Raw genomic sequence first — 72,089 nt, forward strand, 5'->3', positions numbered from 1 at the left:
CTTGAACAACAAGCAGAAAAAAACATTTACCATTTCTCAGGGCACACATTGTTCCCCAGTTAAAAGGATCAGTGTATTGAATCAGGATGTTTTCGCTGAAGTGAACAAAGTAAGTTTCCTCAAGACCTCTATTAGAGTTCGACTTTAATTACTTTATGATGACTGTATCTGTGTGGTCTCTTTAGCATATGTTGGTGCCACCATTAACATGGGGAGACTCATCATGTGACCTGGCCTGTATGGACATTACAAATGGCATTAGAATAACATGGATTTAAATGTTAACAGACACAGAATATTCCCTGTTCTATTTTTATTCTACTGTAGGTTGATTTTTCAGTACTCTGTGGGACTTCCTCCTGTGTAGGTACATGTGCATTACATTTTTGCTGTGCTAATGAATAGATATCTTGCATCTTCCTATTTATCTGCCTATGAACATCCCAAAGCTCAGAGCATGAATTTAAAGTGTAGAATACAAATGTATCAACACTGGAATCATTCAGGAGAAATTTCTCTTAGTTACGCTTTTAGCGGTGTTAACCCTTACATTTCAAACAGGTAACGTTACTGCTGAAGGAGTGGGGGGATGAATTTCAGAGGAATGTGCTAAACAGTCCCTCCGAGCCTGCTCCATTATTCAGTCACATCATGGCTGATCTCTTCTTGGTCTCAAATCCACCTCCCCAGCTGTTCCCCATATCCTTTTAACCCATTTTTAAAATCAGAAATATATCTATCCTCCTTGTGAAACTATTTAGCGACTCCGATTCCACCTCACTATGGGGCAGCGAGTTCGTCAAATTCGCCACCCTCTGTGAGAAGTAGTTCCTCCTCATCTCAGTTCTAAATCTACCGCCTCTTAACCTAAAGCTGTGACCTCTCATTCCAGATTGCCCACAAGGGGTATATTTGGTCTAGGTTTACTTCATATTTACACCATAGAATCCCATCCAAACATTTTGTGACTATAATCGAACAAATATCCATCACTTTTATGAGCAGAAGATACGATTTGGTTATAAGAATGCAGGAAGTTATAATAATAATAATCTTTATTAATGTCACAAGTAGGCTTACATTAATACTGCAATGAAGTTACTGTGAAAATCCCCCGGGTGCCTGTTTGGGTACACAGAGGGAGAATTCAGAATGTCCCATTCACCTAACAAGCACGTGTTTTGGGACTTATGGGAGGAAACCGGATCACCCGGAGGAAACCCACGCAGACACAGAGAGAACATGCAAGTTGGACCAGACAATTCTATCTCTTGAGGAAATGGGTGATCTGACCATAACCTGTATCATTACACTTAAATCACGATTATTCCAAACATCAATCCCACCTAAAAACATCGGTGAAGGATCCTGCTGTATGCCAAGGACAATACACCCTCATCGAGGGTTAGAATATCACAGCATAGATGGGGATAGTTTGGCCCATTCTGTCTCTGTCAAGTCTTTGTTGGAGCAGCCAAAGCCTGATCCAGCTCCCCTGTACTTTCCTCTGGTTCAAGTATATGCCCAATTTTATTTCAGAGATAAAATGATCTCTGCCTCACTCTTTTGAGCGTTGATTTTAAATCGGTCATACCTTCTTACTGACTTGCCAATCAGTGAAAATAGCCTGTCCCTATTTATTCCATCAATACCTGTTCTAACCCCCATGAGACTCAAGGAGATGACCCGACTCATCTCCCCATGAGCCTCGTTGAGTATGAGCTCCCCTACTGAGGGGTGGAGGCCCAGCAGTGGGGTCGTTAATTAATAGCCATAAAAGCCGGCCCAGGCAGGAGAGGAGCTGCAGAGTAGTCCCGGCTGGGAGTTAGACTGTCGCATGTAAATACTTCCCTTTTGGAAATAATCCATTTTTGACTCTCCTTTCCAGACTTCTTCTTGACTACTAAATTGGTGATGAGTATAAAATGGACTACAGTCAGTGCTGCTAGCCATTTTGAGCATCTCCACCTCCCTTCACGAAGAAATAAGGTTTGCATCGTTTTTGAAGGGCCGCTCTTTGGCAGACTTGATGCATTCGATGAGGGTGTGGAGGACTGGACTTTTTTTTTAAGGTGAACGCTATTGTTGGGGATGATCGCCAGATGGTAATTCTTCTGACCGCCTGTGGGGCGCCTACTTTTAGCATCATAAGGAGCCTAACATATCCTGCGACCCCAGACTCCAAAACATTTGAAGAACTAGTTGCGCTCGTGACAAACTACTACGACCTCAAGCCGCCGGTTATCAGACAGAGATACCAATTTAATATGGGCCAGAGATCCCCAGGGGAGTCCATTAGCAAAATTTTGGAGCGATTGCGCAAACTGGCAGAGTTTTGTGACCATGGGCCATCCCCATCCAAGGTGCTATGGGACCGCCTTGTACGTGGAGTAAATAAAATTACGACTCAGTGGAAATTGCTGACCGAGCCAATGCTGGACCTAAAAAAGGCCATTGAGATCTTCATCTCATGGGAAAATGCAGAGAAGGGACTCCAGGAACTCCAGAGGATGGAGGTAAACAGTGTAGTACGCCCCCCTCCATTCTGAGAAACAGTGCCCCCTATGTCTGGGATCCCTGGAATCCCACCCTGGCCTGAACACTGTCGGGATCAGTCCGTTGGCAAAGAGCCGCTGCAACCAACTGGGCCACCTCCCCGGAATCGATGGAGGAGACCAGGTGGTGCAGCACTTTGGCTGGCAAAACCACAGAGATAGGAACCCGCAGGTTACCAGCAAACACGCTGCCCTACCTGAAGGAGATGCCAACCCAGAGTCAGGACCCTTCACTTAGAACAGCCTGATGATGATGAGTTATAGACTCATAGAATCATCCAGCACAGAAAAGGGTCTTTGGCCCATCGAGTCTGCGCCATTCAAAAGCAACGTGTTCTAATCCCATTTCCCAGCACTTAGTCCATAGCCTTGTATGCCTTGGGATCGCAAGTGTACATCTAAATACTTCTTAAATATAGTGTGTGCAATTGCATTGCCATGCCACCAGGTGCCCCCATCAGGATGACTGTCCAGGTGAACGACCACCCGTTAGACATGGAGTTGGACACGGGGGCCACAGTTTCAGTAATTGGGAGGCAGACCTTCGAGAAAATCAGGACTGGATCAACAACTGGATTTGCCGGACACAGAGGCGTGGCTAGCAACCTACACGGGAGAATCCTTAGCCATAGCAGGCACGACAGTGACCCCAGTTACTCATGGGGAGCAGTCCATCAAGCTGCCATTGATAATAGTGTGGGATCCCGGACCGATTCTTCTGGGCTGTGATTGGCTACAATGCCTCCATCTGGACTGGCAACAGATGTTTTGGATGGATACTGAAAGACTTTATGAAGTCTTGGTCAAGCATCCAGAAGTCTTCCAGGAGGATCTAGGCAAAAAAGTAAGGAGGCCGTGGCCAAGATATATGTGGATCATGAGGCACAGTCAAAATACCTCTGGGCCTGCCCCGTCCCCTATACCTTGCACAGCCGATTGGAAGACCTCAGTATCATCCAGCTGGTACGATTTGCTGATTGAGCAACGTCGGTAGTCCTGGTACAAAAACCTGGCAAATGCATATGCCTGTGCGGTGATTATACGTTGACTGCAAACAAGGTCTCCCCTTTGGACAGGTGCCCAATGCCACGGAAAGAAGACCTATACAAGAAGTTGCTGGGGAGTCATTCCTTTTCTGAGCTCGATAAGAGTAACGCCCATCTCCAGCTGGAGATGGACGCTGATTCAAAATGTTACAGAACCATTAATACCCACAGGGGCCTCTATAAGTACACAAAGTTGTTATCCAGCATGTTCTGAAGAACATCCTGAGATGGCTACCACATGCGGTGGTCTCTGTGGACGACGTTCTAGTCACCGGAACCATGCAAAGGGACAACCTAAGCAACCTACAGGAAGTACTCTGCCTATTTTCCAAGATGGGCATTTGCCTCAAGAGGGGAAAGTGTGTTTTCTATGCCAAGGAAGTCACCTACCTTGGGCATTGAGTGAATCAGATCGGCCTGCACCCAGGTGAGGAGGAGGTACAGGCAATAAAGCAAGACACTACATAGAAAATGCAACAGAGTTGTGGTTGTTCTTGGGTCTCGTGAATTCCTACGGTAAATTTATTCCTGGCCGAGCAACCATCCCCACCCTACTACACACATTGCTGAAGAAGCCCCAAGAGTGGGCATGGAAAGTGCCTCAGGAGGAGGCCTTCACCAGGGTAAAACTGCAGCTAATGTTGTTGGGTTTGTTGACCCATTATGACCCCTCTGATCCCTTTTGTAATGTGTGACACCTTGCCTTATGGCATTGAGGAAGTGTTATTCCACCACATGGCTGATGGACGGAGAGGTCGACAGCATATGCATCACGAACTTCAGCCACTGGCGAACGCGGTTACACCCAAATTGAAAAAGAGGAGCTGGCCGTCGGATTCGGGATTCGGGGTGAAAGAATTTCATCAATACATGTATGGGCATCGATTCACCATTGTGTTGGACTACAAGCCATTCCTAGGGCTTTTAAAAGAGGACAAGCCGATCTTGCCAATAGCTTCCGCCCGGATATAGCGATGGGCCTTATTGCTAGCAGCGTACGAGTGCATCTTCGGGCATCGCCCAAGCACAAGAATCGCAAATGCGGACGCACTGAGCCGGCTCTTGCTGCTGATACCCTCTCCCCATCCCCACCACGGGCTGACAAAGTCATTTTGACACTTAACTTCAGGGACACCTTGCTGATCACTGCCACCCAGATACGCGACTGGACGTAAAAAGACTCTGTATTGGCAAAAGTCTGCCACATCGGAGTACACCACAGCAAGAGAAGCTGCCTGAAGAACTGCAGACCTTTGACTCCAAGATACAGGAGCTCAGTGTGGAGCCCTGTGTTGGGCTCGTATTGTGTTCCTATACCAGGGCAGACAGGCCATTCTCCAGCATCTGCACAACGGACATCCAGGGTATCAAAATTGAAGATGCTGACCATAGGTTATGTGTGGTAGCTAGGCCTGAATGGCACGATTGAACAACTGGCTGAACAATGTACCACATGCCAGCTGCAGCAGAAGCTCCCCTCAACATCCATGAGAATGGCCAGGCCCGCCTTGGATGCGCCTGCACTCCAGTTTTGTCAGCCCTTTCCAAGGGTCAATGTTTCTACTCATGGTAGACACCTTTCCCAAATGGCTGGAAGTCCATCGGATGTCTTTCACTACATTGAAGGCTACTGTTGAAAATTTTCTCCATCAGCACCCATGGCACCCTGGAAGTGCTAATTACAGAAAACAGTACCCTGTTCACCACAGGCGAGTCCGAACACTTGGTCAAAGCAAACAGGGTGAGTGCAGCACTTAAGCTACCACCAATACGTGTGCCAATGAAAAATTTGGACATATAGCACTCCATTCCATTATCTAAGTCATTAATAAATAAAGGGTGCGATTTAACAGGGAGAAAACAGCTACCCGTTTTGGGTGCAAATAGTGGGGTGTTTTGATGCCTGCAGTGCCAAGAACGACCCCGCTATCAAACGCAACTCTGTTGTTTTGGCATCGGCAAAGAAAGCCCCGCCAAGGGGCTTAATCTCTGTAATCTCCTTAACTGAGTTCAGCTCGAAACAAATTACATTTCTGTTTAAAGGCATGCCATGTAATCTGAGACTCACTGGTGGCTTCAACTACTCCATGTTGTTAATTCTTGCAGTCTGCAAAATCTTCAAATCTCTGTGGACCTCATGGCAGGCTGATAGTTTTTTCTCAATGTTTAATACCATCCAATCCTGGTACCATGCAATGTTCTTGTCGGATGGACTGATTTATATTACAAGAGCACTTGTAGCTAAAGCTATAAATTACTTATCAACATTAACTGTGGGTCAACTATTTACAAACAATAGATGAATAACAGGATGCTCATGCGCAATTCCTATTCAAATAAGACTTGCCTAATTTCCGCTCTGTTGTTGGTGTCAATATGAACCACAATAATATGATCCTCCCCCTCCAATATCCATTCAAGCCAGTTCAAGAAGTCTCCCATCATGGCACAAGGCTGGCAACAAACAACGTGGGACTCCTAATCATCTTACAAATGAAACACTCCGGTGTTTATGCCGGCGTCAACACTTAGCAGCGTTTTTGGAGAATCCAGGCCAGGACCTCAAGGGTTATAATCTTTGAATTATTACCCAGGCCATATGCAATGTGGCATGTGGATAAGCAGATCAAGGAGGTGAAGACTGAGGTGTGGTTTGGGAAAGAAGGACTTTTCATGGGACTTTCACCAACATTGAGGAAGGAAGGAACAGTAGCATTTAGGATGAGCTCCACCAAAACCAAGCTGGGACTGGGGTACAAGGAGATAAATAGAGGACTGTAAGCTAGTAAATGGGGAGGAGAGTTCAGGTGGAGACGTTAGTGTTAATATTGTAGAGAGTAGAGTAACAGTCAGGAACCCTGGGCGGAATTCTCCAACCCCCCGGGGCTGGCGTCCATCCCGCCCCCACTGTGGCACAAATTCTTCGCCACCCGGGAATTGGCGGGGGCCGGTCGGCGAGCCCCCTGCGGCGATTCTCCGGCCCACGATGGGCCAAAGTCCTGCCGCTGACAACCGTTTCCCATGGGCGGAAATCAAAGCACGTCTGGTGCCGGCGGGATTGGCGGCGCGGGCGGGCGCCGGGGTCCTGGGGGGGCGCGGGACGATCTGGCCCTGGGGGGTGCCACCACAGTGGCCTGGCCCACGATAGGGGCCCACTGATCGGTGGGCGGGCCTTTGCCGTGGGGGCACTCTTTTTCTTCCACCTCCACCATGGTCTCCGCCATGGCGGAGGCGGAAGAGACCCCCTCCCCCGCACATGCGCCGGGATGACATCAGCAGCCGCTGACACTCCGGCGCATGCGAGGACTTCCGCCGGTAGGCGAAGGCCTTTCGGCCCCGGCAGTTCGCGCTGGCCGGCAGAGTGGAAACCACTCTGCCGCGGGCCTAGCCCCTAAAGGTGTGGAGAATTATTTTTCAAAAAATATACTTTATTCATAAAATCTCTAATAAACATTACAAAACATTTCAAAATGTCTTGACTGTACATTTCCATCAAAGTTACACATTCACTTATCTTTCTTCCATTCAATTGTGATGACATTACATATCCTTCTTTATGTTACAGTTCTTTCTTAAATATTTACATTGCTTTGTTTCTTTCATACATTGGAGTATTGAAGACCCGGACCGAGGGTTTTTACACTGTTACCCATCCCTCGGTGTACATTTGCTGGTGAGACCTTACACAGTGGTCTTTCCCCATTGCGCCTTGGCGGCAGCTGCCCCAAGCTTGAGTGCGTCCCTCAGCACGTTGTCCTGGACCTTGGAATGTGCCAGTCTGCAACACTCGGTCGAGGACAATTCTTTGCACTGGAAGATCAGCAAGTTTCGGGCAGACCAAAGAGCGTCTTTCACCGAGTTGATGACCTTCCAGCAGCAGTTGATGTTTGTCTCGGTGTGTGTCCCTGGGAACAGTCCGTGTAGCACAGAGTCCTGTGTCACAGAGCTGCTCGGGATGAACCTGGACAAATACCACCGCATCTCTCTCCAGACCTTCTTTGCAAAGGCACATTCCACAAGGAGGTGGGTGACCGTCTCATTTCCCCCACAGCCACTCCGAGGGCAGCGTGCAATGGTGCTGAGCCTTCGGGTGTACATGAAGAATCTGACAGGGAGGGCCCTTCTCACACCAGCCAAGCTAGGTCTTGGTGCTTGTTATCAAAGTTCTGGTGATGAGGCATTCTGCCAGATGGCTCTGACAGTCTGCTCAGGGAACCATCCAACGTCCTCCACAGTCTCCTTTTCCCTGAAGGCCTCGAGGACATTACGTACTGACCACTGCTTCATTGGTTTGTGGTCAAAGGTGTTTTCCTTCAAAACTTTTTCCACGAGGGACAGGTGGTACGGCACGGTCCAACTACTTGGAGCGTTCCGCGGCAATGCGACCAGGCCCATCCTTCGTAACACCGGGGACATGTAGAACCTCAGTATGTAGTGACACTTGGTGTTTGCATACCGGGGGTCCACGCATAGCTTGATGCAGCTGCACACAAAGGTCGCCATCAGAATGAGGGAGGCGTTGGGTACGTTCCTCCCTCCTTTATCCAGAGGTTTGTACATGGTGTCCCTGCAGACATGGTCCATCTTGGATCTCCAGATGAATTTGAAGATGGCCCGGGTGACTGCTGCGGCGCAGGTCCGAGTGATGGGCCAGACCTGCGCTACGTGCAGTAACACCGAGAGTACCTCACACCTGATGACTAGGGTTTTTCCCGCAATGGAGAGGGAGCGTTGCTCCCACCAGCCCAGTTTCTATTTTACTTTGGCAATGCACTCCTCCCAGTTTTTGGTGCACGCCCCAGCCGCTCTGATCCATATCCCGAGCACCTTCAGGTAATCTGACCTGACAGTGAAGGGGACAAAGGACCGGTTGGCCCAGTTCCCAAAGAACATGGCCTCGCTCTTGCCGTGGTTTACCTTGGCTCCTGAGGCCAGTTCAAACTGGTCGCAGGTGTCCGAGAGCCTGCGTACAGACCCGGGATCCGAGCAGAAGACAGCGACGTCGTCCATGTACAAGGAGGCCTTGACTTGCTGCCTGGAATAGTCACTCCTCTCATACCCGGATCCTCCCTGATGGACTCGGCAAAAGGTTCTATGCAGCACACAAACAGGGCCAAGGAGAGTGGGCAGCCCTGCCTGACTCCAAATTTGATCTGGAACTTTTCTGATTCCCACCCATTGGTTGAGACTGCACTGTAGATGTTTGTGTAGAGCAGTTTGGTCCAATTGCGAATTCCCTCCCCAAACCCCATTTTGGAGAGCACATCCATCATGTAGGTGTGCGATATTCTGTCAAAAGCCTTCTCCTGGTCAAGGCTGATGAGGCAGGTGTCCACTCTCCTGTCCTGCATGTAGGCGATCGTGTGCCTGAGTAGCGCAAAGCTATCAGAGATCTTCCTGTCGGGTACAGCACAGGTCTGGTCAGGGTGGATCACCGACTCCAGAGCAGACTTGACCCAATTGGCGATGACCTTGGCTAGAATTTAGTAATCCACATTCAACAGTGAAATGGGTCGCCAATTTCAAATTTCTTCCCTTTCCCCCTTCTGCTTGTAGAAAAGGGTGATGATGCCTTTCCTCATGGATTCTGACATGCTGCCGTCATGAAGCACACTCTCATACACTTCCAGCAGGTCTCGGCCCATCCAGTCCCACAGAGCCAAATACAACACAGCCGGTAAGCCGTCGCTTCCGGGAGTTTTACTCGTCTCAAACGACTTGACAGCCTTTGTCAGCTCGTCTAGAGTTACTGGCTTTTCCAGGTTTTCCCACTCACTGTCTTCCAAGACCTCCGTGATAGACGACAAGAAGGTCTGGGAAATAGTGCTGTCTGTTGGCTTCAGGTCATACAGTCCGGCATAAAAGGATTTACTGATCCTCAGGATGTCAGACTGCGATGACTTTACAGAGCCATCTTCTTCCTTCAGGCTGCTGATCACAGAGGTCTCTCTGTGTAAATTTTGGAAGAAGCGTGAGCACTTTTCATCCTGCTCCATGGAGCGGACTCTGGAACGGAAGATAACCTTGGAGGCCTCCGAGGTATGGAGCGAGGCTTGCTGGCCCTTCACCTCTTGGAGATCCTCCTTGACATCAACCCCCATTGACTGCAGTTGGAGCAAATTCTGCATACTTTCCTGGAGCCTCGACATGGCCCCTCGACTCTCTCTCACCTTTTGAACGCCTTTGAGGATGAAGAACCTTTTGATGTTCCCCTTGGCTGCTTCCCACCAGAGATGTGGAGACTCAAAGAGGGGTTTCACGGTTCTCCAACCTTTGTAATCCCTTTTGAGTTCCTCGAGGTTCTCTGGAGTCAACAGTTTTACATTCAGCTTCCATGTCCCCCTGCCCGCCCCCTGGTTTTCCTGCAGGTGGCAGTCAGCCAGTAGGAGGCAGTGGTCAGAGAAGAACACCGGCTTAACGTCGGTGGACCTGACCGTGAATGCACGGGACACAAAGAAGAAGTCTATCCTGGAGTGGATGGACCCGTCTGGCTGTGACCATGTGTATCTACACTGCGCTCCGTCTGCAGGGTTTGCAGGGTTGCTGAAGACGTCGAGCAGCTTGGCGTCTTTTACTGTTTCCATCAGGAGTCTGGACGTAGCGTCTAGTTTGCTGTCGGCTCTGCCGGATCGTCCAGCCGCATTGATGATGCAGTTGAAGTCACCGCCCAGAATGACCGGCTTGGAGGAGGCCAACAGCAGTGGGAGTTGCTGAAGGACTGCCAGCCGCTCACTCTTTATGGCCGGGGCATACACGTTAATAAGTCTGATAGGGGCGTTTTTGTATTTGACGTCTGCTACGAGGAGGCGTCCACCCACCACCTCCTTAACATCGGAGATGGTGAAATTGCCTCCCCGTAGCAGAATACCCAGGCCGGAGGAACGGCAGTCATTTCCTCCTGACCAGGTGGATGGCCCGTTGGACCACCAGCTCGACCAGCGCCTGTAGTTGCTGAGGTGCGGAATCCCACACTCCTGCAGGAACAGCAGGTCGGCTTTCACGTTTGCTAAGTAGCCGAGTGTGGCTACACACTGCAAAGTATCTTTAATGCTCCGCACATTAATAGATGCAATTTTAAACCCCATTTTAAAAAGGTAAATTTACCAGTCTCAAAGTCCAGAGTCTATACAGTTGGGTGTTCCAGCTGTTGAATGTTCCCCAGCATGCCGGTGGTGCTCGCAAACTGTTGCACAGTTGCAGGGCTGAGAAAGCTGTCCTGGTCCGCAGTGGGCCTGTGAACTTGATGGATGTGCATTGGGGGGGGTTGCGTAGCCCTGGTGTCCGTCGTGGCAGTCAGTGGGGTTGCAGGCCGGTTTTCGCTTGGGTTGCTGCTGCTTCTTAATTTCTGGAGCTGGTCTGTGACCTTGTTTTCAATATCCGGCGTTTGGTGGCCGTTGGTCACATTGCTGTTCCCATCGACCAGAGGTTGGTGCTCTCGGTGCGTTTTATTTTCTTTCCTGTCTGTGGTCTGCGGGGTCTGTGCATCCCGTTCCACATTGGTGCTTTGCTTCTTTAATTGAGGCTGATTCTTAGTTTTTTTTTCCTCATCGGAGGAGGTGTCGGCGCTAAGGCCACTAGCTGGAAGCTGCCGCTTTTTGCCATTTAACATCAGGGGTTTCTTTGGTTTATTTTTCTGTTTCCTCTATGGTTTGTCCCTGTTCACCGTTTCCCAGTGCCTTGCATTCTTCGTTCCATCCTTTTCCATCGAGTCTTCCTCGTCAGAGGAGGTTGGGGTTGAGTTGTCAGGGTGTGCTGGAGCCTCCACTTTTTGTTGAGAGCCCTTCTGTTGAATTTCAGCATTCTGTGCTGTAGTGTCTTTGTTGATGGAGGGTGCCTGAACTTCCTTTGTGGTTGCCTTTTTTATCCACCGCTGATGATTTGTGCATACGTTGCCCCACGTTTTGGGCAGGCCCTGTAAAGATGGCCGGCCTCCTCGCACAGGTTGCAGCACTTGTCTTCCTTGCAGTCCTTTGTCATGTGTCCCTCCTGCCTGCAGTTTTTGCAGAAGGTGACATTGCAGTTGGCGGCAAAATGCCCCGTTTTGCCACAGATGCAACATACTCGTGGCTGCCCCACGTAGTAGAGGTAGCCTTGATTTCCTCCAATGGCGAAACTGGAGGGGGGATGCAGGATGGTTCCGTCGCTGTCTGTTCTCAGGGTCACCTTGACATGGTGCTCACTTGTCCAGATGCCAAAGGTGTCCTTCAGTTGCACGCTGTCACTTTTCAGCTTGACGTACCTGCGAGGAACGTAAGCACATCAGACACGGGGACGCGGGTGTACTTGTGCAGTGTAACAACCCAGTTTTTCTGCGATGGCCGCGTGAACAGAGGCTCCGCAGTCAGGATAGACAGGGGGCTCTGGTTGCCTTTTTCTTTAAACACGTTCAAGAACTTGATGCAAGCTGCAACGCTCTTGAAGGTGATGTCAAAATATCCATTGTTGGGGAAGTCTTGCAAGCAGAAGATGTCTGTTGCTTGAAACCCACAGCACTCGAGAAGCACCTGTTCACGAAGAAATTGCGATCCACAGGCGACTCCCCTTCCGACTTCTTCACTGTAACTCAGACAGTGTTTCGCACTCCCCAGCCTGGTGGTTGGGGTGCAGCTGCAGCCATAGCTCAAAACACTGAGTCTTAACTGTACCGGCATTAGGCCTAAACCAGAGGCTTAGACCAGCATGAAGATCCACCAATAGCAGCAGAGCTCAAAACGTTTCTTCTTCAATGTCTCCAATCCCTCCGTGTTGTCCAATCCACGATCGACATCGAAACCCTCAGCTTCCCTCAATAAAGTGCACTACATTTGATCTTAGCCAAAAGGCTGAGAAGCGATCTCGAGAAGCGAAGAGAGTTCCGCACCTTTGGGAGGCCCGACGCCGGAGTGGTTCTAGCCACTCCACAACGCTGGGACCCTCCGCCCCGCCGGGTAGGGGAGAATCCCGGCCCCTGTTTCAGACAATATAGGTAAATGAAAACTGAAAAGATGTAAGGTAATTCAACCAGGAAACAGAAATGAGAAACATGTGAGTGTAACATTAAAGTTGAAGGGCAGGTTAGACATGTGGCCACTTAAGGGTTCTTTGTGCAAACACAGAGTGTCGAGGGCAAATTGAATGAATTGAAAATGCAAATTAAATTTGGAAACTATACATATTCATTGCCGATAGTGCAAAAAAAGTTCAGGCTCCAATCGGGGCAGAGAGTCAGATGGGCAAGAGATTTCACACTACAGAGGGCACCACAGTCTCTGGATTCCATCTTCCCACCCCGGTCCATTATCCCACAGTTGAATGGGATGAGTAGGGATGTGTGAGTGGGACGGCAAGTGGTGGGTAAAGAATTGACCCGATTAATGGCCTATTTCTCGTGACCAACTGCAATTTTTAGTTATTCTCCAGTTCCCTGGAAATATCGGGAATCAGGGTAGCTGCCTGGTGGTAGCTTTCTGGCGGCAGCTTAGTGAACAATTCTCTAGGCAGGCTTAGAGGCCCTCCCTGCCTGCCTGCAATCCCTTCCACAATGGTGGCCCTACTGTAGGGGGCTTTTGTATTAAAGTTCGAATCACAGTGCAGGAGGAGGCTATTCGGCCCATCAAGTCTGCACCAGCCCTTGGAAAGAGCACCCTACTTAAGCCCACACCGCCTACCTATCCCCATAACCCAGTAACGCCACCTAACATTTTTGGTCACTAAGGGCAATTTATCATGGCCAAACCACCTAACCTGCTGTTGGAGGAAACCAAAGCACCCGGAGGAAACCCACGCAGACACGGGGAGAGCGTGCAGACTCCGCACAGACAGTGACCTAGCGGGGAATCGCCTGGGACCCTGGTGCTGTGAAGCAGCAGTGCTAACCATGGTGCTACCGTGGGTGGCTACACCTTCATATCTGTCACATAGGTTGAAAGGCCAGCTTCTGCTTATTCAGTACTGCAGGGCAGTCCATTGGCCTTCCAGCTTCAAGAGCCTGCCTGCCATTTTTAACTGGATGGCAAGCCTAATCTCTGGGCACTTTCTAGCCATCTTCCACATCAGGAACTGCCATTTGATTGAGGCCCTGAGGCTCAGATGCAACTGGTGGGGGCATACCCTAGGAGGAGACAACATGAGAGGTGGGAAATAAGAGGGAGGGAATCAGAAAGGTTCAATATCTCAATTTATACATTCTAATCACAGACTGTTTAGCCCAAATGACAAGCCGCAGGTAGGAGGCACAATTCTAGCTCATCTTTTGTCGTGATTTGAAAGATATCCAGCGCCGTGACAATCAGAAAGCGTAATGTCAGCAGAGTTTACATGTCGTAGCATAATAAGATCTTAATAAATTTTCCCATGTTAGGTGAAAGGAGTCAAGATTAATCCGGTCGCTGATGGAGATTTATGCTGAACAATTCCGGTTAATAAAGAGGTTTTGAGTGACAGACTTCAGTATCATTGAATTTTAATTCACTGGTCTTGGATGTGGTGTCATTTTTCTTTCCCTAGGACAAGCTCTGCTTTCAGCTCACTTTCTCACTTATTTACTTTGGCATTAGCCTTCCTCTCAAGGTCATTTCATTTGCCCAGTTTCAAAGCCCTCAGAGTTCCACATGAGCCTTCTCCTGGTCACATAAATAACCTGCTTCTGATAATAAACGTGTAAAGGAAGACAATGGTATCAATAATTTAATTGAACTGGAAAAGAAAGACTATCGACCTGCACTTAAATATTGAGTACCCAAGGGCATCCTATGATAGATGTATGAGCTGTACAAGACATTTCTGGTTAAAACTACTGAAACATACCTGTTCAGAGTCGCATGTGTATTGTCTAGTACAAATATTGAATTACTTTGATCAAATAATGAATAGAAGCTAAACATCATTTCTCAGTATTTTTGTATATTATTAGAGTCCCTCATATCAAACATAGCTTTCTCCAAGGGGGGGGGGGGAAACAAATAACTGTCAATAGTTCAATATTTCTATTTTTATTTTATCTAATTAGGGGGTAATTTAGCGTGGCCAATCCACCTGCCCAGCACATCTTTTGGTTGTGGGGGTGAGACCCGCGCAGACATGGTGAGAATGTGCAAACTCCACATGGACAGTGACCCGGGGCCAGGATCGAATCAGAGTCCTCGGCGCCATGATGCAACAGGGCTAACCACTGCGCCACCGTGCCTCCCGCTATAATTTAATATTTCTGATGCAGCAATGTAAATCACAAATGCTGATGTCAGAAATTATATTCAGTGTTGGTTGTGGCATTGTTTCAGGTCTGGACTTTCATTTTAAGCAATTTATTTTTGAAAGAAAGATGAAATAAGACCAGCTGCAACAATAGCTGACAGAATAAAGCTGTGCTGCTCCAGGAATTCCTCAACAAGACTTTGAAGCCAAGGACAGTGAAGGAAAACTGGGAATTCCCACTCTCAGTACAAAGCTGGTTGAGTGACGATGTGAATTATTTTAACTAAATCCCTCTCTGAACTTCATGGAAATATAGTTCAAGTGGATTTGAAGAGCAGCCTAAAAGAGTAACTAAATTGTGGATTTGTTCCTTGATACATCGTCTACAAATAGAAGACACTTCCATTTGTAGACGATGTATGGTGGAATGAATCCATAATCCCAAATCTACTTTGCCTCCTATCTACTATGGCTTGTACAGAATCCTGGGTTTTGCTGTTCTGGCTTTCTGCTGTCTATTATTTGGGTCTGATCCTGGGTGGCAGACTATGGAGAGAATTTGGTGATTGTAGTTCTGGAGCTCTTGTGTATCTTCTGCAGCATAGTAATGTTTGATTGTGAACCACCTTGCTTATGTGCGTGTGGAGTGAAACCTGCTGAAACAAAACTAATCCTGTGTGTTGTCCAGATTGTTTCCAGCATGGTGTCCAACTGTATTGATTGATGACCTGCTTTCATGTGTTTCAGCTGCTTGTTATCCAGTTGTGTCCAGTGCATCATCCAAACTTAGTATCAATCAAGCCTGACCTGCACATAGCCAGGATCGAGGATTGACGAAGCCCCAATTAAGTATAATGCGATACAACATTTACGAGGGCCTTGACTTTCATGTAACTTGTTAGCCCGAATTCTTGTAAATGCATATATTACTTGGCAGGTGTGCGTGGATTCACAAATTGTTATTGATATTATATGTGAACTAGTAATCAGGGCTGACTGTTTCATTGTTGAAAGGATGTAAGGGAAGACCAATCTCAGTATTACATTTCACACAAGTAATGGATTTCCTGCTGTGAATTTACACATTAACAATTCTCTAAATCGCTGTATTTTAACTGCAAGCTCTTTAGGGTTTAATTCATTTTGCATCTCTCCTGGATCCATCACATCACTTTAGTATATGTGCAATTATCAGACCCATCTAAAGCCTATTTATACTGGTTCCTTCATTCATTTTAAACCATTTATTGATGGTCTGTTTCATTGGTGAAAGATTCTCCTCTTTCATTTGAGGGAGAATTCTAATTTAGAAACTGGAAATGCATGTACATATAAGCTGGAAAGTCTAAAACTTAAGTATTATTCCAAACTGTTATATCTGTTGATCCACAGTGTGTTTGATTCAAAGCTTTAGTTCATTTCTAACACATTGTAATTTGACTTAATAACTTCAATGATGTTTTTACATTTATGTTCATCCACATATTAATCCCAATTTAGCCAGTTTAGCTGAGTTGGCTAGATGGTTGTTTCGTAATGCAGAGCAAGGCCAACCGCAGGGGTTCAATCTCCATACCAGCTGATGTCATTCATGAAGGCCCCGCCTTCTCAACCTTGCCCCTTACCTGAGATGTGATGACCCTCAGGTTAAATCACCACCGTTCGCTCTCCCCTTCAAAGGGGAAAACAGCCAATGGCCTTCTGGGATAATGGCCACTTTAATCCCAATGTGAACTACGAATTGCCTCACGAAAGTAAATGCCATTTTTTTCCCCCCTTTCCCAAGTTTCTGTTCTTCATATTCAGTCCATGATCTTCCTCATTTGTTTTCACTTTGCTGAGTAATGGGAACTTCCAGGAAAATATATCTGCTTCATATTTCTCGATTATTCTAGGGGTAGTTTTAACCTTATACGCTTCTTGGAGACTGGATAGGTTGGCAGACAGAATTGCCAAGTGAAATCCTTGCTGCTGTCCCACCTAGACCCTGCTGTTTTCCATTGTAAACTACTCTTCTCAACAAGCTATGACAAAAACCATCCAAAACTGTTGAGGTCCTTTAAATATACAGATGAGCTAATTGGCCCAGAACTGCAATTTGAACTCTGGCCTGAGCAAAGAAACCATCATGGCTTTACATCAATTGAAGACAGCGGGAAGAGGATTCCGCACCAGGAGAGGCCATTTAAGGTGAGTTCATTTTTTTACTTTCCTCCTTGAAATCCCACAGTTTAAGACATAATTAAGCCTCCCCTGCCAGTGCTTCTGTGTAACAGTTCTTGCTGAGAGATTCAGCACAGGAATCAATGTAAAAGGCATAAATTTGCTGTACATGTCATTAGCTGCCTACTAGAGGTGCCAGAAAAGATTGGGGCTGAGGCATTCAGGAATAAATAATTGTTTGACAGTATTTGTGACATTTGCCGTCGAACACTCCTTTAGCCCTGAAAATTTTATTTGACAAGTATGAAGTCCCATTCCTTCAGAAGTTAATTTGTGTGGCAGATTGAAAAAACAAAATAACTTCTCTCTAACACTTATTTCTGTGTCTCTTTTATGGCAGGTTCATTCCATCTTATTTTCACCTTCTGTATAAAATTTTTAATTTATTTTTTATTTCCTAATTTTTGCTTCCTGGTTCAGTCTTGGTCAGGAAGGCCCTGCATCCTAACTTGCATAACATTCTCCTCCTGTGGAGCGTTCCTCAAAGTAACACACCTTTCAGCTCCAGCCATTCCTCTGTCAAGACATTGCACATCCCCATCTGGGCAGCCAACATCCACACTCACCCTCATCAATTGAGTTGGGAGTGGCCTACCAGTGACAATCACCTGGATAACGACTGGCATTGCATCACCACTTGGCCCACTAGGATGAAGATTGCTCCAGGAAGTTACAATGACCTGCTATGAAAGCCTGAGCCACTGGTGCTCAGAGTGTGGAAAGTCGATCCTCCACCTGTAGGCCCTGTGTGGTCGCACTCAGCTCCTTGGATCTGGATCTCTGTGTCTATCCCCTCTACTCTGTGGAGAAACATGTGACCATGGGGAAGGTCCTACTCCTCTCCACCGGCCTGTCGCCTGCTCAGCTACTAATAAACCGCACCCTCAGGACGACGGTGCCATCGATTCTTGCTCCCAACCTCGACTATGTCCCTGTGCTCCACCGCATGCACATGTCTCAACTGCAGCAGAAAACTTCCTACGACTCACGGGCTGCTGACCTTCCCAACATCCATCCACGCGACAAGGTTCGCATCCACCTCCCGGATGGTGGCTGGTCTGCGCCTGCTGTCGTTTTAAGGCAGGTGACCCCCTGCTCCTTCCTGGTCCGCTTACCGGATGGATCCATTCGGTGCCGCAACAGGTGTGCTCTTCGCCTGGTTCCAGGGTCGTCACGGGATCCTCCGACCAGCTCTGCTACTGATCCCGCCGTGGACTGTGTGGCGCTTCCGGTCACTCTGCCTGCCCCTGACGGTGCTGCAGACCTCCCGGCTCCTGATGCGCCAGCCATTGCCCCACCCTTGAGGCAGTCAACCAGAGTTCGTCGCCCATCTCAGAGACTGAACTTATGAACTCTGTACACATGTGGACTTCCTGGCATGTTTATTTTTTTCTATATCCTTCATTGTTGCATTCGTTCTCCAGTGATTTGTAAATAGATTCGTTGGTTGTTCCAGTTCATGGTAGTCATCTGCACCAGGCACCTTCCTCTGTAAATAGTCTTGTTCCCTGTATATAGCTTTGTAAATATGTCTTCGCACCTCACACGTAACTAGGTACATTCTCCACACACCCACACTATTTATTATCACATGTCTATATCACCATTTTTTATAAAAGGGGGATGTCATAATATACACCAATATATCATGGTGCAGACATACACTGATGGACACACACAGGGACCAATCAACATGTACAAACACCGCAGCCAATCACCAGTTAGAATACACACACACTATAAAGGCAGAGGGCACCACGGTTCCCGCTCATTCTGGGTGCTGCCTCTCAGTGTAACAAGAACTCATTCAGCCCAGCACAGACTCACACCACGTGCTGAGAGAATCAACTGGTTCGGACAAGGCTTAGGTCTCTAGTTTAAGTTAGAATCATTTAGACCCACAGTCATCGTGTGTTTGTTAGTTAGAAGTAGTTAATAAAATTGAGTTGAATCTTCATCAGTGTTGGAAGTGTCTGTTCATCCCTCAAGTCTACACTAGCCAACACTTCAAAGTGCAAGACCGACGAACTGACTTCCAAGAGTTCGGCAGTCACCTATCAAGAGGTGAATGCTCACCCTCAAAAGAACTGCTTTCAACTACAGTCCCTCACCTGGCCAAGGCTGGCACTCTTTGCGTTCACTGATGAATGTCTTCCCAGCCTGTCAGTTTCATTGAAGAAGAGCTCCCCATTGTCCAGTCGCTTCAGTGACCCTGCCACATTGCTGATAGCTTGGGAAAAAGTTGTTCTCGTTGTGAAAGCCAAAATGGTTGGAAGAATGTATCTGAATGACAGTTACTTACTCGACACCTCCACCAGGGCTCTCAACTTAATTGTAAACCCACCTGTGTGAAACTGGATGGATGATGTCAGCATACTGATTTAACATCATTATTTAATGACCCAAACCCACACACTATGCACCTCTCCCTGTGGATACGCAGTCTTCTGCAGTGTATGCTGTCCATCTGCTCATGGAAGGGCCAACGACTCCTTTACATCTTGGCACTGGCCTCCCCTTCTGGCTCCCTCCTCAGTCTGATGGGTGGCTGGGTCTTCAGGGTGTGAGGTGGTCCCCCGCACATGTGGTGCTGCCTGCAGCCTGTGAGGTCCTTGCTGCCAATTTCAGCATCTGCCCGAGTCGGCTGCAACAAGTACAGCGAGAGTAGGATCAGTGGGATCGACACCAACAAACAGCTTTGTTTCTGGAAGGAATTGGAGAAGAAGAGAGACTGACAATCAGTTAGGGCTTCCATCCCAGGACTCTCAAATCCCACATGCCTCGCCCACCCTTATCATGACTGTCCCGCCTTCTGTCAGTGAGCCACCCAGAGAGCCAGTTCTGCTGGCAAACATCACTCTGCACACTCACCCCTGGCCAGATCAGGAACCCCTTTGCCAGGAACGTTAGGTAGGCCATATTCCATTGCCCTCCGCTCACCAATAACCCTTTGGCTACGAGAAGATTCTCAGTTGTGAAGCCCTGCTCTTGTTTGTTGGCAGCTGCCTCGATCGTTCTGTTACTCCTAGAATATAGGTACACTGTTCAGGTGTTTCTCGTTGTGTTCTCTCTTCAATTGGCTCTGTTTATGGCGGTTAATATGGTCGCCTTCCTTAATTCTAATTATGTTTGCTCAAGAGTCGCCAGGTATCTTTCGATACCGCCACAAGGTTCAAAATGGAATACTGATACACCAGATAGTAAGTTCGAAATCAATGCTCATTTATTTACACACACAGTCAATTATACTCGTGCACAAACTCTACCAACTAAACTATCTCTACTACTAAAGCCTATACTTAGCTTTGGATGCCCACTCAGTCAGAGGAACAATGGCCGTTGTCCGGTTCTGAGGCTGCTGGGATTGAGTTGGTACGGAATAGTAGCTAGGAGCATCTACCTTGTAGCGTGCGTTGACTTTGGACTTACTTGTTCTGGTGCAGCTGCTAGGCAGGTCTCTCCTTGCTGAGAGCCAAGGCCAAGAGGAACGATTCTCTCTTGGAGGCTTCTTCTTATACCCTTCTTCAGCTGCTTCGCGTGCTTTTAGGTGGCTTGAACCTGGTCCCAATTAATTGGACCATATCCTGATCATCGGTATCAATTTCCTCCAATAAAGGGGTGGCTGCCCTGATTGCTGGGCGGGCCCTAGGTAGCCATTGGCCTGCTTTGTTCTAGTCTCCTCTGGCGCTGGGGTGTTTGTTTTAGTATTGTTTACCTAAATGTTTCCTTTTTGTCCCCGGAGATGGCTCATTAGTATGGTAATGGCTTTGCAGTATCGGTCTTGTCTGGGAGCTACAACTCCAAATCAACAGACAAACCTTGCACCTGCTTGCTTTCTCAGCATTGTCCATTTTTCCCTTCATTCTTTGCAACGTGTCCATTTTGTAATAGGGACATGGCCGCCCCAGGTGGCTACACAGGCATCATATGTTGCAGGACATCCAGTCCGCTAAGCATCTTCTGAGACACGGGCACCTGTTCCTTCGAGGAGGCACCTGAGAGTTCTGGACAACTAACAAGGTAAATTCCTCATTTGAAAGCCTTCAGCTGTGAAGCTAGAGGCTGCTCACAGTGAAAGGGAGGGAAATTGACTTTCAGGAGAGAAGCTACAGCAGGACTCTATCCTGGGATAGTTTGGTAGGACAGACAGGCTGAAGCTGTGGTTGCCCCAGTTATGGGTCTCCACAATATTTAAAGATGGTTTGAAAGTCTCACAGATGCAAAGTCCCTCACTCCCGTGGCTCAGGGGCTACCCTCTGACCTGGACCTGCCCAAACCACCCCATCCCTCCTTCTGCACACACCCAGCTGTCAGCATTGTTCCATTCATACCCCTTCATGTTTGAGTAACTTTGAAGTGGTCAGCTGTGAAACTAACAGCAATGCTTATAAATATCAAGCTTCGATTGACAGCTCCTGCACCACTTCAAACATTTGTTTTCAAATTATCTCCCTTTGAACTGGTCAGCCTTCAGATAGAGGATTGAGGCAGTTTGGAATGTTGGTGGAAAGGTGTTTACCAATAACTATATATATTATTGTGCCCTAATCCCGAACTCTAATTTATGTGCTGCACCTGCTGACAACGTAACTGGTGTTTAATTACCTTATTTTACATGGCCTACTGCTCCTTTTAGGTATGTCCCCAGAAAACACATCAGATGTGGAGGTGGCTTGCTGCGCACCTTGTCCTCTGACCTGAGATGCCTTTGGTGGTCGTCCATTGGAGGGCCTGGCCCTGGATGGGCCTGGCTGACTTTCAGGTGTCACAGGTGATGAGGTGCCATGCTGTTCTGCTCAATGCCCATCAGATATGCCAGTGTCAGGTGGGGCAGATTCAGAACCGCCTAGGTGCTTCCAGCACCTCCCCTGCAGGAGGCACCAGCAGAGGCCCCAACACTTCCTCCTCCCTCAGAGTGCTCGATGACCCCCAGACTACTCCTTGGGATGGCAGCTATAGAGATGCCTCAGCCAAGTCCCTCTGCGTCTCAGCCGTGTCCCTCTGTGACTGGTCCAGGTTAGCCAGCACCTGACCAATGCTCTCGATGCCCTCAGCCATGACTGTTTGTGACTGGGCTAAGCTCTGGAGCACCGCAGCAATATCCATGTGGGCCTGGTGTATGGCTGCCTGTGACTGGGCTCTCCTGACCTATGCTTCAGCCATCGACTGCACAGTGTGCCCCAAGGCTTGGACGTCTTAACTTATGGCTGTGAATTTATAACCCAAGGCATCCATGATGGACACCACCCATGTTGGCCTGCATTGTCGGCACCAGCTTGTGCACCTGCAGCCGCTGGAAAGTTGCTGGCACCCCCTCCAGTAGATCCTAGTTCTGCTTCTGCATCTCTACCAGTGACGAGGTCATACTTTCCTGAAGCGTGATGCTGTCTGGACTACAACTGGTTCCTGGGATCGGGTAGCCCCCCCCCCCCCCCCCCCCCCCGACCGCCTGCTTCCCTTGGGAGTCCCTACATCCACCTGATGTGCTGCAGCATGCATAACGTGCGGACTAGAAGGTGACCCAGGAAGCAAGAGCCTCTTCACTAAAATGCCACACCGAGGTGATAGTGTCTCTGTGATGGTGGAGGGTGCAGGTGAATGCAGTGCCAAGAAGTCAGTGTCGACCCGGACTCGTCCTCTGGGGTGTGCTGGGGTTGTGGGTTGGGATAAGGTACCTCTGACAGGCTGACATGGTCTGATGGTGGTCCTGCAAGACAAAAGACAAGACACACAGTGGGATCTTGGGAAGGAGTGGTCTGGCAGAGAGGCGTGACTCACTTGCTATAGGGACATCATTTTGCATTAGGGGCTCATTTGGTCACATGCTGACCTCCGCCTCAGAGATAGCCCTCTCTTGCACGTCCCCAAATAATGCCATCACCCTCTGCTTGGCCGGGGTTAGAGCTCAGAGGTCCAGGATGGCACCTCCATCTTTTCTTGCTCCCTTCTGTTATGGGTCGTCTTTTTCCTTTTTCTCGGGTCACAAAAGGACATGGTGAGATGCATGGAGCCCGGTTACACAGGTGGTGGGCGGAAGGAGGGGAAGGGGGTGGTGCGGGCGGGGGGGGGGGGGGGGGGGGGGGTCTGTAGCTGGTGAGATGTGTGTGCAAGGCACCTGACCAAAGAGGACAATACAGATGTTGAGGTTTGGTGCAAGGTGGGATGTGAGAGAGATTCAGGCAGTTACGTTTTTATTGTCGTCTATGGGAGTGGGGAGTGTGATGTGAGAAGCGACAGAGAGGAGTGATGCCAAGAGAACAGAGGTGGTGGCTCACTTAAGCTGCCCTAACAAAGTCATTCACCTTCTTGGGGCACCGCGTACCAGTCAACCTGGTGAGGCTTGCAGCACTCACCGCCTCCGCGGTTGACAACCGTAGGCAGTAGCTTCCTGCCCACTCTGGGGAAGAGGGTGGCTGGCATCTCCTCCAACGCATCCAGCAATCTCCCGAGCTTGCGTCCGTGGACCGTGGTGCTGTTCTTCGTGGAGACATTTTTCTGGCTGGAATGAGAGTGTATGGGGAGTGGAGTGTTTATAAGCAGCTCCTGCTTGTCAAGCTCTCCAGCTCCAATTCTGACCACAGTGAATCTGACGCTGGCAGGAATGAGAATTGTTCTAGATTCACATGGGCCGAGTGCTGGCCCATTAGTATGTCCGACATTGCTCTAGAAATAGCGCCCCCAACGGGAACGCGAACCGTTCAGTCCCGTTCAGGCATGCAATTCAGTCCCGACATCAACACTTTAGGTGCAATTGAATGGCTACACTGCGCCCAAAAAGCAGCGCGCCCTGGCACAGCGTGGCCGTTATAAGCCAGGAGACCCTGCTCGCAGCGCTCCGTGAGATCTAACGCGATCTCATTAGATGTTGTGATGTAAATCCTGCCCATTGTGGGACATTGGGATCTATTCCCTTCACTTTGGAGAGCTCGGATGAGTGCCATTCAGTACTGGTCTCGACAAATAGGGACCAGGCGGAACGGCACTCGTGGAGGTCTCCCAGGGATCGGAGGCCCCAAGGTGCATGTCTTTTGGAAGGGTGGCACCAATCTAACAACCAAAAGAGAGTGAGATGTCAATTGGTGGGATTGGTGGCACTGATGGTGTCATCTGGCCACTTTGGCAGTGCCAGGCTGGCACCCAGGTGGCACTGCCAGGGTGTTTGTGAAGGTGCGGGGACCTCCTCATAGTGAGTTGGGGGTTGGGGTTGTAATGATATGTATAATGCGAGTACAGTAAAGGGTTAATGTCTGAATCTATGTGTAAATCAAACACTAGAGGGCATCACTAATTCACTGTATATAAGATATCTCTCGGAATTCTGGAAGAAGCTGAAGAGAACATGGGGCGGGATTCTCCCCTACCTGGCGGGGCGGGGGGGGTCCCGGCGTTTTGGAGTGGCGTGAACCACTCCGGCGTCGGGCCGCCCCAAAGGTGCGGAAGTCTCCGCACCTTTAGGGGCCAAGCCCTAACATTGAGGGGCTAGGCCTGCGCCGGAGTGGTTGGCGCTACGCCGGCCGGCGGGAACGGCCTTTGGTGCCACGGCAGCCCGTGCATGCGTCGGAGGGTCAGTGACTGCTGACGTCATCCCCGCGCATGCGCAGGGGAGGGGGTCACTTCTGCTTCTGCCATGGTGAAGACTATGGCAAAGGCAGAAGGAAAAGAGTGCCCCCATGGCACAGGCCCGCCTGCCGATCGGTGGGCCCCGATCACGGGCCAGGCCACCGTGGTCCCACCAGTAAGGAGAGGCATAACAGCGGTGGGACTTCGGCCCATCGCGGGTCGGAGAATCGCCGGGGGGGGGGGGGCGGCGACCGGCGCGGCGCGATTCCCGCCCCCGCTGAATCTCTGGTGCCGGAGACTTTGGAACACGGCGGGGGCGGGATTGACGCCGGCCCCCGGCAATTCTCTGACCCGGCTAGGGGTCGGAGAATCCGGCCCATGAACAGAGCAGGGTGAAAGTTGAACATATAAATATAGCACGAGGTTAAGTCATAGTGTAGTTTAATAATTAGATAGAATATTGAATACTGTCGTACAGATTAGTTTATCTGTAACTCAGTAGAGTGCAAACTTCATTTTAGTTAGTAGTGCAAAATAAATTAGTTTTGATTCAATCTTCTTATTTGTATATGCTTTGTCAACACTATATATCTGGCTATCTTGGAGGAAAAGGCAAGGAATATAACATGCTACCAGTAGTGGTAATATAACAGGGGTTGCATCGGTGGCTCCAGAGATCAGGTGGCCATTTGAAAATGGCCTCAGCGGGGAATGGGCAGCTGAGGCCATTTTTTTTCATCTCCATATGGTTCCTGAGGTATGGATGCTGAGGTGAGTGATTATTGAATTGGCATGGGGAGTAGGAGGGGCCAAGTGAGTGGGTGTGGGGGCATGGGTTGGCATTGAGTTGGCATGGAGGGTATGAGGGCCTATGGGGGTGACTGAAGGTGATGGATAGAGGATCTAGAAGTTTCTGAAACAATGGGGATGATGTCCGCGAGAACCAGGGTGGGCCTTCTAACCATCCCTCATCGGCACTTACATTCTGCTTGCTGGGTGGATGGGCTTGACAGTCCACCGTAGCAAAACTTGTGCAATTTGAGGTACTTTTTACTGAAGCAGGTCTGTCGAGCTGGGAAATTTCCTGACTCAAGCGACTCACCTCAGTTGCCAAAATCCAACCTGTTTACTTTGTTTTTCTCTTTCCACAGGTGATTCGAAACCTACTGAGTTTTTCCAGAATGTTCTGTTTTTATTAAAGATTTCTAGCATATGCAGTTTTTTTTAAATGTCTAAAATATAGCCTTGAAGACAAGTTTTGTTTTATATATAAAACATAACCTTTAACGCAAAGTGCAATTATCGGCAGATTATATTTCCACATTATTCCTTGTCGCAAGGTATGCTGACCGCCTTGGGTTTCACTCCTGCCTCTTACTCAGGAGACTGCGGGTTCAAGACCCACTCCAGGGGCTTGAGTGCAAAATCTATGCTAGCATTTCAGTGTAGCACTGAGGGAATTCTGCACAGTTGAAAGTGTTAACTTTGAGCTGCGATGTTAAATTGAGGGCCCTGTTTTCCTCATGTTGAAAATCGGCATACTCGAGAAGTACATCGCGCCGAGTATCCACCGCCAGTGGCCATTGCCTGAGGCCCACTCTGCGATGCTCCGTTGCCGACCGGCTGAGTTCCCGACGGCGTGGCTCATGTGTACTCGCACCATCCGGGATCCTTGCATGGCGGCTGCGGACTCAGTCCTGGGCCGCCACAGTCGGGAGAGGGCCGATCGGCGGGCGGGGGGGGGGGGGCTTTATTCGCGGCTGGAGGCAATGTGGGTGGGCGGTCCTGGGCGCGCGATCGGCCGATGTGGGCACTACTTTGACAGTCCACGTCCGCAGGCTGAGTCCACCATGGAGCACAGTGCGGCCATTGCAGGCCGCCGTGGTATGTATGCGCGGCCTCTGACCCGGAAATGTGGGGTGCCGTATCGGCAGCTAGAGCTGCGAGCTCTAAGACTGCTCCCTGCTAGCCCCCAGCAAAATGGGGAATCTTTGGCCTTTTGACGCCTGGCGTAAAAGACCACAGTCTTCGCGTTGGCGTGGGGACTTAGTCTCTAAAATGGAGGATCAAGCCCATGGTTTCTAGGTGGGGACTTGCAGGAAGGGACCTCCCAGCAATTCTCCTGAAATTCGCCAAAGGTTTTACTATTTTGAGGTCTAGCTCCACTAAGGATTAGGAGTACTAGCAGTAAAAGAGGGTGTTTCACAAGATTGAGTACATTAATGGAAGTGATGGACAGTGAAGGCCTTGATTGCAAGTGTCTTTGACTCTGAAATGTGAACAAATAAACAAGAACACAAAGGCCTATTTGAATGCGAAAGAAAAGGAAAATACAGTCAGCATTTTTTATTGGTCCTGTGGTAAAGTTACGCCCAAAACCTGGCTTTTTTTGTAAAATCACACTTCTCAAGAAATAGATAAACATGCTCTGTATTTCCAGCTTTGATTTTTTTTCGAGGTTTGCAGTTCCAGGGTCAACACTGTGGGCAAGGTTCTCTGCGTGGGAAACTGGTCCTACCACCGGAAGAGAATTGCTGCCAATTTACATTCCCCTGGGAGCAGAAATCAGGAAGAAACTCAGTATTCAGGAGCAATTCTTGAGGGTATCCCCCCCCGCCCGGGGAGGAGAATCGGCCCCGGAAGTGGCCGTGAAGGCTGCCGTGGGTCACGGCCTGTCCCACGGCAGCCTTTACGATTCTCCGCATTTGCGGAGAATTGCGCCCAGTGCATAGTTGGAGGGGAGGGTAGCCTTTGGGTGGACTTTGAAGGCAACTGTCTTAAGGAGCTACCCCCTTGGCCCACCACGGGGAATACCACGTCATGTACATGTTTGGTGATGCTAGTAGTGTTCTGCGTCCACGTGATTCCCAGCCCAGAGGACCAGAGAATCGCAAGGGCCCAGACAATCTGTTTCTGGGCCCACTAAGTGGGTATAAATGCTTCATTAAGACCTATTTTCATCCGCTGGCGCACGGGCGTGAACCCTGACCCAACTGCGAGGGGCGGGGGGGGGGAGCTTAGCGGTCAGTTCGGCGCCAAACTCGCTTTTGGCCGGACGCCCAATTCTCCTCCTGATCACGATCTAGCTATCAGTCTCTCAAATGGAAAATTTTACTCTTTGTTGTTACTTCACCTTTATTGGGCCTCTTTACCTTACAACACTGTAAGAGTAGTTTCACAAAATAGATTTCAACAATGAGAGAAGGTAGCCCCACGCCGCTTTCTCAAGCACATTAAAGATTGAAAACAAATGCTTGCTTTGCCAGCAATCCCCATTTCCTGCGAATGAAGTGAAAGAAAACAAAAGTCAAAATGACTTATGTTAGTCTGTTAGCATAGTTATTCACTGACAAAACTAAATTGTTTGCAAGGGCTTACATTTTCGTCCTAACTCCGAACAGCTTTATATTTGTTCTCAGCGAACAATCCCAAATTGAGCAATCCCAATTTAAAGATTTATTTTTACCACGATGAATACTGAGATTTATGGAAATCAAAAGCATATTAAGCACCTTTATGCCTTTGATATTTCTCATATCCTTGATCTGAGCAGCTGTAGCTGTCCCAACTTGCTGCTCTTCTCGAATACTGAATGCATGCCTCCCGGTTAAATTCTAATTTACTTTCAACTTCAGCAGCTACTTAGGAACCATTACTCTATGGATATATTCAGTGTACACTTGTCTAATGCCCTCTCAGCTGATCTATATCTTCTTCTTTTGCTTCAAAAAAGAGAAAAATAAGATAATATGGTGCATAAAACAGACACATCAGGATTCGTTTTCAACTTGTGCTCCAGGCACAGAAACTGGCATTGCGGATATCTACCTGTTGGGGATGGTTTTATAACTGGCAGAAAGTTGGAACTCTACCGTACAGGTTGCTTTGCACTAAATTAAAATGACATCCACATGGGGTAACTTCTTCAACTGAGTAGTGCAGACTTTAAAAAGTAGTACTGCAATTCACCTTCCCAGCTGCAATCTGAAAATATCCAGTGCACGAGAGGTGTTTTTAATATGATGAGCCAGCCAGTCACAAATTGAACTGGTGTCACTGTTGTGCCGTATTTCAAAGGCTGTAAATACAAGAATCTGTGTGCACATCTTGAATTTTGTACCAAATCTGAAGCAAAACCAGAAAGTGTTGAAACTGCATAGCAGGTTAGTCAATGCCTGTAAAAAAAATAACAGGTTACTAATTCAGGCGTGCAATTCCTCAGAGAACAGTTTTATTCTTGGATCATTTTTTAAGTGTTTAGATTGTATTCTATCACTTTTGTTACATGTGAAATTTGGACCTAATTTACATTAATCAAGGAGGAGACAATTTATTTGCAAGGAACATTAAATGACAACCATGTTGGTTTTGGTTAAATGGCCAGCTTCGAGATGCGGTATTAGTGGCTGTCTACACTTGTGGAAAGAAGTGTATAGTTGAAGAAATAGCAACCACTGCCACACCGGCTGAGTATTTTCAGTATTCTTTGCCTTTAGTTTCAGAGTTCAATCATCCGCAGTATTTTCCTTCAGACTTTGCTCCTTGTGCAATGCTGCCAAATATCATGAGCGGGATTCTCTGTCCCGCTGTATCCATTTTCTGGTGCTGCGCTCTCCCGCCAGCAGCGGGATTCTCCGTCCCACCAGCAGGCCAATGTGGTTTCCCACTGTAGGCACCCCTACGCCGTCGGGAAATCCGCGAGCGTGGGTGCGTTGCCGGTGAAATGTGGGGCGGGGTTCTGTGATCCTGAGGCTACGTGTTGACGCCGTCGGAAACGCTGTCGCGTTGGCATGAAAGAAGTTGGTGACGATTGATGATAATCCCACGACATAGTTGCAGAACTTCTTTGAGGCAGTGTCGTTGGGCCATCCCTCCATCATAAGTTCCATTGAGTTCAATTTTACTTACGAATCCTCTAATACCGATGGTGCCTTGCCCACCCAGGGTAGAATTTGAACAATGTTCAGCCAGGTAAGTACCAGCTGGTGTGTTACATAAGTGCTAGGCATTAATGATCTCCAACAAAAATAAAAGCCCAAATACCTCCTCCTAGACTTCACCTCCATCACGGAGTCATTACTCCACCCAATCACCACTCTGACTCCACCCTCTCCTCATCAATGCCTTGGGGCCAATCACTGGCCAGGAACCTAACAGAAGAAATAATATCAACACCGTGGGTGTAAATGTAACGCCTTTCCCTGTGGCAAGTTTTTAATGAGGGGGACATTTAATCAGGCAGTAGGGTGGCAGGTGGGATGCCCTCCCTGCCTCTTCCCAATTAAGCCTGCGGTGCTGGGAGAAGACTTGTGGTTGGCCTCCCCTCCCTGCTGCACATTCAAACCCTTAAATGGGGCAATTAATGTCCTCCTAAGGGCCTTGCCCTGACACCACTGGTATTCATACATCTGCGGGTAGATGACTTGCCATGTGTGGAATCCATAAAGCAAACCCAGTCAGAGGTGCTTGTTGTTTTCCAATGGCAAACAGAGGGTTTGCTATGAGGGGAGCATGACATGTATCAATGGCTGCTTGCAGGTTACCAGCAGTTACCTCATTTAGTGCCTGATTGAAGGGCCTAGCATCAGAAAAGGAGGGCAGGCTGAGAACCACCCTTGCTGCTGATCCGTTACCCACCTCCCACCATCACTCGCCTGTGGTCTGGGTCTTTTGGCGATCCTGGGTACATAGCTAGCAGCAGTCACCAACTCCCAGTGGTGCTGTTGAGTTATAAAGAGCTGGCCAGCCTCGCATTGGCCAGTTGATCACAGTGGCAGGACTTTGGGCTTCTTGTTCCTGTGGAAGATCTGCAGCTTCCCAGATAAGTGCCTGATTGGTATTTAATTCAGTAAGCCTTCCAAAGTGATGTAGGGCTCATGCTTGTTCTCCATCCACTGTGTGTATATCACTGGGTGGTGAGCACTTGCTATGCAACAATGGCAGTCATCACAGCTGAGATGAGGCTGAGATGCAAGACAACAAAAAGCATGTACCTTGGTTACTTTTTCCTCTAGTCTAAGGGTGGTGAAGCGAATTGCTACTGATGCCCCAATTCAATTCAACTATCTCAAACTTAGCAAATAAATCATTATAGTTTATATAGCTCTGTACTTTTATATGTCCTGTATTCACCTTTTGAGCTGGTGTGCTTCTTCAATGAAAATGGCATCCAGTCCCTTTCTTCATTGATTTGTTTTTCACCTTCTCCCCGTACCTAATGCCGTGGGACATTTTCCATACAGGAGGCACTTTACAAATACAAGTTGTTGAAATGAATTTTTTTCCCTTGACTAATCTGAAGCTAGAGCATACGATTTCATGATGTGTCTCCTGATTTCAACAATCATTATTGGTGTACATTACTCTTGATACTTACCACTTAATAAAAGCGGCACATTACTTGGCTTTCCCATCAGATGATATCTTTGTACTTGGAGAAATGTAAACAAATAAGTTACCTTGAAGCTATTAAGTCATTTAAAATCCTGCTAGCACTTAATGAAAGAGAGTGCTTAAAGGCATTTATTCATAAAGGAACAATAAAGGCAAAAAAAATATTGTTACCTTTGAACTTTCCGGAAAATGTAATTTAATCCTAACATGATTTTCTTACTATGGGTGAATTGAAGAATGCAGCGCAAGATGATTTGCTATTAAGTCTGCTGCTGTTTCACTGACACATTTATGTAAGAAAGTAAGATGTAATTTCGGAGGTCCATCTCAGGGAAGTCACAGCAAGCCATTGTACAACGAACAATGATGAACAAATTACATTTTAAATTTCGTATGAATGCTCTGTTGCACAGGGTATTTATAAAATGGCAGATGTGTCACAATCATGCAGAAACAAGCTTCACAAACATAATTGCAATGTGGTTTGTAAGATTAGTCCAAATTCTCCTCAGATCTTCCATTCTGACGATTTTGCTGGAGGTTTTGAATGGCTAAATGACAAATTACATTAAGAAAAATATCTCTGATCAACTAAGCATCAATCGGATTGCTTGTTCAAGTGCATGTATTTATAATACCTCGTTAACAACTGTTTTTTGAAAGTGCTGCAGATACTGTTGCATTAAGATCTGAAGAAATAGTGATTTACTGACAGATTCTGAGCCTGAAAAAAAACAGAAGGCTACTGAACCAGATATATTGCTCATAGCTGAGTTAAGAAGTGCTTTACTGACATCTGTTTATAGCATTGGTTCTCATATTGTTGAATGATAACATCCTGATTTTGCAATGTGCCAGAAGTTATCCCACATTTGGAAACTGTACGGAATGAGGAACAGGGGTTTTTGATCATGTTTAGAAACACTGGGAATATCCAGTTCTGTCACACAATGCAACATGTGCTGAGAATTCATTCAAGGTGTGGGTGTCATGTCTTACATAGAGAATGATAATGTCAAGGATTGTGAGAGATGGAAGATTTTTGCAAGGTGAAGTATGTCCACTTGATACCTGGGATATGGAAAATTATCAGTGCACCCAACAACAGACTTTTTGATTGTAGAATAAAGTATGAAATAGCCCATTAGGTGCAACAAAAAAAGCTGAGCCCCTGCAGCTAACAATAAAGGCTAAGAAGTCAATTAGTAATCAATTGTTGGTGACACGATGATGTAAGAGAGCTGTGTAGCCGGGCTCTTCTCTCTGCCTGCCTGACCAGCTTAGAGTGAGACTGTGGGACTGGAATCTAGAGAGCCTCATCTTTCATCTTACTTACTCTCAGCAGGGTGGACTTTTATATCTGCTGCACTGTCACTATTGCAGATGCATTGTTACTCTGTTCAGTGTATATATCATTTTTACAATGAAGTACAAAGCCTGCTAGATTTACCATGCAAGAAACAGAAGCATTCATTTTATTTAATTTTATGGATGGGGATGGAAGCAGGTCTAATTGTGTATGTTGTTGAATTTCATTTTGGTACATGTTCACTGACTGCACTGATATTCCAATAAATATTATTCCAATAAGTTTTGTTTTCTGCTTTTTCCGCCAAAGCAATTGACAAATGAAGGTATTCATTTGTTAATGACCAGGTGAGAATCCACCTGAGGCTGGATTCTCCCAAGATGGGACACGTCCCATGCCGGCGTTAAAAACGTGGCATTTCACCCCGGAGTTTCCTCAAAATTCACTCACATTCAGGGGGCTAGCAGGGACCTGGAGTGATTCTCGCAGCTTTGAGCAAAACTTTAAATAAAATTTAATGCCTCAATTTTGCAAACTTCAATTGTCCATCCATGCTGATTGATCACCCTATTTACGTGACCCAGTGATATTATCCTGAGAAGTTTATTTTTCTTGTTTTACCTCGACTGTGTCTGACAGCTCTCTGCTCAAGCAATTATGAAGAACAGAATAAACAAATCACTTTTAGTTCAGTAGGCTGTAACTAGAACTTATGTGCAGCAAAACTCTGGGTCTCTGCTATTTTTAATCTATGTCAATGACTTAGATTGGGGATCAAGCATAATGTATCCAAGTGTGCAGACAGTACAAATCTAGATTGAAAGTAAACTATGAGGAGATAACATAGAGGCTGCAGTGATATATGCACTGGTTAAGTGAGTGTGCAACAAGGTGGCATTTGGAATGTAATATGGGGAATTGGAAAATTATCCACTTTAGTAAAAAGAATAGAAAGACAGCCGGCTGGATTCTCCATTGCTGTTGACGCCAGGAAGGATTAGTGGAGTTCTACGACAGCAAAACTGGTATCGCACCTGTACCAATTCACCTGCCATTGAGGGGCTAGCGCAGGCGTCTCGTGGAGCACATTTGATTCGGATTCGCCCGGGTCGGATTTGGCACTCGAGAAGCTGACAAGCTGCAGCCGCATATGAGCACTCCACTCCCCACACACACTCATCCCAGCCAACAAGATAGCACCAGTTGCACTGAAGTTCGCCCATGCCATTGATGGGTCGGCGACTCGGCTGAGGCCAGAGGGTACTTGGGAGGGGTGGCCGGAGGGGCACCCATACGACCCATGGCACTAAGTTCACAATGGGCGGTCAGCGACATGTGCAGCTGCATGGCTGCCTGGCAGACTGCGATAATGGTGTTCCATGCCTATCCTCCCTGACCCCACAGCCCACCTCCCACTACCCTCCCCGGCCCTGGCAGAAGCCCCCCAGCCAGCGGCACAACTGTCAGCAAACTATGGCAATGTTGGACATTTTCTGAACCCCCTCACTCTCCCTCAGCAGCCATGATGCCAGTTTCCCAATTTTTGAAAGCACAAGCGAACCTCGCTGTTGGGAACACCACCTGGTGGTGGAGGAGGATCACAGAGGCCCCGAAGAATATCAGGTCAGGCCCACTAACGGTATGTCAACGGTGTCTACTGTTCGTGCAGAGTAGAACGCATTGACGCCACTGCCAAGGCACCGGAGAATTGCAATTTGGTGTGAACCCGGTGCCGTCCACAATTTCAACGTCAAAACCCATTCTCCTCCCAATTGCCCTTCCCGATTCTGGCGTCAATCGATGGACAAACCTGCCCAGCATGTATTTAAAAGGCGCATGGCTGACTATATTGGTAGATCTGAGAGCCCATGCATACAAATGACATGCAAGTACATCAATTAGGAAGGCAAATGGTATGTTGGTGTTTATTGGAAGCATAAGAGCTGACACCAAAATCACGAAAAAGCTATTGGGCGGAGAATAGATTCTGACGGCAAAATCGGAGCGGATGCCGATTTGATGCCAAATCGCAATTCTCCGTCACCTCGACAGCGGCATCATATGGTCCGGAAGGCACTTACAGTAAACACCGTTTACATATCATTAGCAGGTCCAACCCAGTATTCTCTGGGGCCTCTGTGATTCTCCGCCTCTGATGGCCCGAGTTCCCAATGGTGTGGTTCACTTGTGCTTTTAAAAATCGTGAAACAGGCACCATGGCTGCTGAGGGAGAGAGAGCGGGTACGGAAAGTGTCCAACATCCCCATAGCTTTCTGACAGTTGTGCTGCTGGCTGGGAAGGCTTCTGTCAGGGCCGGGGGGAGTAGCGGAGGGTGGCCATGAGGTGGGCTGTGGGGTTGGGTGGATGGGCATGGAACACCATTGCCGCACCCATGCAGCTGCATGCGCCGCTGACTGCCCACTGTGAACTTAGCCCCCCCCCCCATCCCATCCCCCGAGGTGCCCTCTGGCCCCAGCCCTCTCATCAGTTCTATGGGCATGCTCCAGCACAACCATCTTGTTGGCTGGGATGAATGTGTGTGGGGAGTGGTGTGTATATGCGGCTGCAGCTTGTCAGCCTCCCAAGTATCAATCACGAACCCGGCGAATCCCGCACAATTTTCCATTGGAATCGATTGTGTTCCACGTGGTGCCAGTGCCTCCCCAATTACTGAATCGATCAGGTCCAGTGCCAGTTTGCTGTCATGAAAGTCTACGCATCCTGCGTCAGCATCAACACTGAGTCTCAGAAACAATGAACCTTGCACTCATGTTCTCCCCGTGTCTGTATGGTTTCCTTGGGGTGCTCTTAAAACATGGCAGTTGGTGGAATTTGAATTCAAGTAGTCATCTGAAATTGGAAAGCTAGGCTCAAGAATGGTGGCCTTGGAACCAATATCATAAAAATCCATCTCGATCACCAATGCCCGATAGGGAAGGGAATCTGCCGTCCTTACTTGGTTTGGCCTGCACTTGACTCCAAGTCCGCAGCCATGTGTCTAATGCTCCTTTGAAATGGTGTGACAAGCCTCTCAGTTAAAGGGCAATTAGGGACAGGCAATAAATGCTGGCCTTGCCAACGATGCCCACATCTCATGAAAGAATAAATCCTTCCCAGGATTTTGACCCAGTGACAGTGGAGGAATGGCGATAAAATTCCAAACCAGGAAAGTATGTGGCTTGGAGAGTAATTTGCAGGTGGTGGTGTTCCCATGCGTCTGCTGCCCTTGTCCTTCTGGGTGGTAGCAATCGCTGGTTTGGAAGTTGCTGTCAAACGCAGACTTGGCGAGTTTTAATACAGCCGTTCTGGAGTTTAGAACTGAAACCATTGCCGATGAATTGCTTATTCGTCCACTTTCAAACATCTGTGCCAATAGGAAGTAGGAGCCATTTGGCCCATCAAGTCTGCTCTGCCATTCAATGAGATCACAACTGATCATGTGAGATCATGCACTTGTGTTAGATATGGGAACATATGTAGAGGAACAAGATTTTCTGTTTGACCCCAAGCCAATGTTACATAATAAGCAACTGCTGACATGTAAAATCACATTCCGGTTGTTGCAAAGTGAGGGCTCCATTATAGAAACGGTCTTTGGCACAGAGCACAAAATAATTACCTGGACAAATCGGAAGACACGATCCTGAATCCTACGCGATATATTTTTAAAAATAAATTTAGAATACCCAATTCATTTTTTCCAATGAAGGGCCAATTTAGCATGGCCAATTCACCTAGCCTGCACATCTTTGGCTTGTGGGGGCAAAACCCACGCAAACACGGGGAGAATGTGCAAATTCCGCACGGACAGTGACCCAGGGCCGGGATCGAACCTGGGACCTCGGCGTCGTGAGGCAGCAGGGCTAACCCGCTGCACCACCGTGCTGTCCCTCTCCTACACAATATCTAGCAAAGGGCTACAAGCAAGGGCTATCTAATTAGTCGTGCTTTGTATTTTACTTCAATTTTGCCACGGTGGGAATCCCTGAGACAAGGCTGACACAGATATTCCTGCTGAGTTGGAAGACAAAATTAAAGAGATTTCAATCTCAAATTCGGGTCACAATTGGTCTTGCTAGAAACTAATTGTGACATGAATTTGAGAGTGAAAACCCTGACAATAAGCAGAGTAGAAGTTCACACCTGTCAGCTTGTAATTTATGGTGCTCCCTGCAACATCTGTTTCCAGATGTAACAATGCATATTAATGCCTATGAGCTGGTTGGGATCCCAGATTAATGGCAGGTTAGCCATAGAGGGCTGTGGGGGCTCAGCCTCTTCGATGTAATTATAGTGAAAAGGCCAAAGTCCTTCTGAGACAGAAGCTAAATCTCACTTAACTTTATTTGACATTTAAAAAAAAAAGCACATGGGAAAATAGAAAACCTTTCTTTTTGACTATTCTTTCCTGTTGTGTTTCTATTAGATTGCTGGAACATCAAGGGAAAAAAATGTTAAACTCTGGGATAAAACTTGAATGAAATACCTGGTCTCATTCATCAGCCCAGTGGGACATGTTTGTGATGTACCCTTTCTGACTGAGATCCGAGGAGGGGGCGTCAGAGGAAGTATCGGTCATAGGAAAGCAAAATTAACCTTTCGACAGTTACTGCTAACGGAAACCTTCTGGCAGGCTACAGGGAATGTTTACAAGGAACTGCATGGGTCAGGGATTATAACAGTATAAAGAAAACAAGTTAAAGAAACATACGTGGAGGCTAGAGTTTTACTCCTACCAAGAGCTTTTAAAAACACTTGGGAGTTCAACAATGAGAAAAGGAAATGTCAAGATGTGACTCCAGAGATTAAAAGAGTTGATACATCTCGCAGATCTGAGGTAAATGTTATGTTTCTCTTGGATAACCACTCTGTTATTGGGTTCAAAATATTTAAAAAAACATTAACAGAAATAATCTTTTACAGCGATTAAAAATATATGGTACAATTGCATTAAAAATGATCTCCTCAGGCCTTGTAATTTAGGCTTGATCAGTATTTCAAAAACTGTCTTCAATCTAAGACCAATGTGCGGGGCAAAATTATTTATGCATACTTTATTTCTATCTATCAACTAATCGTGACATGAATTTGAAAGTGATAATGCTTAATTTATTTATTCGTATCAACAGTGCATTTTGTAAAAGCTTGGTCTAAGTGGTAGCACTCTCATCCCTGATTAATGAGTTCAAGCCCCTCTCCAGAACTAGTCGAGGCGATGATGTGTTGGGTAAGCTGGGTCTGCGAGGACTGTGTTTACTGCAACAGTGAGAGAGACAGGTTTCCAACACTTGAAGAAATGTAACTCTATTTTATTGAACTTTTAACTATCATACATGCTTTAACTGTGGGTTGACACTATGCTGAGTTGACTGGAGACCTGAGGATAACCTGACCAGACTATCTTACTACCACATGGTGGATGTTCTAGTTGTTGCTCACGGGCTCTGACTGTCTCAAAGGCTGGATCCTTAGAGAGCGGGAAAACTAGTGATGTCTGGCTTGATAGTGCCGTGTCCTGTCTGGTGATTGGCTGCTGTGTTCTGTGTATTCATTGGTTAACCTGTGTGTCAATCAATGCCTGTCTGTGCACCATCATATACTTGTGCGTATATTATGACATCTCCCCCTTTTTTTTAATGTGTATAGGTCAATAAATAGTGAATAGTGAGCCTGACTATATACAAAGTACATGAACGTATTTACATGAGAAGGTGTCTAGTGCAGATAGAGGGCATACAACAAATTAGGAAGAAACAATATGTACAGATGTGTAAACGGATCACAAGGTAATGCAACATTCAGTCTATAAATTCAGTCTCTGGTGGGCGACGAATTCTGGTTGACCATCAGGGTGACACACCACTCGTCGTCCGGATCAATGCTCATTGATATCGGTGGCTTCAAGGGAGTTGTTCCACCTTTTTGGCGGAAAGCATCGTATGCTTGGTGATGATGCCCACCTGGAATGGGGATGTGAGGCCCTTGGTGTCGGGATCTGGAACCATGTCAGAGTTGGAGTCTGCAACGGGTTGCTGTACTGACCGGACATTCCTGCACTGTGGCTGGGATCGCTCTGTGTTGGGCAGTTGAGCAGATCTGCACAGGGCTGCGTAGTGGCCAAGCTTTCCACACTGGAGACAGCGTCGAGATTTTGCGGGACATTGCCGCTTTAAGTGGGCGGAGCCACAGTTGTTGCACGTCATGGCGCCGACGTCAGGACACTCCGTGCGCCACCGCGCATGCGCGGTGTGGTCGAATGATGTGCATACCTGCGCAGATCGGTCGTTGGCCTCGCCGACCCCTTGGTCGTTGCTCGCATGAGCAGGAGCCCGGGAAAAGCACGCGAAATGGCCGCCCTCATCCAGACTCAGGCCCTGGAGCTGTTTTATGCCCTGCACCTGCTCTGCATCATGGGGGCCTTGCCGCACCATCTCTGGCACCTTGATATGGGAGTACCGGTTATTGACTTGCTCATGTAGGACGCAGGTCACGATGGCGATGGTAAGGGTGAGCTGCTTAACTTTAAGGAGCTGCTGACGAAGGGGATCAGAGTGGACCCCGAAAACGATCTGGTCGCGGATCATGGAGTCGGAAGTGGAGCCGTAGTTGCAGGACTGCGCGAGGATACAGAGATGAGGTAAGAAGGACTGAAAAGGTTCATCCTTACTCTGAAGCCTCAGCTGGAACACATAGCGTTCAAAGCTCTCGTTGACTTCGATGTCACAGTGGCTGTCAAACTTCAGCAGGACTGCTTTAAACTTTGTCTTGTCCTCACCTTCAGCAAAGGTGAGGGAGTTAAAGATGTGGATAGTGTGGTCCCCGGCTGTAGAGAGGAAGAGAGCAATCTTCCTGTCATCCGATGCGTCTTCGAGGTCGGTGGCTTCAAGGGTCAGCTGAAACTTCTGCTTGAAAATCTTCCAGTTTGCACCGAGGTTGCCGGCGATGCGGAGGGGCGAGGGAGGGCGGACGCTGTCCATGTTACCGGATGGCTGATCGCTGGTCAAAGGCAGACTATCTCAAGGTAGGTCCGTCAAACTCGAGCATGACTCCCTGGTACCATGATGTGTTGGGTAAGCTGGGTCTGCGATGACTGCGTTTACTGCAGTAGTGAGAGAGACAAGCTTCCAACACTTGAAGAAATGCAACTCGATTTTACTGAACTCTTAACTATCATACATACTTTAACTGTGGGTTGACACTATGTTGAGTTGACTGGAGACCTGAGGCTAACCTGACCAGACTATCCTACTAGCACATGGTGTATGTTTTGGTTGTTGCTCACGGGCTCTGACTGTCTCAGAGGCTGGATCCCCAGAAAGCAGGAAAACTAGTGCCCTCTGGCTTTATAGTGGCCGTGTCCGGTCTGGTGATTGGCTGCTGTGTTCTGTGTGTTCATTGGTCATCCTGTGTGTCAATCATTGCCTGTCTGTGCACCATCATATTCTTGTGTGTATATTATGACAGCTGACACTATTGTGCATCTTGAAGGGAGCACTGCATTTTCACAGGTGCTTTCTTTCAGATGAGATGTTAAACTAAGGCCTCATCTGCTCTCTCAGGGTATAAAAGATTACCTGACACTATTCAAAGAAGAGTAAATCTTCTTCTGATGTCCTAACAAGCATACATCACCACACCATCATTACTAAAGCAGATAATTCAGCCATTTATCTCCTTAATTACTGCTTATTACATACACATTCCCTGTTGCGTTTCTCGACATTTTAAGAGTGACGACATTTGATGAGTACAAAATCATAGTACTGTGGATGTCAGAAATAAAAACAGAAAATGCTAGAAATACTCAGTTTGTCTGGCAAAAATTTGTGGGAAAAAGAAACCGATTTAGTGGTGGGAATTTTCAAAACAGGTGGGTTTGCTTTGGGTGTGGAGTTAAAGTTAGGAAAATCTGCTATCCGGCCCGTATCGGTCTCCAACTCACCAATTTCCAACTTTTTAACTGAAGCTTCAAGTTGGGCTGGTGGGGAAACCTGCTTTAAGGATGCAGGCTGCAGCTTTAATTATAATAGGCTGTGAGCCTCATTGTCATTCAGATTTTGGATTTTTGCAGTTGTTAGCTTGGCTTCTTGAGCTGTGTGGGCGAGAGTGCTACCATTTAGACCAAGCTAACACAAAATGTATTGTTAACATGAATAAAGAAATTAAGGATTATCACTTTCAAATTTGTGTCACAATTAGTTGATAGCATTCTCAAGGCGAAGACCTGATGAATTTATGAATTAAGTGCCTTCATAATTAACCCCTGAATCTCGGTACCTGTCTGTGGAGACTCAGAGATTCAGGGTCCCCTGAAGGCTTCCAACCCTTCCTCCCTGATTGCCCAATCCAGACCCTCATCATCCAGTCCGAGGCCTTTGAAATCATCCCCCCCCCACCTTCCCCATCACTGCCATTTCTTCTTTGTCGCTGGTCTCCCTATCCCCCTACTATGAGGTTTCACCCCATTGCAACTTCACCATTCCCCCTGGGGTCAGCAGCTTCCTCAATTTGAGCCCCTCACACTTCTTACTCCGATCACAGCCCATTCCTAGTGCAGATTTGCCTGCTGCTGCCATGGTCAGGGGTCGACACTCAGACCAACTGGAGGCCCGGCTGTAAATCGGACTGGGCTCAAGGGTACAGAACCGATCATTGACATCACTAACGTGAGGGTGATTCCCGAATGCTGGGTTCCCACAACTTTCTGACTGATGCAGTTTAAAATGTCACATGAAGTCACTGTATAAATGTTCCAGTGCTCTCGCGGTCTATGTCTCATTTTCCACTCTTCATTCGCTTCAACCTGTCCACAGCATTTCTCCCTGCATCCAAGTTCATAGCAAGTTTCATTCCCTCATCATCTTTGTCCTGGCAGCGTGCAATGATCCTCCAACACCTTACAATTAAAATTATCATCCTCATGCTTAAATCCATCATCCCCCTGCGCTATTTAACATTGTACAGTCCTTCAATCCACTCCCTCAGATCCCACCCCACCTCTTCTACTTCATGTCACTACTGTTAACTGTACCTTCAGATACCTACGTCCCACAAAATACTTTGCCACCTAGTCACCAACTACATTCCTCTCCCTGAAAATGTACTGAGGAGGATCTAGGGTGTTCACAGCCTTGCCTTCCTACATCAAGCTGAACTTCCAACCACATATCCTCTTCATCTCCAAGGCTGCTGCCTTCATTCACCTCTGTAACATTGCGTGCTTCTGCCCTGCCTCAGACTATCTGCTGCTAAGCCATTCATCCACAGCTTAGTGAACTCCAAACATGGCCATTCCAACACTCTCCTGGCTGAGTTCCCAATTTGCAGCCTCTATAAACTCTGGTGTCTGTAACCTAATTCACAGCATGCCCTGTTTCCCCATTGGCTCTCTGGTTACTGACCTACCTCAGTTCTTAACAGGCAACTTACTCCCAATGCCCACCAAGGCCTCATCCCTTCCTGTCTCTGAAAGTTACTGCAGCATTAAAGCCTTCGGATATTTCTGCACTCCTTCAGTACTGGCCCTTCCACATCCTCAAATTTCATCCCACAGCCTTCAGTTGCCTGGTTTCTAACTTCAGAACTTCCTGTCCTAAACGTTTGATATACTCCCTCTTTTGATACGTGCTTTGAAACCTTCTTTTCCCAAGCTTTTGACTGTATGTCCTAATGCTTCAGTATCCAACAGGGAAACAGGACAGGTGAACACAACATCATGAGATGAAATTAGAACTGGGATAATTGAATGTAAAATAAAAAGAGATGAAATATGAAATAAATGAAGTGTTGGCTAGTGTAGACTTGAGAGATGAACAGACACTTCCAACACTGATGAAGGTTCAACTCAATTTTATTAACTAACTTCTAACTAACTAACACACGATGACTGTGGGTCTAATTGATGCTAACTTAAACTAGAGACCTAAGCCTTGTCCGAACCAGTTGATTCTCTCAGCACGTGGTGTGATTCTGTGCTGGGCTTGATGAGTTCTTGTTACACTGAGAGGCAGCACCCAGAATGAGTGGGAACCATGGTGCCCTCTGCCTTTATAGTGTGTGTATTCTAACTGGTGATTGGCTGCGGTGTTTGTACATGTTGATTGGTCCCAGTGTGTGCCCATCAGCGTGTGTCTGCACCATGATATACTGGTGTATATTATGACAATAAACAAATCAAAATTAAAGATGATAAAACTCCTAGTCTGCACATCTGCACATTTTAATCAATCTAGGGAAGAGATGATTAGCATCCTCCCTGCTGTGAGAGATAACAGGAATGTTGCCTCAGAACTTTGCTGTGCTCAGATGAGATCATCAGCTGCACTTCTTTTGATGGTTAAACAAGCTGATTGGGGAAAGGTGAGGGGCAGGATTGCCCGTTTGCCGACGCCAAAATCGCAAACCGTGATTAGGCAGAGAATAGGTTCTGACGCCAAAATCGTGGTGGGTGCCGATTTGACCGCAATGCTGAGAGGGAGAGAGTCAGTCGGACACAGAAAACAACAACTGTGTGCTGCTGGGCCGGACACCGGCCGGGCTGGCTGGTGTGGGAGAGGCCCTGACAGGGGTGTGCGGGAGGATGGGGTGACGGGGAAAGGGCTGGGGAACCCCCAATGGGACTGGGGCTGAACACAGGCATGAACCGCCATTACCGCAGCCATCTTCCTGTGCACCCACTAACCAGCCACCTTGGCCCCTGGTTCTGCAGAGTGACACCGGCTGTATGGGTGCCCACACCCTCACACCAGCACCCCACCTCCGCCACCATCCCCCCCGTCACACCCACCTCCCAATCTGGCGACCACCCATCGGCGGTCCACCCAGGACAACGCCCACAGTAGCCCCTATGGGGTCGAGGTGCATGCCCCTAGCAGCAGGGATGGGCGCCAGGGCCAGAGGCCCCCATGGTGCAGGCCACCAATGAAGCCAGGGGTGCTGGGATGTGGGGGAGGGGGGGCATATAGGGGCAGTGCCTGTGGTGCCAACTGGGGCCACCATGTAGCCTTTGAACTTGGCTGGGCACACGGGTACGCACCATGCTAACATGTCAACCATTAATGGCTTTCTGCCATTAATAAGTTACAGTAAGTCGTCTTACAACACCAGGTTAAAGTCCAACAGGTTTGTTTCAAATCACTAGCTTTCGGAGCACTGCTTCTTCCTCATGTGCTCCTTCCATTCACCTGAGGAAGGAGCAGTGCTCTGAAAGCTAGTGATTCAAAACAAACCTGTTGGACTTTAACCTGGTGTTGTAAGACTTCTTAGGTGCTCATCCCAGTCCAACGCCGGCATCTCCACATCATTAATGAATTAATTCATATTAAGCAGGATTTCTCAACACTGGTTGAGTTCTTTGCCCAAAGACTAGTCTGACCCACAGCACCACAATCTCCATCACAGGTAGGTTAGGGAGGCAGGTCCCAAATGCACCCCAGCCAGAGCAGGGATTGAACCCCATTCTGTTGGCACCAATCTGATCCACAGCGTCCATCCAGCCAACTGCCCTGCCCCAACAGTTCGGGTTGTGGCAACAGGCACTTTTAAATGCATGTTATAGTCCTGGAGCTATGAATGCTGATTGCTGATTGCTGAGGGGCTCTGATTTCTTTCCATCACATGGCTGAGCAGGAATCTCTCCTGTTCTTACTGGCTGGCACTCAAACTGTTTGGCTGAGATATGAATGCACCTTCCTTGGACATCAAGTCCTGGACCTGAACCAGGACCTGGCTCAGAGGTAGGCCCACCACACCACATGACCTCCTTCTCAAGGCCACAACTTTTGAAAAAACACTTAAATTGAGAATTATCGAAAAGGATGGGCTGCCTCCTAAATACATTTTGTTCTGTGAATGTGATTGATTAACAAACAAGGTTTATTACAATACAATTCCAATCCTCCTCCACTCCCCGAAGGGTCTCCGCCCCTGACCTGCACCCAGGCCGGGGTTTTTATACAGCTGGAGCTCTCCTTGTTATGGGGAAGCCCCACCCCCTTAAAAGAAAAGTTCATATTTCAGGGAGGCCATGGGAAACTGTATGGGCCTGACCCCCGGACCTTTCTTTCGGGTTATAACAGTGCTGTATTCAATACACTGCTGGTCATTCAAAGGTTTTGATCACATTATTCTGTCTTTTCTTTTTACTTCAGGGGAGCTTTGAAATATCATTATAGATTAGTTTGCTTTTCCAACAGATCAGAAAGCTAAAGCAATAAGAGCTGATTGCTGTTGCAAAATATCAGAATTGCAAAGCCGGAACGATGTCGACAATATGATATTGTACAGTGACTTCTTTTCAACATACCCAAGGGCTTGTTCGATAGAGAAAAATATTTTGTAACACACTTTCATCTATTTCTTGTCAAATATATTGGATTTTCTTTAATAGGTTCAGCAGGACAAAGAACATCAGGTGAAATTTTGCTCAAGCCGTTTTTTAGATTTGAAATTGAAAGCTTAAGTAATAAAGCTACATGCTATTTTCCTTAAGGTTGTCATACACAGATGCAGAAGACATGTGGCGCAGTGGGTAGCATCCTTCCCTCTGTGCCAGAAGCTCCAGGTTTGAGTCCCAACCGTGGACTTGATGGGCAAGGAAGGTGCGCTCATAACGCGGTCAAACAGGTTCAGTGTCAACCTGCAAATCCTTCCAACACACCACTGGCTGACAGTAAGAGTGGGAGAGACTCCTGGTCAGCCATGCTTGATATGGAATGGTGCCCGCCCACCACCACCCCACACCCCCCTCCCCCTAACCCCCCACCCCTGTGGGACAAAGTGGTACATAGCCAGAGGTAGCTGCACCTAACTAGCAGGGAACAGGTAAGTCCTGATGCCATGGAGTTGGTGGTTATCATCATTTGACCAGCCATGAACCAGCCATGACTATGGCAAGCAGCATGGCTAAAACCACTGAAGAATAAGGTACCTTTCTCCTTAATCCTCCTTGTCACATTTCCTAACATCCAATATTTTCTTCCAATTTACAAGCTGTAGCTGGCATAAGCTCATTGCTTTCCCCATCTCCCTTCACCATAAGCTTACCTTTGTTCTTTGGTCATTTCAGATATGCAGGAACTAAAACTTGGGCAGACAGTGGTGGAACAGCAAGAGGTGGATCAGCAGGAGAACAATGACAACGAGCAAACAACGGTGCAGCTTTCCCCACTTCAAAGTGTTACACAGAATAATGTTGCTCCATGGGATTACCACTGTTGTGTTCTGTTATCTTGTCAAGCAATGATTCAACACAACTGCTGGTGACCAAGTCAGAACGATGTTTTATTTATGTACATGCGGTTAAGTAGCAATACAAATCTTACACAGACCAAGTTACTACAGAGTTCCTCTGGACTCTTCTGGAACTGGACTTACGTGCGACTGTCCTTGTGGATGCCTTACAACCTTCTGAAGAGAGAGCTATGTCACATGACCAATGTCTCAAGACTGCATGGTGGATCTGTACCGCCACCTGCTGGTGGGAGGCCACACTGCTGAGTACATGTAATATTGTCTACAGGCAAATCACCACTACCCCAGGCACAGGTCATGCATCATTTCTTACTTATATCCTAGAAGAATTTAATGTGGGCTACACAAATGAATCCTCTCTCACCATCACGTGCTTTTACAATCACAGATCTTGGGCGGGATTCTCCGACCCCACGCAGGGTCGGAGAATCGGCGGGCAGCGGCGTTATTTCCGCTCCCGCAGGGTTTTGAAATCTCCCACCGGCCAAAAACCGGCGTTATGCAAATCCCGCCGGCAGCCTCTGAAAACAGCTGGCGCCGGCGGGATTTCATTATATTTTTAGATTCCACAATACTCCGGCCCGGATGGGCCGAAGTCCCGCCGACGTGGCCACGGGTCACATCGGCGAAAATCACAGTTGATTTAAAACGGCATCAACCATTGATGATGGTTGACGCCGTTCAGTGCCGGGGGTGGGTTGCGGCCTCGGGGGAGGGGGGGGTTGCGGCATCGGGGGGGGTGGGGGGTGGGTTGCGGCATCGGGGGGGGGGTTGCGGCATCGGGGGGGTGCGGCGTTAGTGGGGGGTGGGGGGTGGGGGGGGTGCGGCGTTGGAGGGGGGTAGGGGTGGTGAAGGGGGTAGGGGTGGTGAGGGGAGGGGGTTGGGGTAGGGGCAGCGGCGTGCAGAGGAGGGGGGCGACGGATGCCCGGGGCCAACGCACCGTTGCCCCCCCCTCTGCACGCAGCTGCCCCTACCCCAACCCCCTCCCCTCACCACCCCTACCCCCTTCACCACCCCTACCCCCCTCCAACGCCGCACCCCCACACCCCCACCCCCACCCCCCACTAACGCCGCACCCCCCCCCCACTAACGGAGGAAGGGGGAGGAGGAAGGGAGGGGGGGGAGGATAGAGGGAGGGGGGGGAGGAGAGAGGGAGGGGGGGGAGGAGAGAGGGAGGGGGGAGGAGAGAGGGGGGGAGGAGAGAGGGAGGGGGGAGGAGAGGGGGGGAGGAGAGAGGGAGGGGGGGAGGAGAGAGGGGGGAGGAGAGAGGGAGGGGGGGAGGCGAGAGGGGGGGGAGGAGGAGAGAGAAGGGGTGTGGGTACCGGCCTTCAGAGGGTGGGGGACAGGGTGTGGGTACCGGCGTTGAGGGGGGGGGACCCGGCGTTGAGGGGGGGGGACCCGGCGTTGGGGGAGGGGGGGGGACCCGGCATTGAGGGGGGGGGAGACCCGGCGTTGGAGGGGGGTAGGTGTGGTGGGGAGGGAGGTAGGGGTGGTGGGGAGGGAGGTAGGGGTGGTGGGGACGGAGGTAGGGGTGATGGGGAGGGAGGTAGGGGTGGTGAGGGGGGGTTTGGGGTAGGGGGCAGCGGCGTACAGAGGGGGGGGCGACGGTCCGTTGGCCCCGGGCATCCGTCGCCCCCCCTCTCTGCCCGCCGCTGCCCCCAAACCCCCCCCCAAATGCCGGAACACACCCCCTCCCCCCAAATGCCGGAACACCCCCCCCCCCCCCAAATGCCGGAACACACCCCCCCAAATGCCGGAACACACCCCCCCCCATCCACCCACCCACCCACCCAAATGCCGGAACACACCCCCCCCCCCACCCACCCACCCACCCATCTAAATGCCGGAACACACCCCCCCCCAATGCCGGAACACACCCCCCCCACCCAAAATGCCGGAACACACCACCACCCCCCCCCCCAAAATGCCGGAACACACCCCCCCCCCCCCCCCCCCCCCCCCCCCCCCGCCCAATGCCGGAACACACCCCCCCCACCCAAAATGCCGGAACACACCACCACCCCCCCCCCCCCAAAATGCCGGAACACACCACCACCCCCCCAATGCCGGAACACACCCCCCCCCCCCCCAAAAATGCCGGAACACACCACCAACCCCCCCAAAATGCCGGAACACACCACCCCCCCCAAATGCCGGAACACCCCCCCCCCCCAAATGCCGGGTCTGTCTCTCTCCTCCTCCTCCTCCAAAATACGCCGGGTCTCACCACTTCCGCAGCTGGAGAAACTGACGCGTATAGCGTCAGTCAGCTGCTGGCCCCTCCGGGAACGGAGAATAGCGGCCTTAAAGAAGGCCCCGACGCCGGAGTGATTAACACCGATTTTTCTCGCCGGAAACCCGCGTTACGACGGGCAACGGAGAATCCCGCCCCATGTACTGACTCTCTGTGTAATTTTGGGTATAGCTTAGAGGTGGGATGTGCACATGGTGGAATAGTGGGCTGGAATGACTTGCAGCCAGCTGCCAGCTTGCCTGCAGAGCAAAGTTGCGCAGGAGTTCTGCTGCAGAGGATTCAAATGGGCACCTCAATGGGGCAGTGAACATAAGAACACTGATGGGATTGCAGAGTAAAATGCAGTGCCTGGATGCTTTCTGAAATCTGCCAGAAAGCATGCAACCAATGTCAAGGAACATGGAGGAGTCAAGCATCAACTTGGCAAAGGGCTTTGTCAAGTGCTTGTAGCCCATCCTCGCCAGTAGAAGGGGTGGCCAACTGCATTTGCACACTTGTGGACCCAACACGATGCCGCGTCTGACAGCTTGTGTCTCAACTTACTTTGCAGTACATGCAGAAATGAGCCAATGTCTGCCAGCTCAGGCCGAAGTCATGTAAACTCAGCAAGATGTTACACAAGCTCAGACAATTGTCATCATCGCTGCGGGGCCGATGGTCAAAGGGACTTGCAGTGTGTCACAGCAGAGTAGCAATCTGCCTCCATTGGATTACTAGCATTACCAAGGCAATCGGGGGGGTGGGGAATGGGGGTGGGGAGCGGGGTGAGTGCCATTGGCTTCATGTAGCATGGAGCTGCTATCCTCTCTAAGGATGGCCGCATTTGTCCTCTGCCCACTGCCACTGTGTGAGTACCCTTGCTGTTGTTTGTATGCCAACCAGCCTAGACTGCTGCCACCCAGGTCCATTCTGAAGCTGGACATTTTAGGGCAGTTTGTGGTTGCCCTGCAAAGCCATCTGCTGTCTTCACCACTGAAAGTCAACAGCCTTCCATCAGCCATGCTGAACACATTGGTGTTGCACTCTGTAGGAGCATGAGGACAGATGAACATACATGGAAGATAATTAATAAGGAAACATTTTGGCTTGTACTTTGGGACATTTGCATGTAACATGACATGATTTAATTCAGAAATATGGTTTGCGGTGTTTATTTTAAGGCAGCTATTATTTTTGAACTGTGGCCATGCAATGGTCAGTAACAGGTGGAAGGTGTGGGACTGTTGGTGAATGGGCAATTGGAGCTGATATTGCTGGTAATTCAGCCAGATGAGTCAATCACAAGAAGCCGAGCCAGATGGGACTGTGTAGGCTCCCTCCTCCTTTCCTCTGCCTCCTCTTCTTCCTTTTCTTCTTCCTCATCCTCCTGCTAAATCGGTCACCGTGGATCTGGAGACAAGTGCTATGCCTTCATGATCAACAGGTTGCAGTGGACCCCCCTGAATCTTGAAACATGCACTGTCAAATACTGCATGGCTACTCCAGAGCAGCCCATGCACTGATAGCATTGTTCTGCCTGACCACATTTTGCAAATGGATTGCACACCAGACTCATGGGCCTGTGGTTAGTCGATAGCCCTTGCCATCTAATAGTCACTCTTTGGTTTGTAGGTGTTGACTTGCATGATGTCCAGTGCATTTTCATACACCAGCTGGAGCTTGAAAGAGTGGAATTACATGTCAGAATTGACGTGCAGCACCCGCAAAGTAATGGTATCCTGCACCCTCAGAAATCTGCAATCCAAGGTGGCACAGTGGCTAGCACTGCTGCCTCCTGGAGCCGAGGATCATGGTTCGATACCGGCCCCGGGTCACTGTCCATGTGGATTTTGCACATTCTCCCATGTCTGTGTAGGTTTCACTCCCACAGCTCAAAGATGTGCGGGGTACGTGGATTGGCCACGCTAAATTGCCCTTATTTGGAAAGAAAAAGAATTGGGCATTTTAAATTTAGAAATTTAAAAAAAAAGAAATCTGTGATCCTAGCAAAGCCATATGCTTGCTCCACCTGCTTCTCACTGATATGGTGAAAAGAAAAGTATTCAACTCTCTTGGAACACAGTGACTCAGTGACCTCCCCTATGCAATTGTGGATTGCAAACTTGGAGATGTTACAAATATTGCCTGCTTCAGTCTGGAAGGAGCAAAATGTGTCGATGGTCATAGCCACAGTCACCTTCGCAGTCGCTGGCAACACCATCCTCACTGATTTCAGTGAGTGCCTCTTTTGTGAAGCAGAGTCATACATGCTATACTTTGTTGAGGCCCAAGTCGGAGAATTGGTCTCTGAACACCTTTGCTGAAAACTCTTCCCTCTCTCCTTCTCCTCCCTCTTCCAGCAGTTTAGCATGTTTTATATTCCCTGTGACCAATCTACCTATCATTGTTTACTCCAAGCGAATTGCATACTGCTGCACCCATGTCCTTATCTGAGTCTAATTCCTTAACATAATTCTTTTGAAAAAAAATAAACTACATGATGGAGCAATTTATGTGAACGCCTCCAGTTCTTGACAATAATGTAAATGAAATGGCAGCGAAGACCAAATAAGTAACTGAGCAAAGAATATTTTAAAAAATGGAATAGAAAACAACTCCAAAACATTGAGATTAGGCAGAAGACAAAAGAAATGCTGAAGAAGCAAGTCAAAAATGAACAAAAGTCAGACGTCAATTCAATGAATTATGAAAAAGAGAATTTTTTTCACAACTGGAAACTTTGGTAATCACAGCTCCTTTTACTTGATCTTACATTACCTGACACTGAAGTGGTGTCACATGTTAAAGAAAATGTCTCAATACTATTACATTTCTCATCGGATTGCAATGTGCAACAACATGTGCAGAAGCTATTTTACTTTCCCTTTTGGAACAAATTCTTAAAAGTCTACATTTGAGTAGGCACCGGGGAATGTTTTGGATGCACTTGTAAAGTGTCTTTCAGGTTTTGCACATACATCAATAACATGTTTTCAGGAAGTATTATAGTTAGTAAGTCACTGTTACATTCCTTTGTTGTCTTGCATACTGTCTGCTTTCCTTCCTGTCATCTTTGGTAGGCTGTCAGAAAAGGCTGCAGGACTAAGTAATATTATACAGCCAATGCCTTTAAGGTGTGTTTTAATACTTTGTCCTTTCAGTCAAATATATATTTGATTGCAAGACATATTTTATATATATGCGCACATGGAATCTATATGTCTACATAAATGTAGGTCAAAAGTTAACGAATTCACAATTTATGCTATCAATAGTTACATGATTGTAAGGTATGTATATATATATATATATATACATCCACTTTATATGCATACATAAATATAGGTCAAATATTAATGAATTCACAAATTATTGCACCAGCAGTTTGACAGTAAAAGATCTTCAACCCTAAAGTCCTTAGCAGTATTATCTCACAGCATTAGACATTTATGGAAACTACTACTACACACATAAGATAGAAAATATAAATAATTAAAGAAAAGAAAGTCAGTATTCTATGAAATAAAGATGTTAGAGATACATTAAAGACAAAAATCTACTCTCTTGCATGTCAGCTCAGAAGTGTCAGTCATGTAACAGAGTTACAAAAGTAGGAATATTAAGTTTAAACAAATATAATATATTAAAGAATTTGATTTGAGTTGGGGTTAATGTTTGTATTTGTTTTGTATGTTTTTACGACAAAAGATGGGTGGCTATCAAGTATCGGAGGAAGTGTTAGTGTGTCCAACTCCCGTGCAGTTCTGTCAGCCATGACAACATATGCGGGCAATAAGACTGATCCAACATCCTGCCTCTTTTTCTTGACATCTGTCACCAATCACACTCATGATTTCCACTTCAGCAGCAGTGTTTTCAAAGGTAGTTTTCTTCAAAGGTTCATCCATATCTAAATTCTTTGAAGTTCATATTTATATATGGGTATCACATATCATATACATTGTTACGACACCTGGGTTAGTGCGTGGTCAATTCCAGCCCCACTTGACCTGGAGTCACAACACAAGTTAATTAACCAATGACTCTGAGTAAACTACCCGATGTCTCTGGCCCTTGAATGCCCACTAATTACAGTCACCAGGTTTGTAGCACAATTACTGTTTATTTATAACAAGAACTATTATGAAATATGCAGAAAAAAGAATTGGTGAACTCTTATATAATTCTTAATTCCCCACTTTAACATTCCCCCCACCCTCTACACTGACACACAAGACAGACAAACACAGAGGGGAAAGGAATAAAAATATCAGGAGTAAAAAGGAAAACAAGAGTCTTTGTTTCAGATGGTGGTTTCCAGCACCTTACTCCTCCTGAAACCTTGCTTTCAGTTTGTGGGATTATTGTAGGTTCATTCAGGTCTCCGTAGATTCAGAAATACAGCACACACGTGCCTTTCTGGAGAAAGAGAGAAGGCTTGTGTCTTTGCTTGCAGCCTGCAATGTCATTCCTCACTCATGCAGGCTCTCTGCGGGGCAGACCAGGTAAAGATGGCAGATTTCCTTCCCGAAGGGACATTGGTGAACCAAGTGTTATTTTTTATGACAATCGCCAATGGTTTCATGGTCATCATTAGATTGTTAATTCCAGATTTTTTAAAAATTGGATTCAAATTTCACCAGAGCATTACACTGAGTTTCTGGATTACTATCCAGTGATAATACCACTATGCCACCATCCACTCAGAACAAACTTAGATTTCCTTAAATGGATGGCAGTGTAATTCCACAGAGTAACAAATGGCATAACCACTCAAAAGGGTGGCAAAGGATCCTGCTCCGCTGGGCTGGCACGCAAATGGCTGAAAGTCTTCTATTAACTTGAATGGGACTTGTTTGCCTTGAGAGGCTTAGTACTTTGTTTGCATTGCTTTCACTTTCTCCGAGTGGGTACCTGGTGACCAAGGCTCACTGCTGCATCTGAAGAAAGCCTATGAAACTCAGGCTGTTGACTTTAAACTGCATTCATCTCAGGCAATTCACCTGTTTAGGCAATTAAAAACTGATCCAGTGGTGATATTACATAATAATTAAACAATGACAGTATAATCACAAATTCTATACACAAATGAGAGGTTATTTTTCAGTGGACATTATAATTCAAATGATATTTAAGACTACCTCTGAAAGTGTCAATAAATGCATAAAACATTAAAATGATCATGGATTTTACAATATCTTTCTAATTATAGAAAAGGAATCAATCGAAGTTTGTTTTGCATTGAACTTTCTTCAGATCTTCTCTTCCAGCCCTTAATGACCCGCAGGGATTCCAAACTACAGAAGTTTTCATGTTTTCAATAATATTTCTTGATATCAGAAATTATACAGTGTTCTTTTTAAAAAGCTGTAGAAGACTAGCAAACCAGAAAGGGTAATAGCATTGTAAAATAGGCTGAACATATAAACACGTAACAACTTTTCTTCCCACCACTCATTTACGTACATGAATCAGGTACTTTTGTTTAATGGTAATGATCAAAGTATTGTTGTGCTGTCATAATGATACAGCATTGACCAATCACTCAGAAGGGATTGGGGGAAACACATTGTAGGTTCACTTATCAAGACTAGGTAGATGAGAACAGTTATACATAGGAATGAAGCTTGAAGACATCAGAGTTGTGTGTGTGTGTTCTGCTCAAAGCTCAAAGCAAAAGTAAAATTAAGACTGGATCACATGACACGTCACTTTTAGTGATGTCATGCTGATAGCCCTTAAAAGCATATTGAAATACCCCGCTTTCTTTTTAAAAATACATCCCCCCTTGCAAAGAAGTATAACTAGTACAATACATATTCATGTTTAGTTTGTCTAGTTAACATTACATAAGTGCATAGAAATTACGAATTTATGACCCTCTAAAGCATAGATACAATCTGTAGGTGCATCCAGATCTCAGAATGGTAACATTGTCTGGAGGTTTTTTCAATTGCTCCCAGTGATCTGTGGATTGTCATTCTTTGATGTTGTTCCTGCTTGCATTTGGGTTTTTGTCTTAGATGCAACAAGACCGTATGGTGGTTGAGGAGCTGGAATGGATCCAATTTTCCCTCAGTTATTCTTCACTGTTATGCCTTTGCATGTAATGCCGTATAGGACCTTGGTTTGGAAGAAATCCTTGAGCCCCTCGGCTGGTTGCCACTGACCTTCCATGGGATCTTGGATGTGGATTTGTTGTCCAAACTGTAAACTTGGCAATTCCATGCCTACATTTTAATGTGCACATTGGTCATTTTCCCTTGCAGTTTTAAAAGCTGCTCTGAAGTCTCTGAGAGAATAGAGTGGATAAGAGCAGGTAAATTGATACGCACTGATCTGTCAAATGTGAGCTCTCCAGTGATGGAATGGTTGCACTTAAAGGTATCACTCTCGATGTAACATTGCACTATATTCGAGATTTAAGGATCTCACTGCGCAAATCATTCGGTTGTTAGATCCAGGCATGGTAATAAGGTGAAGAAGAAATGTGATTGATATTCTACTTCTCATACATATCCTGAAATAGCTTGCCAATAAATTGCAAGACGTTATCCGTAATGATCTCCCTACACACACCAAATACCCTGAAAATAGCGCTTAGAGTATGTGCAACAGTGGTGCTTTATGTATTGTGCAATTGTCAAATGATGGGTTATATGCTAAAGTAATCAATGCTGACGAATTCAGTGTCATGGACACGAAACAGGTCAGATGTGATTTTGGAAGTTGGGCAGGAACTTCATGTGGAAGCAATGATGCTATGTGCTGACTTGACATGTGTAACTGACATGCCTTATTACTCCAATCTCATTGTTCATACCCAGCCAATAGATTGTCTCTCTTGAGTCTTCTCGTCCTATCTCTGTCCATGTGTGACTGATGGCATTGTTGAAGAATATCAGGTTGGAAATAATAATAATAATCACTTATTGTCACGAGTAGGCTTCAATGAAGTTACTGTGAAAAGCCCCTAGTCACCACATTCCAGCACCGGTTCGGGGAGGCCGGTACGGAAATTGAACCCGCGCTGCTGGCCTTGTTCTGCATTGCAAGCCAGCTATTTAGCCCACTGCGCTGGACCAGCCCAGTATGGTGACTACATGTCTTCAAAAATGACACCCCAGGAGATGAATAGCCCGAGCTTATCCCGATAAGGCCAAAATAGTCTCATGTATTTGTGGACATGCTGAATTGAATCAGGCCACCCTTCAATGATGGTTTCCCACAGCGTCTAGAGTGTAAAATCTTATGCCGTTTCCTCTTGTAGATGCTGGCACTTTCATTATGCAAAATGTACCAGATCAATTCACTGACTTGCATTCTCCTGCAAGTGTAATGTTGCAGCTCCCTTGAAACAGCCAAATCTTTGAAGCATTTTAGATATTTCAATATTAGGCCATGAGAGTAGTTTCTGAGGTTGATCTGCCTTGTGATGTCTGACTGATTCCATGAACTGTTACTAGTGTGAGATCATGACATGCTAGTGGACCTATAATCGCTAGGTCTTTAGTTTCCATGATGTAGAATATCCATGACACAATGGAGGATTGATCGAACTTGAACTCCTGGAATATGAATCCTGCACATGTAACCGTTTTATGCTGCAAGTTTCACAATAGTAGGTTTTGCAATAGCCTTCCATGTCTGTGGATACATGTGTTTTAGAATTTTCAGAGATAGTGGGTGCGATTCAGCGGACTGAAGTTAAAGTCCGCTGAATGGCACCTTTAGCGCGGTGTTTCTCGGTGGCTGTGGCACCTTTTTTTGGCCACAGGGAGTTTATCCTTGTTGAGGCCGCTTGAGATTAACTTTCCAATGAAGTCCATTGGCCGGATTCTCTGTTCCTAAGACTAAGTTTTGACGCTGGGGCAGGATTCGTGGAATGCAATGACAGCAAAAACGGCGCAGCACCTGATCCGATTGAACGACCATTCAGAGACTAGCAATGGCGCCATGTGGAAGACAATTGATTCCAATCAGAAATGGTGCCGGATTTGGCGAGTCCAGGATTGGCACACAGGAGGCTGACAAACTGCAGCCGCATACACACACTTCACTCCCCACACACACCATCCCAACCAACAAGATGGCAGAAAGACGCGCGGCCCCGATGTTAACCAATGATAAACTGGAGACCTTGCTGGATGCTATGGAGAAGAGGCGGGTGACCCTGTAACCTGGCCCGGGAAGGAGGCTGCCACCATTTGCCGGGCCTGGGCGCAGGTAGCAGAGCTGGTAAGCGCTGTGGGCCTTACCGTCCGGACTGGCCAACAGTGCCAGAAAAAACTGCATGACCTCCTCAGGGCGGCCAGATTGAATGGTCAGTGCTGTGCGCCTAGCACCAACCCCGTCCCACACACCCAAAACCCTACCCCCTCCAACCTGGCAGCAGTTGAACTCAAGCCTTCTCCACATGCCAGCACCCATACTGGCTGCCATGACGGGGTGCCCTGGCCACTGAAGCCACCAGCTACCCATCCCCTGGGCTACATACGTCGAACTGTCTGACACTCTGCATTTCTGTTCCCCACCAGTGACCCCCACCCCCCACTGCCCCCCCCCACCCCCCCCCCCCCCCCCGCGCACTGCCCCGCCCCACCCCCCACTGCCCCCCCCCTCGCCCGCGCACTGCCCCGCCCCTCCCCCTCCCCCCTATAGAGAAGGCTGTGCTCGAGAAGATTGGAGGGGCACTGTCGGATCTGTGGCCCCTCACCGCAGCAGAGCACATCAGAAGCCACTGGACATGGTTGGCGGGCCCGAAGAAAGGGCAGTCACCAGGATAGAGGTCGGGATCAGGCGAGGAAGTGAGACTCCACTGAGTTGCAGTTCCCCATTTGTGTGCATCTACTCCCCACCACCACCACCAACACACCACCCTTAACCTCACACCACCTTCACTCTCACACCACCCTCACAGCCACACCACCCCCACCCCCACACCACTGCTCCACCACACCCACCCTACACCCCCTTCCCCCTTCATAGCACACCCTCCTTCCCAACACCGCCCCATCACCCCCTACTCCCTCCCGGCCCACGATGCAACCATGCGTCTTGACTTGTTCATTGCAGGGGCTGCTGGTGATGGGCTGGTCTCTTCTGGTGACCCCCGCCCCGACACCAGCCACAGCCCCAGGTGCTGAGCAGTGACTAGGACGATATCAGCACAAACAAGACCATACGCCCCGCATCCCAGGAGACCACAGAGCTCAAATCCGGGGATGACATAATTTCCTGTCACAGCTGTCTCCAACACCTTCCACCATCCGAGAGACACTCACCTTGATTGGGCACCTCAGTGAAGGTTTCAAGTGGCACTATCTGGGGCACACAACACAGCTGCTCCGGTACATCAGGCGGAGGTAGGAACTCCCGAAGGGGCGGACGGTCGAAGAGCAGGCCGACCCTAGGAACTAGCTGCCGTGCACATGGGTTTTGGGCTCCTGGAACGGATGGTCCCATCAATAGTGGAGATGCCATTGCAGAGCCAGGGACTACATGATGGCTTATTGGTGAGCATCCAGCACCTGGAGGTGCAGTTGGAGGAGTCCAAACCATGCGCAGGAGCTGAATATGCATGCCACCCAGACCAACACTGCCCGTGTGGTGTCCGCGGTGGAGGCTTTGGGGGAGAAGGATTCATCCATGGATCAACATTTCTAAGGCCTAGGGCACTCTGTTCAGGTGGTGGCCCAGGCCCAAAACAGGGCTGCCCCATCACAGGCAGCCATGTGCCAGAGACATCTGGACTTTGCAGAGACGCTCCTGAGTGTGGCCCAGTCACAGCAGGCCATGGTTGACAGTGTGATGTACCATGAATTGAACGCGAGACGAGTTGCTGTACAAAAGTATGGCTTTAATCAGCTAGATGTTAGCCCTGTAGTCGATTACAGTATATGGACGACCGCCGGGAGTACTGGGTATTTATACCCTGCCCTGGAGGCGGGGTTAACTCAGCCTCTCGACCAATCGGGGAGCCGTCACATGACAGAGAGGCGCGCAGGGGCCCGGGGGCGGGGGGGAGAGATTGGCGCGGTGCGCTGGAAGGGCCCGGAGGAGAGGCGCGCAGGCCTGGCGCAGGGGCCTGGGGGCGGGGGGGGGGGGGGGGGGAGATTGGCGCGGTGCGCTGGAAGCGCCCGGAAAGGCCCGGAGGAGGAGATACCCGGTCGCTGCGTGGCACAGCGGAGACCGATTTGGCCTGGCAGACCGGCGAAAAATGGCCCTTCTTCCAGCAGCTTTTACAAAGGGCCGAGCGGGCCGGGCAGCGCGGGCGAGGGTGTTTGGCGAAACCACAGAAATAGCAGCGGGGCCCCGCGGACTTGTCGGGGCGTCCCGCGGCGCAGGCCTGAGGGGGGTCGGGAGTGCGGATGGCGGTCGGGAAGTGTGCCAGGAGGCCCAGGGCGCTGCAGCGCGGCTGGGGTCATAGGCGTGGGCGTTTAAGTTGGTGACCTCCTGGGAGGTGGAGAGAGTCCGTGCCTCAGTTAAGCTGAGGTCGTCTTTTTCCAGCATCTGCTGGCGGATAGCGGTGGACTGCATCCCAGCCACGTAAGCATCTCTGATCAAAAGTTCCATGTGCTCAGTAGCTTAAATTTGGAGGCAGGTGCAATTCCTCCCCAGGACAGCGAGGGCCTGGTAAAAATCGCCTAATGACTCACCGGGGAGCTGTTGTCTGGTAGCCAGCAGATGTCGGGCGAACACTCGGTTTACCGGCTTAAGAAACTGTCCTTTCAGTTTATCCATGGCCACGTCATAATCTTTTTCTTCCCTCTCATCACGTAGGCCGCATTGCCCACGCTGGAATGGAGAATATGAATCTTCTGTGCCATGGTGGGGGGGGCTGCTTGCAGATGCCAGGTAGCCATCGAAACACGCCAGCCAATGTTTGAAGATTTCCGATGCGTTCTGAGTTTGCGGGCTGATGCGGAGGCATTCGGGCTTGATCTGGAACTCCATCTTCTAATTTCTAGCTGATTAAATTGATGTACCATCAATTGAACGTGAGGCGAGTTGCTGTACAAAAGTATGGCTTTAATCAGCTAGATGTTAGCCCTGCGGTTGATTACAGTATATGGACGACCGCCGTGAGTACTGGGTATTTATACCCCGCCCTGGAGGCGGGGTTAACTCAGCCTCTCGACCAATCGGGGAGCCGTCACATGACTGGTCTCAACCAACCGGTCGAGAGGCACATGACCGACCAGGGCGAATGGTAAGCCGGTGTTCTGCACCAATGGCAGGTAGCTTTGCTAATCATACCACCACACATTGTCAGCGGCATTGCCCAGGCACTGGTCAACATGACACAGATACAGAGGGAGGTGGTCCAGTCCCAGAGAGAGTTGGCTCAGTCACTGGCTGATGTGGCACAGACCCAGAAGGTGATGGCACAGTCACAGCGTCACGTGGCGCAGTGGAGATGGTCCACTTGCTGTGGTTGATGGCTGTCAGTATGCATCCCCAAGTTGGGACAGCAGCGGGCCTCCAAGACTGACAGCGGCAGGTGGCTGGGGAGCTTCAGGAGTTTGCTCCTCTCGTACCCCCGTCCCATGGAGTAGCCCAGGGCCACTGGGCACCATAAGAATGGATCAGGTGATGGACCTGTGCTGGTGACTCCCGCAGTGGAGGTGTCGGAACACTGCAGCACCTCGGACTCCACCCTTCTGCTGTCCCTGGCCTATCTGGTGGGTAGCGGGCAGAACAGGGAGGCACCATGCCACACGGGACACCAGATCTGCATCAGGCCCATCCAGGCTCTGTCGCCCCAGAAGATGCCCACCAACGGGGACCCAGGTCACAGGGCATGGATCACAGCAGGCCGCCTCCATTCCTGCTGTACGATATGGGGAAACACCTAGATGTACCGTTAGGGCCCGTAAGTCCAGAAAAGTAGACACCAGTTAAGTTGACATGGGCGCAGGCACAGTTTAGTGACATGGGTTAGAGTACAAACCTGCACGTATATTTTCACATTAAGCACCTGTGCACAATGTTACAACTGCCTCGGTGCTCTGTTGGAAGGGTGTGAGGGGTGGACTGGTCTGGGCTGGCCTCAGAGGGGGGATGGGGGGAAGGGGAATGTGCGGATATTGGGGGTGGACTTGGTCGCTCCAGTCCCCACCTGCCCCCCGTCCACCCCCCCCCCCCCCCCCCCGCAGCCCACTGTCCCAAACTCCGCCATCCTCAGGAAACTAAGGAAATTCGGCATGTCCACACTGACTCTTGCCAACTTGTACAAATGCACCATAGAAAGCATCCTATCTGGCTGAATCACTGCCTGGTACGGCAACTGCTCGGCCCAAGACCGCAAGCAACTTCAGAGAGTTGTGAACACAGCCCAGTTCATCAAACAAACCTGCCTCCCACCCATTGACTCTATCTACACCTCCCGCTGCCTTGGGAAAGTGGGCAGAATAATCAAAGACCCCTCCCACCCGCCTTACTCACTCTTCCAAATGCTTCTATCGGGCAGGAGATACAAAAGTCTGAGAACACGCACAAACAGACTCAAAAACAGCTTCTTCCCCGCTGTTACCAGACTCCCAAACAACCCTCTTATGGATTAACCTGATTAATACCACACTCCTGTATGCTTCACTCAATGCCGGTCTCTATGTATTTACATTGTGTACTTTGTGTTGCTCTATTATGTGTTTTCTTTTTGTTTTCTTTTCTTTTCATGTACTAAATAATCTGTTTGAGCTGCTCGCAGAAAAATACTTTCCACTGTACCTTGGTACACGTGACAATAAACAAATCCAATCTAATGTGGAGCACCAGAGCTCATCACAGAGTGGGTTGGCATCATCCTCTATCCCTTGGACCATACCGACTGTTACTGCCAACCCAGGGCCCCCACCCTGTGGTGAGGCATGTATGTAACATGGAGGGGGTTGCAGGAACGGGTGGGGGGAGGTGGCATGGGAGGGGAGGGAGGGAGTCGTGCCAGGGTGGGATGTGGTGTCCTTCCCCTGTCCAGTCCCCCAGTCAGTGAACCTGGAGGTGATCGGAGCATCCCGTGTGCTTTGGCCCTGGTGCACACATTGTGCGGCCTCCCGTGCCTGCCCGGGCCCCATGGCCTGCCCATCCTCACTCTCTCTCGCATCCTCCTCATCAGATGAGGCCTGGCATTCCTCCTCCTCCTCCAGCACGTTGCCCCGCTGCTGCATGATGTTGTGGAGGATGCAGCAGGCCACCACGCTCTGGGCAACCCTCCAAGCATTATACTGGAGAGCCCTTCCAGTGCGGTCCAGGCACCTGAACTGCATCTTCAGGGTGCTGAAGCACTGCTCGATCACACCTCTGCTCTCAGCATGGCCGTCGTTGTAGCGGGTCTCTGCGTCAGTCCATGGCCTCCAGATAGGTGTCATCAGCCACGACTGCAGTGGGTAACACCAGTCACCCAGGAGTCAAATCCCCATATGGCGGTGTGCCTCGAAGAGTCCAGGAATCATTGAATGTGCCAGGATGAAGGCGCTGTGCACACCATCATGATGCATAGTTGTTGGTCATACGCCAGCTGCACGTTCATCAAGTGGAACCACTTTTGGATAGTGAAGAGTGGCCTGTCACCTGCAGGTCCTCCGTTGCTGCAGCTTCCTCCTCCTCGGGCAGCTCCAGCTCATGCAGCCTCAGTGCATCCCCAGGGCTGCAGTGACTAGGAGGAAGGCCATCTTGCTGGTTGAATTCCATTATCCACTATCTGCTGGAGTGGAAGGCCAACATATTAACATGGTGTGTACCCCCTGCCCAACCAGGTGCACTGGGCTACCTGGTGGCCCCGGTTGGCACTGCAAACCCTGCCCCCGCATGTCCCCGCTCCCCCTCCTCCCCCATTCCCGCACCCCAGGCCCACATCAGTGCCCAGCCTCTGGGGGCCTCTGGCCCTAGCACCCATCCCTGCTGTCAAGGGTACCATTGGCTGGAGAGGCCCTTGCCAGTGTGCTGTGTGATTCCCCACCGGTGGGTGGTGGCCAGTTTGGGGAGGGTGGTATTGCGGAGAGTGGGACATGGTGGTGGAGACTGGGGTGCAGGGGCGGTGGGATGGGGAGTGGAGGCTGGGGTGCGGGGGTGGTAGGGTGGGGGCACCCATATAGCCGGTGGCACTCTGCAGAATCAGGGGCCAAGGTAGGTGGTCAGTGGGTTCTCAGCAAGATGACTGACTTGCAGGCCGGGGCAATGGAGGTCCGAGCCTGGACACTGCACCAGGCCTGTGGGGGGTCAGCCCGGGCCCAAGGCCCGTCCCCCATCACTCCCATCGTGCCCCCCACCCCCAGTCAGCCCAGCCAGTGTCAGGACCGACGGTCCATGCTCGAGCCTCTGAGAATACCGGGTCAGGCTCGCTAATTATATGCAAACAGCGTTTACTGTACATGCGGAGTGGAACACATTGACGTCCCTGCCTAGACACTGGAGAGCTGCGATTTGGCATGAACCTGACAGCTGCCACGTTCCAGTGTCAAAACCAATTCTCCGTCCCTTCGTCATTCCCGATTTTTCCGTCGCCCAATGGAAAATCCATCCCATAATTTTTGAGGATCCTTTAGCTCTTTATTAATGCTAATATGTTCAGCTTGTGTAGACCTTCATTCTGAATTGTTGGGTGATATTTTATGGCTTGCTTGTCTGGTTCATCAGCACCTGAATGATGAAACCCTGACTCTGTATGCTGTTCAAACAGTTTGATATCGGACAGTTGATCAGCTACATCCCAATTCAAACTTGGGAATTTTGTGGACATTCTACCAATATCCCCATTCCTTACACCTGCTATAGTACCTAGGATGAGTGCCACTGTAGTGGTGTTTCAGCGCTTTTCTGAAGCTCCATGCAGAAAGACAAGCTGCACATTTTTTTCTGCTTGACTGCCTCGCTCACTATTGATTTGGCCCACACCCTAGTTACTCCCCTTTTCTCACTGAGGTAACATGATTCTGGTCGTCTCAACATGCTGCTCACTCTTTGAACTGAAAGGCTATGTGCTGCAATCTCAACTCAAGGGGCGCGATTCTGCGCACCCCACGCCGGGTGGGAGAATCGTGGGAGGGCCGGGCGAATCACGCCACGCTGCCCTGGCACCCCCCGTGATTCTCCCACCCCCCCCCCCAAAATGGCGTGTTGCGTTTTGCGACAGGCCGCTCAGAGAATCGCTGCTCGCCGTTTCTCATGGCGACCGGCGATTCTCCGGCCCGGATGGGCCGAGCAGCCTGCCGAACCCGACCGGTTCACGCCAGCGTCAACCACACCTGGTCGCTGCCAGCATGAACAGCCTGTGGGGCCTGTGGGGGGCGGAGGGAGGATCGAGCACCACGGGCGTGCTCAGCAGATGTCTGGCCCGCGATCGGTGCCCACCGATCGTCGGGCTGGTGTCTCTAAAAGACGCACTCTTTTCTCTCCGCCGCCCCGCAAGATCAAGCCGCCATGTCTTGCGGAGCAGCGGAGGGAAGAAGGCAACCGCGCATGCGCGGGTTGGCGCTGGCCAACCTGCGCATGCGCGGCTGACGTCACTTAGGCGCCACCGGCCGCGTCATTCCCGGCGCGCCGCTTTGACGCAAGCGTCAAGGCCGGGTGCTCGGAATTCACGTGCCGCCGCTCCTAGCCCCCCGGGTGGGGGAAAATAGGCGACGAGGAGCGGCCTCCGACACCGGAGTGAAACACTCCGGGTTTCACTCCGGCGTCGGCTGTTTGTCTCCCTTTGGGAGAATTGCGCCCAAGGAATCCGTCTGTTTACCAGCTCTTTATTTCTGCATTATCTTGGTGCTGTGTCTTCAAATCATTTTGTTGCAATCAACACGATGTGTTATCAACTTTCTCTGACTCTGACCAAAACATGCTATGTAGCATGATCTAAACCTGTCATATACGCAATCTTACTACCACCTGTCTGACCACCGCTGAGCATCATGCTGTGTTTTTAGAATGATATAATAGACACTAATCACTCATAAGGGATTGGGTGAACATGTTGCGAGTTCAGTTACTAAGAATGGGTACACGAGAACAGTTATATAGTCTTGATGACATCAGAGCCGTGTGTGTGTGCTCTGCTCAAAGCAAATGTGAAACTAAGACTAGATTACCTGACACATTTCCCTTCTGGTGATTTCATACTGATATCCCTTAAAAGCACATTACAACGAGCTCATCTTTCATTATCCCCCGAGTTATTTTCCATAACATCTGCTCTGAAACAAAACTTCTGAAAGGAATGCCAATAAAAGAGAATGCATTTTAAGTTACCATTAATATATTAGGCCATTGATAAACAATTGGTGTATTGAAATATTTAAATTATGTGGCATTTAGATCAGAATGTACAAACATTCTGTTCAACCCAGAACATATTTTTTTCCAATCAGCTGGTTGTAAGTTTTGTAATTTCCAAATTGATTACTGCTACGTAGTCAGACTGATTCATAAACAAATCTATTGGCAAACAGGCTGGAGAAAACCTTTCCAAAAGTAAAGTGGGTTAAACAAAGCAAACTACGATGATAACGTTTATGAAGTGGCACAGTGGCACAGTGGTTAGCTCTGCTGCCTCACAGCACCAGCTACTCTGGTTTGATTCTGGCCCTGGGTGAGTGTGCCTCCGTAGAGTGCTCTGTCAGAGAGGTGGTACTGGCTCAATGGGCCGAATGGCCATCTTCTGCAGTGTAGGGAATCTATGGCTCCTATGGAAAATTGCAAAGGATCCAAATGTCAAGCTCAACAAACAAATAGAAATATTGAAAACCATACAGATGAGAATTTTCAGGAAAATATTTGGAAACACACATATGATGTACATAGAACATAGAACAGTACAGCAGAGAACAGGCCCTTCGGCCCTCGATGTTGTGCCGAGCAATGATCACCCTACTCAAACCCACGTATCCACCCTATACCCGTAATCCAACACCCCCCCCCCCCCCCCCCCCAACCCCAACCTTACTTTTTTAGGACACTATGGGCAATTTAGCATGGCCAATCCACATACCCTGCACATCTTCGGACTGTGGGAGGAAACCGGAGCACCCGGAGGAAACCCACGCACACACGGGGAGGACGTGCAGACTCCGCACAGACAGAGACCCAGCCGGAAACCGAACCTGGGACCCTGGAGCTGTGAAGCATTTACGCTAACCATCATGCTACCGTGCTGCCCTGTAGTGGTGTACTGATACATATCAGACATAAGGAAAATGGGGGCAAAGTTATAAAGTCCACGTAACTATTTTGCCAAATCTTTACTATTCATTGAATCTAAACTACTGTTACATAAGTGCTAATGAAAGGTATTTCATATCATGATTAATCAATGCAGAGAGTCCAAATCTAAGGAATGTTAAAGGTATAATGATTCAAATCACCTTGCTCTTTGCATTCATTCCATTTTTAAAGAGGTAAATATTTTATTTGAGTTTAAATTTGGATTTCTGAATCATATTTTCTGATTACTGAAGGACACGATTGTCATAGCATGAAATGCGTCGAGCCGTTTCAAAGTCCATTGATTTGAAAATCCCACAGGCAGGAGGGATTGTAAACCTCCATACACTGTCTCCTTCCACCTCTAAGATCTAGGTTCAGATCAAGTCAGGAGCACTAATCGCTTATTGTCACAAGTAGGCTTCAAATGAAGTTACTGTGAAAAGCCCCTAGTCGCCACATTCAGGCGCCTGTTCGGGGAGGCGGATACAGGAATCGAACTGTGCTGCTGACCTGCTTTCAAAGCCAGTGATTTAGCTCTGTGCTAAACAGCCCCTAAGTGCATAGCAAAGAAACAGATGACATGTAGGAAATAATAATATTTATTAGTGTCACAAGTAGGCTTACATGAACACTGCAATGAAGTTACTGTGAAAATCCTCTAGTCGCCGCATTCTGGTGCCTGTTCTGGTACACTGAAGGAGAATTCAGGATGTCCAATTCGCCTAACAAACACCTCTTTCAGGTCATGAGGGGGAAACCGGAGCACCGTGAATTAGGGATGATGGCATAAATCATGACAAAAGGGATTTGTTTTGCTGAGTCTTTTAAAGGTGGGGTGGGACACAGCAAGGTGGAGTTTGACAAGAGTGTATAACATAAAAGTGGCTGGTGTTCCTGCCACCATTGGTGAAGCAGAAATATTTTGCAGGCCAGAGTCAGAAGATTTTTTGTAGATCTCATTTCTACCTAATTTATTTGGAGAATTTTTGCCGCAAAGCATTTGCATGCTGAAATGGTAAAAATATGTAATCTGACTATTAGTTCCAATATGATATGACTTCATTTCCTTTGGAATTTCTTCAGATCACAATGGATACCATATGATGCTGTACATAGGATCAGACCTATTGTAGAAGGCTTAACTTTCACTTAACGACATCATGCCTCTTTTATTTGACTTTCTTCCTTCTGTTTGGTTCACCGTTTCCAAGCTTCAGCTTCTGTCTTTGAAAATGCTGAGCACTACTTCCATACCCAGCAGACACTTTTCAAAATAAATGCTTTCATTTTAACAGATGTGTGGAAAGTCTTATGGGCAGAAATCCAAAACAACTTTGGTTTAAGATTAGTTATGTTAAAAGTCTGATTGAGGTCAGATAAAATGGTGTACCTCCAATTCTATTGTAACAATCTTTGACTTATTTAACCCTGAGTAGAAATTATCATTTGGTAGAATTATTTATAGTTGTACATTTTGCTGAAACCTTCTACAGACATGTTGCAGCCATTTATCATTGCTGCATCTGTTCAATACATGAACACAACTTCCTTCCCAGCACCTCTTTCTGTTAGCTGACCCAACATCCAAGTTGCATGCTGACAGGTGGCAAGTGAAATATACATCACATAAATACTTGCCAAGGGCAATCCTAATTAGGAGAGCCCATCTTTCCTTCACATTCAGTGGCTCAATAATCAATTAACATTGAATGCCCCATCATCAACATTTCTGGGAGTTACTATTGACCAGAAACGTAACTGGACCAGTCACATAAAAACTGACAGCACTGTGAGAGTACTCTCACCATGTGGAATGGAGTGGGTTCAAGAAGCCTTTCTAATGGGCAATAAATGCTGACCTTCTATGAATGGATAAATGCATTTTTAACATTAAATAATTCTTACTCAACTGTTAGAAAAAAAAACAATCTGTTTTTAAGCATCCTGTGTTCTCCACAATTGCAGTTTGAAGTTTGCAAAATGTAGTCACTCTCCATCAGGTTGTGCTTCAAGTGTTAAGTTGATTAATCATTGCCCTATGAAGGGTGCGTAAAATTTGCAAATGTTGAAAATATTTGATCCCTTATTCTAAACAATGTTGCCTGTCAAGGTTTGTGAAGGCCATGAACTCTTAGCTGGTCATTGGTGAAATCTGCCTTTGCATACATGATGCAGACAAGATTCAAAAAGAATGAATTTTTAAAAAAAATTAATTTATCGGATGTAGGCGTTGCTGGCTAGGCTAGCAATTATTGCCCATCCCTAGTTGCCCTTCAGAAGGTGGGGATGAGTTGCCTTCTTGAACTGCTGAGGTGTAGGTACACCCACTGTGCTGTTTGGGGAGGGAGTTCCAGGAATTTGCCCCAGCGACAGTGAAGGAACGGCAATATATTTCCCAAGTCAGGATGGTGAGTGATTTGGAGGGGAACCTCCAGGTGGTGGGGTTCCAGATATCTGCTGCTCTTGTCCTTTTAGATGGTAGTGCTCCTGGGTTTGGAAGGTGGTGTCTAGGGAACCTTGGCATGTTACTTGCATTGTATTGTTCCTTATTGTGTCCCCAGATGGCCACAAAGCAATTCACCTCCAATTAATTAGTTTTGAAGTGTAATTATTGCTGTCTGTAGATAAATGTGGAAGAAGCCAATCTGCACAGTAAGTGCCACAGTTAGCAAACAAAATGAATGACCAGTTAACCCGATTTAATGCTATTGGGTAAATTGTTTCCAGGTCAGCAGGAGAACGCCCTAGTCTTTTAAAAATATTGTACTTGAAATATTTGTACCCGTCTACACTGGCAAACTGTTCTGCATCGCATCTAAAAGACAGCTCCGTTGTTCCAGGCCTCAGTGCAACCTGGAATATATGAGTCAAACTAACAATCAGCTTTCCTAAAATGCGTTGTCTTGGTGTGAGTGCTACCTGTTGTAAGAATGTCAACTATTAATTGTGCTTCTTTCAACCTTGAGTATGTCACATGTAATTATTATTTTGTTTAATAAATGTCATTTATTATTTTAACATGTCTGTGTAGCTAATTAATTCATCCTGCCATTTTTAATGAAGCCACCACTTCTAAAAGCACCTGCAATCATCTCAGTTTAAACATTTACTAGTTATTTCTTGATGAGATAACTTTCTGTAATCTGAATTAGTTAGGGGTCTGAATTAGGTTTCCAGTTTTACGTGAATCAAATCAGCAGTGATTGTGTATTCACTTCTACCCATTAGAATTATACAGCGTAGAAATGGGGTTGTTTGACCCATCATAGCCTGTGGTGGCACCCGGCAGTGTTCCTGCTTCAAGGTCTATTAAGGGCCCATTCTTCTGCGAGTGTTGCCATGTTTCAAAACTGACAAACCTGTGACGTAAGAAAATGTCCCCAAGGGTACATTACCTGAGGAGACGGAGACATTTACAATATCAGACGGTTATGGTGCGCCGGAGAGGAAATATTACGGTCGGTATTTTAGTGGGAGTGGGATCAAATGAGTTGGTGCTTGACAAAATAAGCTCAATTGGCTCACAAGAGAGATGGTAAAGAAGATAAAGGAAGGCACGGCTCAGGTCTTGGCAATATTGAATCTTGGGAGAAGTTTAGCTGGGTGTCAAGAGGAAGAGCATAATGCAGCAGAGGTAGTTGAACATGTCGACACAGATCTTTGCCACATGAAAACGATGCTTCCCTCTTTTGCAGGTGGGGGGGGGGGGGAGTGTTGGGGGCAAGGCATGTTTTACATAGTAAGTAGGGTTTGATAGCCCAGGAGTGTGAAATCTGTCGTGTACACATTAGACCAGATAAGAGTGGTCTGGATTAATTATGGATTCATTTGGATAGCCTGGTAGCCTTTTGGAGAGGTAAGGTACCCCTTTGGATCTGGTCCTGGAGATAAGGGGCTGAATTCTCCGCAGCCCTGCACCCCAATCGCGGCCGGCGCAGGGTCAGAGAATCCACTTTCACGCCATAATCGGGTCCGTCGCCGGTTCGCCGATTCTCTGGGCCCTGAAAATCAGTGTGACCATGGAGTACACAGTGCTGCCGGAAGGCCATTGCAAGAGGCTCACCCAGCAATCCTCCGCTCCCGACTAGCCAAGTTCCCAATGGCGTGGAATTAACCACCTATTGGCGGTCGGATGCTGGCGTGGCGGCTGCAGACTCAGTCCGCGGCCGCCCTGGTCGGGGGCGGGCGAATCGGAGACCAGGGCGGGCCTTATAGGCGGCCAGTGATTAACAGTGCAGGAGGCTCGGACGCACGACCGATTTGGGGATCTCTTTTTTTGGTCTGGCTCCGCGGTCTGTTGGAGGCTGCTGCCGTGTGCATGCCCGGACTCTGAACCGGAAGTGCGGGGTCCCGTATACGCAGCTAAAGCTGCGAGATTCACTCTGGTTCCCTGCTAGCCCCCTGCAGGGTATTGAATTCGTTCAATTTTTTTCTCGGAATTTCGGGAGTAAACCTCCATCGTTTCTAGGCTGGCATGGGGACATAGTCTCATTTTAGGAGAATCCAGCCCAAGGTGTCCTTTGGTGGAATCAGGTGCCCCTTCGAATTGTTAGAAGTAGGCATAAATGTGTGCAAAATCTACGTAAACCCATTATTGTCTGCCCTGTCAAAGCAAATTTGCAAAGGGATCTGTCATGCTGTCGGGACTTTTAAAAGTCCTGCCCTTTAAATCTTTGAAAAAGCTGCCTGGTGTGTTGAAAAAAATATAATTGCTATTTCACTCTGTCTGTTGACATAAGCCTGAGGGTTTCTATTACTGGATTACTGAATTCATGACCGTGCAATATCACAGCAATATTTCAATTTGATTGACAGCTACAAGTGGTTATAGACTCTTTGATAAGGGAATATCAATTCCATTGCTTGCTGTTGTCAGGGATTGTGCACTTGAATGAAAGCTTTGTTGTTTTAAGGCTTTAGTTGAAGGAATGTAAATATAGTTAATTATTTTTATGAGTGTGACTGATTATTTCAATGTAATGAAGTCTGCATATAACATTTAGAATTTATTTTATTGAACTTTATTTTATCTAATTTCTGCATAGGTTCTGAGGTCTACCCATGGTGGGTACTAGATGAGTTGGCATGGTAGTACAGTGGTTAGCACTGCTGCATCACAGCAGAAGAGTCCTAGGTTCAATTTCAGCCTTTGGTGACTATCTGTGTGGAGTTTGCACGTTCTCTCCGTGTCTGTGTGGGGCCCCTCTGGGTGCTCCAGTTTCCTCCCGCAGTCCAAAGATGAGCAAGTTAGATGGATTAGCCATTCTAAATTGCTCCTTAGTGTCCAAAAGTTAGGTGGGCTTACGGGGTTACAGGGATGGGGCGAGGGAGTGAACTTAGGTAGGTTGCTCTTGCAGAGGGTCAGTGCAGACCCGATGGCCAAATGGCCGCCTTCTGCACTGTAGGGGTTCTATGATTCTATAGTAGATGTAAGGACAAAGGGTGGTGCAGAGGTGGGGCATGGCATGAGCTATCATTTAATTTGCACTAAATTGGCTTGGAGCTATAAAGGCCTATGAGGGTGGGTGGGTTGACATAGTTTGTCATTAGTGCTTCAAAGGGCCATGAGGCTGGATGATGGGGTATAGATTTGCATATGGCTATAAAGAGAAATGTGGGGTTCGCATGGAGGGTCTAAGATGTTATGGGCTGCAATGCATGAGGTTGGATGGGTTGTTATAGATAAGGCATGGGAGTATGTGAGTGTTGAGGGGTGAGGGATGTTTCATGTTTTAATCTTTATTTTAAAACATTGAACAGTGTTGGAGCCACAAGGCAGGCCTTCTGCCCAGCCCACCTGTGCACCCAATAGCCGCTTCGGTCTTCCCGACTCAACTTCTAATCCAGCCTGCAGCCACCGACCGAACATTTGATGCCCGAAAAGCCATTTTTAAAGGTTGGGTCCACAGAGCCAGGAATTCTCCCATCTCTGCCACCTGACCCAGGAGAGACATTTTGGCCATCGTTTCAACTTTACCACCAAAGATGTTTGGCAACTCAACAAAACATGGCTTTCTTGCACTTGCTGTTGGGGTTAAGGATGGAAGAGCCATGGAAATGCTGGTTAGTGGGACAATAAAGGGGCTGTGGGCAAGCTTTAGACTTCAGAATAGCCTTGGAGTGGTGAGATGTTTGGCAGAAGAGAGAAGAACCATGCTACGATCCATCCAGATCTGGCAATGCATGGATAACTCAGTGGGCTGGACAGCTGGTTTGTGATGCAGAACAAGGCCAGCAGCGCGGGTTCAATTCCCGTACCAGCTTACCCAAACAGGTGCCGGAATGTGGCGACTAGGGGCTTTTCACATTAACTTCATACTTGTGACAATAAAAGCTTATTATTATTAAACCCATTGTGCGCCCAATACATTCAATTCAATTCTGTGTGCATGGTCTTGACAGATTGAAAATAGGGGTCATAGTGGACAAACAGCCAAGGTGAGAGAAAGCGTATTAGCTTTACTTGGGACAAGGGCACCATAGGTGTCAAAGTGAGGGAGTAATTGATCCGATTAACAGTTGCAGAAGTGCTATGGTTAAAGGAAGGATAAATGCTTGGCTGTTGGGAGTACGAAAGTACTTTTGGAAATGATTTGGGGGAGAATTTTTCTTCAGGGTCAGATACAGAAGGAAGTGGGGCTGGATGCCAATGGTAAGACATGCAAGGAAGTGATCACCAATGTCATGCATTAAACTTTGATTGAAAACACATTTTCTTATTTCCTTTTTGCAAACAAGAGATGTTCAGGAAGGATCTTTTCATTTCTTTTTGATCCAGTCACTTTTCATTTTCAATTACACATCTACCTGCCCTTTTGATACTTTGTGACATTGTGATTTTTGTATTTAATGGAGGATTTGTAATTTTTCGTTACTTCAAAGTATTTTTACTCCACGTCATTGTGAACAAATGTCTCTGTGATACGCACCCATATTACATAAAGTCTTCTTTTAATAACTCCATTGTCTATGTTAATGTTTGATAAATTTAATATAATTATTTACATATTGTTAATCAAACTTTCTTTATTGCTCAGACTTTTACATATTACCGTATTTATTTTGATTACCTTTTCATTGTTGTTTAAAAAGTATAAAGCCCATTTTCAGAGCACGCTGAGGGAGTGTTTACTTTTTGGAGCAATGTTTCAGTT

The sequence above is a fragment of the Scyliorhinus canicula genome, chromosome 9 (genome assembly GCF_902713615.1).
Source record: "Scyliorhinus canicula chromosome 9, sScyCan1.1, whole genome shotgun sequence".
Lineage (NCBI taxonomy): Eukaryota > Metazoa > Chordata > Chondrichthyes > Carcharhiniformes > Scyliorhinidae > Scyliorhinus > Scyliorhinus canicula.